At 38.6% G+C, this 72,089-nt stretch overlaps 1 protein-coding gene across 1 annotated transcript; it reads left to right on the plus strand.

Moving 5' to 3' along the window:
* The first annotated feature begins 14,601 nt into the window (after positions 1-14,601).
* Positions 14,602-56,080, plus strand: HECTD2 (HECT domain E3 ubiquitin protein ligase 2). The gene is made up of 21 exons (XM_059820897.1): positions 14,602-14,823; positions 20,122-20,251; positions 26,564-26,702; positions 28,974-29,076; positions 30,026-30,115; positions 30,723-30,787; positions 32,156-32,201; positions 33,314-33,423; positions 34,820-34,968; positions 36,496-36,619; positions 38,987-39,083; positions 39,976-40,083; positions 41,953-42,085; positions 45,773-45,861; positions 46,971-47,129; positions 47,587-47,661; positions 48,593-48,680; positions 48,916-49,022; positions 50,204-50,319; positions 50,953-51,096; positions 53,487-56,080. Exons 1-21 carry the CDS (start codon positions 14,602-14,604, stop codon positions 53,605-53,607), a joined length of 2,415 nt encoding a protein of 804 aa, XP_059676880.1. The 3' UTR covers positions 53,608-56,080.
* Positions 56,081-72,089: the final 16,009 nt, after the last annotated feature.

The following is a 72,089-nucleotide window of genomic DNA, read 5'->3' on the forward strand; positions in this document are numbered from 1 at the left end:
TGAGCCAGTCACCCTCTCAGTAATGCTCCTGAGAAGAATGGGGACAAAGGGAGTCTTCTGGGGTGTCACTTCTCACAGACAGAATAAAAACTGCCAGCCACTTCCTAAATGTACCGTTGTTCAGGAAAGAGATGTTACCCACAACTTCATACAAAATTCTGCCAACTCATTTTCGCACATTTTTATAAGTATAGTACCTGTGCATATTAAAGCTCATGATTTTTTAGCTAGCTATTCACCTGAATAGCATTAAACTTCATGAATAGTAGAAAAGAAAAGAAAAGACATAAAATTACTCTTTGAAAGAAAACTCGCTGCTCTAAGCCAATACATGCATAGCCACCCCTTTATCTATGTAGCATAGAGGGTCATTATAAACATAAAAATGTAACAAAATAAAAAATAAGGTAATATTAAAAAAAGCTTTATAGAATTCACTCAGTACTTTACTAAAATTGGTACTTACAGTACAAGAAAATGGAGAGTAACTTTTCCAAATTAATTATGAAAGTTACAAAACCTTTATCTTTGTACAGGTTTTGGATTGTTTATTTTGGGAGCGCACCTTTTAGATGCAATTACAAGGCACATCTGGTTTTATAACAAATAAATGATTACTGTGTGCAAATCTAACCCCGCTGGTGTTTGCGTGGTATTATGTTCAGCAAGACAGGCAGTTCTGTGCGCTCAGCATCCCTCTGGTGCGTATCAGATGTTGTCAACATTTTGGCATGGAATTGACTCAGTCCCACTTTCTGGATCCACACTCACGGCCCCAAGGTGCCGTGTCGCTGCTGTGGGCAGAGCGAGCAGAGGGTTACATCATCCCGCTCGTGCACCTGTTCTGGATGTATTTACTTTTCCTCTACCTCTTCTGTGGATGCTATATCAACACTCAGACAGAAAAGGGAGATTGAGGGGTTTAACAGTACTGTGAAGAGTATTTTGCACCATGGGAGTACAAAAGCACAAGTTTTAATGGTTATGACTAGAATTATTAAAATGCATAACAATAGAGAAGCAAAAGAACAAGTTTAATTGTTTTTATTATAACTGACAGTTTACTAAGAAGCAGATTGTTGTTAATGAAACTACTCATATGGGTAAAATGGGCAGGAGTTGGCTCTACAGCTCTCTAAGGCTCAAATCTAATCACTTTGGTTAATTTGTTATTTATCCAGAATATTTCATTTATTACCTTATTGTCCTTCACAAGTAGCTCTGTGTATAAATTTCTCTGCTCCCTCTCTTCTGATTATATGACTGTAGAACCGGAATGTATCAATTTAAATAATTCAGCAGATGCCGCTGTCTGTAACCACAATTTCAAACAGGGCCATGGGTGCTTTTTGTAAAAAGGCTGTCAGAACAACTCTTCTCCTCTGGCTGCGCTCTTAAATCACAGTCATTGTGTGCCACCCAGAGTTGGGATAGCAGAGCCAGGGCACAGAGTGGGTTTGGAGGGCAGGATGAGTCACCGCAGTCCTTGCCTGTCAAGCATCCCCTCCCGTGTTTCCCTGGAGATGAGTGACTTTAAATACAGCTGAAAAATAAATGCATCTTCCCATGACAAAACACAGGCAGGAAAACAACATCTTCAGTAGCTACATAGATATGATGTGTGGCAGAAAACTGATACTTAATATGGTGCAAATGCTTACCTATATGTGTTTTATTTACCTATGACTCACTTCTAAACAGATCATTTCTTATCCTGGGAGGGACAGAGGGGAGGGAGCGATAAAGAATGTCAACCCAGTCCCAGCTTAGCTTGCTGGCAACACAAAAAAACCCCTTAAAAACCTTAAAATCTTCAATGCTGTGTTTTCCCTCTTCTGTGGTAACTTCTACTGGGACTGACATTCCATCTCCCCCTCCACATGCGATAACACTCTCCATTTCCATGTGCCCAACAGTATTTTTAGCACATATTGCAATTCCCTACATGGGAAGCAAAACCACAATGTTGTATCTCAGTCCAATGGTATCACTTCAGACTGCTGCCATGAGCTGGTACTTAAGTCATACATCCTTAATTATATCAGATACATACTAGGATCACATTCTTTGCCCTGGAAGGCTGCTGTGGTATGTCATGTGTCAAATCACACCACAAGCAAAAACTATTCACTGTACCTTTTTTGGACAGTTCTCACAAAATATAACCTACATGCATATTCCCTTTCTGTGCTGTAGGCAGCTGGGCTCGAGAAGTGAATTTGGACTTTGAATCCCAGGGACCGCCCTGTTTGAGTCTCCCCGAGGGGTTGATTCAGTCACCCTTTCTTGTACAGCACCTACATCAGTGTGGTGAGTTCCAGCCTTGGAGCTGGCGCCTGACCTTCAGGCACTGCACCGAGCTGCCGCGGAGCCCAGGCCCTGTTTCTGGCCCTCATTGTCTTTTCATGAATGATTTACCAACCTTTCTTGGTTTTTCCCTGGTTTACACACAACCAGCTCTCCACGCGACCACAGAAAACGCTCCTGCAGACACCAGGGCAGGGGAGTGGTGGGATGACAGCAAGTAGCTGGAGGGTAGGGAAGGGTGGACAGCTTCTTTCAGTACCAGAACTGGTTCGTGCTACCTGAAAGCATTAATGAAACCACAGCCACTGCTGACTATCAACAGGACGAGTAACCTACCAAAAAAACCCAGCTTCTATTAGTCTCACTTGGAGACAGGTAAAGCAGAAACTCTTGGGAGCTAGAATGCTCTGGCATCGACCGGGGTGTTTCTGAGGGGAAACATTACAATGTGACCTGGGGTTCATGGAGGCTGAGGAGACACAAAAAGCTTCTAGCCAAAGTGTGCTCCTCTGGCCCATTCCCTCTGACAGCTTGGCTCCGGGAGAGGCGTGGAGCTGCCGCTGCTGCACACCACCTGGAGCACACGGAGCGAGCACAGACGACACACTCAGAGTTCTGGACTAAACCCAGTGTCCCGGAGAGCCATGCCGACCTCTGAGAGTGTGAGTGCTGGGCACTATGGCCATTCTGTGCTTCTCCCTAATCTCATGGCTAGGCTACCTGAAACCTCTTTCAAAGGAGTGCACAGTGCTGAAGAAACACCAGTTCATACCCACACAGCAGCAGCAGATGATGTGAAGGTCCCTGCATTCATGCAGATCCAAGAGGTGGTCTAGGCAGACACTGACACAAACATGGATTCTTCTGCCTGATCTTTCTGGGCTGTCTCATTTTTATGCACATTAGAAAAAAAATGCAATCTCTAAATTTTCATATATCTTTTCAAAAGCAAAGGATTGATAAAGAAGAATCCCTTGTGGGTTTGGGTTTTTACATTTTTTATGTGTAAAATGAATTTAACATTTTGAAATTATTAAAAAAGATTCAGATTTGTACCATACTGAGCATTGTTTTTTTTAACAAACATGATTTGGTTCAACCTCCAGGTGTGCAGAGTTAAGAAAATGGATCCCTGAGTTCTCTGTAAATAAGCTTTTCGAGAAATAATTCACAGAGCACAAAATGACCAGAAAACATGTTTGCTATTTTGCAAGGACAGCTGTAGCAGGAGGGGAGGAGACTTCTGACAAGGTTCCCGTCAAATGATGACATGAGATATGTGACCTTCCCAATAGTATACTGGAGCATTTCTTTGAAGAGCAAGCTCCTGTTGCTATGATTTCAAAACCTGACCATAAATTAGTTCTCATCCACAGCTGTCTGAAACCCCAAGAAATTAGCACAGGTTCTTCACATTGCTTCATTCTGACAGGAAGGACTAAAACATTTGCATGTCATGAGTACTGTAGGTGTGTGTTGTTAAATCTTGGCTACTAAATAGAGCTTGATAGGGTATCATTATCTATTATTTTGATACAGCTGAACATTATATGGAGTAAATTTTAGAGGAGAAATTACTGATGAAAACCTTTAAAAAGATATATAGCCAATGAATGTTGAAATTCTACCATTCTTCAGAGAAAAAAAAATTGAGTAGTGAGTATATTGTAATATGTATGAGCAAATGCTTCAAGCTTATAATCTTGTGACTGGTCTTTATTCATATTTGGGTCTAGTTGGATTCAGTGGAATGAAAGCTTCTAAACTTAAAAATATTTGTCTGTAACCATTGTGACAAATTCTCTTTGTTTTGTAAACAGATGGAGCATGCCTCCCCAAGACGGGTAGAATAAAGTAGTCATGCACATTAACTTGTATTGGCACAAGTCCTTCTACCAAGAGTAAATTGCTCACTGGAAAAAATACAGCTATGAATTTCAAGATCATGTTAAATGAGTAAGTTCAATTGAAATCTCATCACAACCTTTGCATTCTTAAAACTTAGAAAATTAATAAAAACCTACATATCATATGGGACACTTTTGATTTACATTTAAACATGCTTGCAAGTAGTTATGTGTATTTTGCCTCATTTTGTTACAAACGGAAGCTTGTACTGGAGACAGATCTCTGACTAGGCAGGACCTCCCTAGCTTTGTTATCTCTCCCATCCTGTCTTTCAGGGTACTTACAAAAGAAAGAGAACAAGGTGTATGTCATGTTTACATTGATCTGCCCTCTCCTGCAGCTGTTGCCAGGACATCCTGCATGAAAGGTCCTGTGTTTTATAATCTCCTGGTTTTATTTGCTAGTCTACCAGACCTCAGGTTTGTTAACTTCAGAGGACACTTCTTTGCCTGTGTAAAATGGAGCAAATGGGCTCACCTGTGGATATGGTTTTATTTATTATGTGAGGGGCAATTTTTTACCATTCAAACAGTGTTGTAGATCATTGAACCTAAGTGATGTAAACTATTACAAGTTTTCTGAATTGTGATGCCTTAGACTTCAATACGCATACTCAATAAATATCATGGTAGATGTAGAGCTGTCCTCTGCAGTCATCGCTGCAGAGGAGGAGGTCACAGTAATGCCTGGGAGGAAGTCCTTCCTTGTCTGAATGGGAGGGTTAGAGGCTCTCCACAGTGCTGAGGATTTTGTCTTCCCTTTCACTGTCATCAGTTTGGGTAACATGTTCACTTCTGGAGTCTTCTCAATTTTTTTTCTTTATGGTGACTCCATAAGGATAATTCTATTTCACCAAAAATGACTGTTACTTACGCCTGTTTCCAGGGCACGCTGTCCTTGGATTATTACTACAGTGCTATTACTTGTCTTCTTACTCCCCACTGTTCAGGACCGTAACACTGGAGAATGCAGGAGGGAGGGAAGTGATACAGTAAGCTTTTGTATAGCTGAAAGAGCCAAAAAACTAAAGCATCTGTAACCACTGCATAAATAAGCCATTTGACACCTTTAAAAGCTTTAACATACTCTATTTTTGGAATAAAACTAGCATCTTTGCTGACAGCTTACATGCCAAGTTTCAGCTTGATGCAAATTTGAAAAGTCCTGAATAAAAACTGCTAAAAATCAGGAGTGTATAAACACTACCTGATCCTAACTGACATTCAAAATAGACAGTAGTTAAGCTGCAGTATTTATATAGTACACGACTTCATACCCCTGAAAGATCGAAAGTAATCTCCTTCTTTAGAAGTGCTTTACCAAGTATATGATTGGGTCACCTGAAAGGTTATTATAAATAGAACTACTTGGCTGAATACAAATGACATTATAACTTGGCACCACTGTCTTGGGAAGGAGCCTGTACTCCTGCAGTGCTCTCCAGCAAATCAGACACTATACTCAATACCAGTAAATTCTGCAGTATCAGCTGAAAATATGGGAGACTGCCATAAGCACAGACGGTTCCCTTGTTCCCCCGCTGCCAGCTCAGCTCCATCCACGCCCAGCTTTGCCTCTGCACCCTGCAGAACGGGCACCCCTACTCACCCCTACCCAGGCTTTGCGGCACGGGGAGGACCTACACACATCTCCTTATTGCCTCTTCTGCTGGACAGAGGGGTCACAGGAAGCTCTGCAGGAGCTTTCCTCTGCCACTTTTCTTTTTCCAGAGAGGTCATGTGGAGCGGTGTGGGGTGGAAGACCAGGATGAGCCTATTTCATCACTCATATTGAAAAGGGAAGTGATGTCCTGCTCATGCTACCAGCACTGGCCAACATAGGAGCTGAAGCCAGTCTCAAGAAAAACGCTTCCAGATTTATTCTCAGTAGGCAATTTTCAGTTTAGAAAACTGTAATAATTTACACAGGGACCTGGTACAGCTCTTAGTTTTAATATATCTTATTTATATATGAAAAGTCTTTTGTAACTACAGGATTCTTTACTGCCTTACTATGTGTCTCAGGGACTCCAGTGAGTGTGACCCTATTAGAGATTACGTAGAGGTGAAGAACTTTGTGAAAAATGCTGGAATATTTATCTTTTAAGGAGAGTAAGTGCAGGAAAAGTACAAGGGGCAAACCTTTCTTAAAAGAGAATTATTCAGGAAGAAGTCAAATACATCAATCCTATTATCTAGACCAATGCTTTGCCTGTATAAAGTTTCTACCGCTAGAGTCAAACACTGTGGTGGGGGATTTTTTAATACAGGGATTATGTGTGGGGCAAGGGCCGAAAATGGGGTTGTTAACTGCTTGGTGAACTTTTCCTCTGAAGATGACAGAAGCAAACCAGATTATTTGTTCATTTATTAAGTAAATTCAGTTGCCATTAAGTTGGTTATGTTTGCATCACTCCTTTTGTTCTACACACACTGAGGGGAGGTTTTTGTGCTTTATGTTGGACAAGGAGGTTTTACTAGAATAGACACTGCTTAGGAAGGAACAAGTTTTGAGTGAGTGTCAGTATTTCTGTAAAAGCAGCTAGCCAGTATCCATAAAACACGTCTAGATCTTATTTGTCTACATTTGTGTATTTTTTTAAAAGGCCCTTGGGGACTATGCTAGTGTGACCTGCACTGGAGTGCCCTGTCTGCAGCCACATGCCAGCTGTTCAGGGTGTTTGAATAGCATCCATGCTGCACAGGACAGGGATGCCCATGCAGCCACGTGCCAGCTCTTCAGGGTGTTTGAATAGCATCCATGCTGCACAGGACAGGGATGCCCATCTGATCCGTAAGCGCTCCTGTGCTCTTGGAAAATCATGACTCGTGTGTCCCACTGCCTCTTGCGGGCACGCAGGGAGCTTCTGGTGTCAGAGTCCACACTGGCTGAGGATATGTCCTGAATCTGCTCTCTTTCCCCGAAGCTGCTGTGAAACCTCAGGTGTGCTCCTCAGAAGTATGGTGAACATATCAGTATGTATGTGTGATGGGCCTATGCTGACGCTACAGCACAGTTGGGGTCTTGTTGGGAGTTTTTCTCTGCCTTCTGTGGTTTTAGTCTGTGGCTGCCATAGCACAGCATGGTGTTCCTTATCTCTACTCCCTCTCACAGCTACTCCAGGCAAGCTGTTGAAAGGCAGCCAGTGGGTCTATAGCAGTGTCCAAGGGGAAATTTGCAACTGATAGCAATGCGGGAAATTTAAGAAAATCTTGTGAAAGTGGCAGTGTTGGGTTTTGAACTGACGGTGTTTATGGGAGGCAGGGGAGAAAGCCCTGAAACACGTTTTTGAAATGACTGACTTTCTCAAACAACTGTTACCCTGAGCAGGGAAGAAGGGAAAATAGGAAGAGGGAAGGCTGAGCCTGGGAAAGCCAGGTACCTGCCTGTTTGACACGGCACCCAACAGCTACTGCTTGGCCAGGTGCTGAGCTGGGGCACATCGGGGCCCATGCTACAGATTTGCAGATGGATCCATGCCTGGCTCCAGCTGCACATGAGGAACTGGATTTGGGGAGAATTGTCCTCAGGGCTCGCTCTGCTGCAGGAACAGCCCCGCAAGCACCCAGCAGAAGGAAAAGCTCCTCCTCCACTTTGGGTTCCCATGGGCTTGTAGCAACAGATTAAAAGCAGAGCTGGTTTATCTTACAGAGCAGCCCGAAAAACGTGGCAGGAAAGGAGCAGATTCATTGGCAAGAACAGCACCATTCAGTGGGTGGGGGCAGTAACTGCCCCAGCCCTATGATTTTAGTTGCCATCGTACGTCTGCCAGAGGATTTTCCTCCTTGGGAGATTCAGGACCTCTGTAACAATTTAGACATCTCTCCTATTTATAAAAGTTAGCCATAAATAGGAAAGAGAATGAGAGTTAGCTAACCAAGATATTGCAAGGAGCAGGTGCTGTACCCATCCCATTCAGACATTACAAAGGGAATACCACATGCTGTATTAAAGATGTGAAATTCTCAACAGTCTTCAAGCATCCAGCTCTTAATCCTGCCCAGACTAACATATGAGATTAATTTTGTGTATGCCATTTGCCTTACCAGTTTCCAGGATACTCATGCAAATTACTGTATACATGATCTGATCCCACATTTATTATTTATAAAGCTCAAAATCTCGGCATTTCTAGGACGTCCATCATTTCTGTGAGCTCATAAGTAATTTCCAAACTCCAGGAACCAGGAGTGCCGCCGTGTGCGATGCTGTTTCAGCCGAGGCCGGCTCTCCTCCCGGCGCGACTCCGCGGCTGGAAACGCCGCCGTGCCGGCGCTGGAGGGAGCTGCAGCCCCGGTTACCGCCGCCTCCACCGGCGCTGCTCCTTTCGGCTAACTCCCCTCTAGCAAAGAAGATGAGCATATTGAAGTTATTTAAATTTTATCTCTCGCTGTCGCTTCAGTTCAAGGATTTTCTCTTTTTAAAGACATCAGGCTAGTTGTTAACCGGTAAGTAAGCAAAGATTTGCAAAGCCCTGCTAAACAGAAATCTTAATTCTAACAGTATTTTACAGTTTTATAGGTCATATGATGACAAAGGTACAGAAGCAACTTTCTGAATTAAACATTATATACTGCCTCTTCTTTTTGAACCTTCTTTAGCATGGCTTACTTGTTTCTTACTTCCACTTTGAATAGAAATTGGATAAAATTCTGTGTCTAGTATCTGCCTCTATCTCATTTAAAACTAATTTCCAGATCAGGCATGACAAAGATAGAGGGTTATCTCATAGCCTTAACTTTGGTCCCTTGCTATACCTTGGGGAAGATTGTGCTACTGTTATATCTTGTAAGAGTTTAAGTGAAGTTAACTGAAGTTTGAAGATTGAATAACCAACACCAACTTTCTGGAGAGAAGAAACGGAAACCTTAGTAAAAGTTGTGAGGTCACTAAGTTCATTCTCTCCACTTGATGAATTATTCTTTTGCTGTGTCTCTCTTCTAGTGTTTGCATACACTGCGTTATCATAGATAACCTCACTCTGGACATCACTAAAATAGCCATAGTGCTTCTAAAACAGAGGCTAATGTTTTCTTTCAACCCAAAGGTCCTGTTCCATGGCAAGGGGTAATATAATATCCAGTTTATTCAGGCAGAAAAAAAAGAGTTAATCACTAACCTAAAAAATCAGCTGTTGCCTAGGCACCAGTGTCCATGAGCCTTTTACAGTTAACTGGTATATATGTCGTATTGCACCAGTCAGTGATGACAAGGAACCCAAAATGCAAATGTAATGATGCACTTAAGACAGAACTCCTGATTACCTCTTCCTTCTCTGTACTAGGAATGCCCAAGCAGGATGCATCCCATCTGATCATGTAACTTCAATCAGAAGTTTACCATTTGCCAAAGAGAAAGATATAATTGAGTATCTTCCAAGACAAAACAACAGCTGGGTAACTTGCATGTAAGTGCCTCAGATGAATTAGCTGAGGAGTTCTTTGCACCACTTCTCTAAATGTTTATAAACTCTTTAAAAAATAGGGCTTTCCAAGTACTGGAGGACAGCCAAAGGGTAAGTGAGAGCTATAGATTAGTTTATCCAATGTTAGTCATAGGGGAAATAATGTGGACTTAGCTAAGGAGAGTTTGAGTGCACCTTGCACATGTGCTCCTGGAAAAGAGAGAGCTTTTCTCTCTCACAGATGAAGGCATATGATCCAGGGACTGAAAGATGGAGAAAGACAGGCACAAGTTTAACATAATTTTCTATTCTCAGCAAGAATAATAAACATATTTGGACTAGCTTGTCAGCAGTGGCAGAAAGATTCACAATAATTTGGATTCTTTAGGACAAAATTCCCCAAATGTTCAACTTCAAGGGATGGCCGACAATAGGGAGGTCAGACGAGACTGGGGTCATACCTTACAAGCTCTGAGGCTGTGCAGTCTCAGAACAGTCATGACTTGTGGGCAGACATGAACTTCCATCTTCCCTAATGGGTGATGTGGGCAGGTAGCACAGGAGGGTAGAGCAGCTTGGGAGTTAGCTGGCCGGGGAGTCCAGAAGTCATGCAGTCTCTGATTTTATGATTCACACGGCAAATGTGACTAGCTCTCCAACTGAGTCGGCAGAGTAACAGGTGGATTTCGGTGGCATCTTGCCCGAGTTCTGCTAAAAGGTCACTGAAAAAGATGCTTCTTTGTAAAACATTTCCATTTCAATGAATCAGGTCTTTCTGTTGAAACTGAAATGTTTTGCTGAAAACCTGTTGTGTTGGAAAACTCCCAACCACTTATCTCTCTCCTGCTCCCATAGAGAGGAAATGGGTTGTCACCAGCCTTTGCTTCCCCTTTCAGTGTTTCAGCCATCCTGTGCTTCCCCTTGTGCCCGCTCAGGGTCCATCTCACAAAGCACACATCTGTTAAATGGTCCAAATATTTTGTACTGGGAAGCGTACGAGATCTTCAAACAGTATGAAAAGAAAGAGACAGTACTACATAATAAAAGAGAGAGACACAGTATAGCTGTGTGATGAGAGTGTATCACCAACTGAACAGGAAATTCAGCCTACATTTTCTAAAGGACAGAGGTCACTTCAATTCCTGAAATGCCAATTTGCCCCAGGGATCTTTGATATTCTTTGATTGCAAACACTAGTAAAGCATTTGAGGGCCAGGGAAAAACCCATAATGGGCCAAACCCACCCCTAGTGTTACTGAATTAAACCAGGGTTAATTTTGGCTGTGGCTGCATTTTGACTTCTGACTGCAGAGGAACATGTGAGGTACACTCAATTATTTGTCATGAAAATACTAGCCAGGGAATTTAGCCCTTTTTGGTTTTTTTCATTTGTGCATCATTCCCAAATGCCAGTCTCTGCGAGTATATCTCTTACTTGTAAGCATTTACTAATCATTTCTGAACAAATGTTAGCATTTGGTTTGTTTCCATCTGTCCTTCCGAGTGGCGGTCTGTGCCTGGCCACGTCATTGCAGAGAGATGTGCCATTGACTTTTTCCCCTTCCTGACAACTCAAACTCTTTGGACAGAAGAAATATATTGGTGAACAATTTTAAAATAAGTCATCAAGAAGGTTGTCTTCTGGTTGAAAGGATCAACAACCTGCTAAGGCAGCATTGTTCTCCCATAAGTACAAGCAAATATTTTCAGGGTCACACACTGCCTGTGTCCCCTCCGTAGTCATTCAGGGGTGTTACTGCAGTGTACGTATGCTTATCTGAGCCAGCAGCATGGCATGCCAGCGTGGGGTCCAGTGCAGGCTGCAAACTCATCCAGGAACAAGGGTGGATGTGTAGGCCCAGGCAGCATGTACTTGGCACGAGCAACAGTTGTTAATTGAACTTTACCTTTCCCCCACTCACCAAAAAATACTGTGAAGTAGCTGGCACCATGTGATTTAAGCTTTTTAAGCAGCTCAGAAGAGATTAAAAAAATCAAGGAAAGGGTCCCTGGAAGGATAAAGGAGGGAACATAATAACAGTTGAGGATGGAAAAGCAACCACCAAGGTAAGCAAAAGCTTTATCAGCCTCAAAGAAAGAACAGGAAATATTATGAAAAGTGATGCAAACAAAAAGCCTGCAAACACTTTCAAAATAAAGGCATTGAGTGTGCATGGCCCTTTGTCAAGCCTCCCAGGCCAGCTGGCCAACAAATTTCTGAAGTCTTGTAAAATGGCAGTTGCATACCTCTGTTTAGTTTTGCAAAATTTTCTATGTTGTATATCCCACAAATCTTGTCTGTTAGAAGACAGACTGTCTTTATCCTGTTTTCTGACTGCTCCATTCCTCGCTACCCTGGTTTATCACTTTGGCAACAAGTGATTGCAGGGTTTACGTGCATTGCCTCATTATACGCAGCACTGCTGCACCCAGCTAGCATCCATCCGTGCTAGCAAATTGAAAGCCAGTCTAGACATGCCTTTCCCAGCTGTGGTTACATCTTTGACTGCCTTGCAGATCTATGAATTATATTGAAATACTTTTAATTACAAACCCTAGGCACCAGATGTATGCTACCTTTGTTAGTAGTAGGAAAATGCGTTTGCTTCTCCTTCAGTATGTGGTCCTCTTGCTCTCTTATAAAAATAGGAAGAAATTTTTTTAACAGTACTTTTGTGCCTATTTTCATAATTGTCATGGGTCAAAATATTCACCTGAATTAGTTTAGTTCAACAGAATGCTTCAGCTTCAAATAGCACAGGACAGTATGGACAGTAAAAATTAATGTCTTCGATGTCGCATTAGCCTTTTGTGAAATAATCTTGGTAGAAGGCTATTTCAGTGTTTTTGAAGCTATCAAAAATCAGGCCTTTATAGCTCAATGGAATTGAAAAAAAAAGCATTATGAATTCATTTGTATACTTCCTACATTTCTATTTCCCTTTGCTTCATCTCTCTCTGCAGGCTCAAGGGAGCAGCTCTTTCCATGTTTCAAGTTGGCACAGCTCCACAAAACAGCTGTGCCAAGTACTTCCAGTTGGGGACTGCCACTGGGTGTATAGCTGCTTGTACTGAAGTTGTTGCAATTACTATCATTATGTTATTTCTCGGCATGGAAAGTAAAAAGATGAGTGAGTGTTTGGGGGGCTTTGTTTAAGTGCAGCAGACCACTTATTCATGCAAACCACTGAGAGCAACTGGGAAGTAAGCACAGTGAGGAGTGAACTTTTTAGAAAACCAGCTTTCATATTTAACTTGGTAAGGAGACAAAGCGATTTCTTAATGAAACCTAATAAACTCCAGGTCTGCCAGTTCCTTCAAAAAGAGAAAGCATTTTCCAATGTGCTAGATTAACACTGCAGTACCTATTATGCTCTTGCTTTTATGCAGTTTACAGAGATCTTTACTGCAGCTCCAACCTGCAGGAGCTACTTGTGTAATGCCAATGCTGAGGAAAACTATCACGTGGTTTACCTCCATCTGAAAAACAATTTTGAAGATTTGTTTCAAGTGGTCTGTAACACTATTCACGCTATTGCTTTGATCCTGAAGCTGGGAGGGGAACTCTTCTCCAGACACCAAATTAGAGTGGTCTGAAAGCAACTTCTTTCATCTGGCAGCTAATGGTTTGAAGGGCTTAAATTTTACATAGCTTAGCATACACAAACATGGCACCCGGGGCACGCGGAAGGACTCCCATACCTTTGCATACCAAAGCAAGTGGTCGGTCACTACCCCAAAGACAAATGCTGTATTACATCAAGTCTAGATGTTGTATTGCAACATAACGCAACTTCTGAAGATGATTTTTTTAAAATATTACTACAGCAAAGCTTCAACAACCCCAGGCTACCACACAGAGGCTCTGGCAGCAGGTATCACCTCAGGCTTCCCAAGACCTGTCCAAATGAAGGACCAAGACCTGCCATCGCACAGGCCCTGGCACCGCTCCGGCTTTGCCGGTGAAACAAGAGACAGGACTAAGCTTTTACACTTCATTTCTGTTATTTTCCTCGTTAGAGTGCGACTTGAGGCCATGATGACGGTACCGTGAGGTGAGAGGTGCCACTAACAGCGCAGCCCCTGCCAGCGGCGCAACACGCATCACCGGCGCGGTGTGAAGGAGCAGCGGGAGTGCCGTGCCGGTACCCACCCCGAGGCCCCTGCACCGCAGTTTTGTAGTTATTACTCGCTGCCACGCCCCGGCCCGGCCTGGCCCCCGTGGCCTGGCAGGAGGCCGCTCCCCGCTCGGGGCGGGGGGCGCAGGGGGCACGACTTCGCTGGGAGGCGGGAGCATCGCTTCACCGGGGTGCGGGAGGTGGGTGCTGCAGGGCGCCCCCGGCAGCCCCGGGGCCCGGCGGTGCCCCCCCCACCCCTCCCCGGCGAGGGAAGCCCCCGCAGGCTGGCGGCCAGCGCGGCGGCGCAGAGCGCGGGGGACAGCCCCGATTCCCGTCCGCCCGGCGCCGCCCGGCCGGCACCGCAGCTTTTCCTGCGCTACGGAGTTTCCGTAGCCGTGTCCTCCGCTGCCCCCGCGCGGCGCCCCGGTCGCCAAGCGCGTTTCTATGAGCCGCCTATAAACAACATGGCGGCGGCGGCCGTTCTTCCTGCCCGCGGTCTGTAGGTGGCGCGGTGGCTGAGGGGGCGCAAAGGCAGCGGGGTCCGGCGGCGCCGGCCGCCTCCGCTCCGCTGCGTCCCGCGCTCCCCCTCCTCGCCGGGGCCGCGGCGGGGGCGGTAGGCCCGCGCTCCGCCCCACCGTGCGGGGGTGTCTGAGCGCCCGGGAGCAGCCCGGCTGCTGCATTGCCGCGGCGGCCCCGCGCGGAGCGGAGCAGAGCGGCGGCGCTGGCGGTGCCCGCGGGGGCTCCTCGGAGGGGCTCGGGGGCGGCAGAAGGGAGGAGAAGAGGAGGGCGCGGGGGCTCGGGTGCCGGCGGGGGCTTGAGGGGCCGCCGGGAGGAAAGAGGCGCGGGGCGGCCGGGAGCGGGGCCATGTCGCTGCAGAGCCCGCCGGCGGCCACGGCTGCCGCCGACCTCACTCCCGGCCCCGGCGCGGGGCTCCCGCCGGGCGCGGAGCTGAACCAGGGCAGCGCGGCGCCCCCGTCAGCCAAGGAGGGCGGCGAGGATGAGGAAGACGAGGAGGAAGAAGGGGAGAAAGAAAAGGAGCGAGAGAAACTGCCGCCCATCCCGTCGGCATCCAGCGCGGCTGCCCGGGTAGGTCTCCTGCGGTCCCCGCGGGGCCGAGCGACCCGTCAGCGCCCGGGCTGCTGCCCGCCGGGCCCCGGCCCCGGCCCCGGGGAGCGGGACCGTCTTTGCGGTTCCCGCTGTCATTTGCTCCGTTTGCCGCTTTACTGGGGGGGGGGGGGGGGGGGAAGAGCATCACGTTCATTTTCTTTCATATTCTTTTCCGTTGAGAGGCTTTGATTCAAGTTTCTTAAAAATAACAAGTGGATATGTAAGCAGTGACATAATGAAGCTATAAATTCTCCATCTACTTATAGTTCTTTAACATTTTACAACGGTCTGCTCTTCTGGGTTAGTCATGACTGAGGGTTTGCAGCGTTGTGAATGTTCGTTAAGGGTTTTCGGGGGTGGAGGGTTTCAGCTCTTAATACACTTGATAGCGAGAGAGCTAGCTGGAAAATACTTGTGCGTTTTTAACTTTTTCTTAAAAGGTCTTTTCCGGTTTTTACATTGCGTTGAAGCAAAGATGACGGAACATTTCGATAATTGATGAATGAGTTAACATGGGTGAAAAAACTGCAAGAAGGATATTTGCCAGAATAATTTCATTTCAGAAACCTTGTTTGAGATTTTTAATTTTACTGGAATTACGATTTTCTTTCTGCTGACCATACAGTATTATGAAACATAAAATTTTCCTGGCATGAGTTGAATATCTTAAGTAGCTCAATGTTAAAACTTGCTATAACTTGCTTTAGTCTAACAACAGAGCAAAAATTTTACTAATCCTGTAGTAAGTAATACAGTTACGAGATTTTAATTCAACAGTTCTGGTAAGTATCTGACTTACTAGAAATTATCATTGTACATAATTTGAGTTTAAAAGATCGACCGTCTAATATTTATGACTGTTGTGAAATAATTGTAATGTTAAACAAAGTAATCGGAGGCAAACTGCAAACTCCTTTGAGCAATTCTGCCAATTCTGTGTTTTGCCTACAACATTCCAATCTTCTGAAAGACTTCCAGCTTTGCAAATCTGTCTGAATGTGGAAGATTTATTTGATTTTGTGATTCAAATACTGATTTGGTGGGAGAAGTCTGTAATGGACAAGTGCCCTGGAGTTACTTTTACCTTTGAAAAATCTCCATTTCAGACTTTGAATGGCAAATGCCAGGCCCTTAGAATAAAGATGTAAGTGCTGGTCTACAATGTGTCAGGCTTACCTCAGCTAATGAAAAACATGTGCAGCTGGGCAGCCATGTAGAATTCCCACTGCCTTAAAGAATCAGGAGAACTTGTCTGTAGCTGGACATCCTTCATGTACCTCTTAACTGTTCCCCGCAGGCATAAGTTGTCTAAGTTGACCTGCTACAGAGGAGCTTAAATCTGGCTAGGTGTGATTGCTTAACAAACGCGTGTGGGATTTTGAATTTACAAAGAGCTGCATAGGGGTTTTGATAGTATGTTACAGAGAGTTTTGTGGTTAGATGTAATAGACGTTCCCATAGCCCTGGATTTCTCTGTTTGCAACAGAATGCAGTTTTTGATCCAAATATATTAAATAGGGAATGAAGGTATGCTTTTGCAAGACCTTTATGGATTGCTGTAAAGAAGGTACTGGACTGTTGGTCTGCTAAGCTCTAGTTGTGAGCAATCTACACATCTAATTCCAGGGTTTTGTGAAGTGTGTTGTGAGATTCATCATAGATAGCATGATTTTAATACAAGTTCTTGTGTTAAAAGTTGTGATTGAACATCAGAAAACGAGTGTTGCGTAATCATATAATCTCAAACACTTTTAAAGAGAGAAATACGTTCTCAGCTTCTTCCCCATTAAACTGGGGAAGAGTTTGTAGCATGATATGATGACAAAAGAGGGAAATTATTGTCTTTTAAAAAAAAATCTTTGCTTATTCATGTTTTTTTCCCATTAAATTTCCCTTCCTTTAAAAATACATGCCTGATACAAATACAGTGATACTCCAGATGACCTTAATTTTCATATTCTCTCTGCCTATTATTTCTAAGTTTATAGCCATCATATGATGCCTATGGTGATATAGACACTATACCTTGTTTCTATATGAGGCTCACCTCATATATCCTTGTCTCGGAACATCTCCTCAGATTTAGTGTAATTGACGTTTTCTGCAGTGCACTAAAGACCCCTCATAGATTTGTGCAACCAATGTGGCATGACTAAAGCTTCCTCGAAGGCATCATGAAGGTGTGACACATCCTTTAAACAGTTTCCATTTTCCGCAATAACTGTGGAAAAGGTCAGAATTTTAGTAAGGATAACCATGGTATCCTTTTTGTCCTAAGAGCATATGTGTCTCAGCTGGAGTTTAAGCTGGCTGCAAGTTGGAATAAAGGGATTATGTGACTATTGCTATTGTCATCTATATCGTGGCTTTTCTTAGCCAAGGGCCATGTGGAATTGTGGAAGAATGGTTACTTTTTTTTTGGTGGCTTTTATTTCTAAGGAAAGTTGTGGAGATTAAATTAGTCCATGAATAAATTAACATGATCCTGCAAGGAGTTCAGGCTTTTCTTATGGGCCGAATGGTGATTAGAAATAATGCATAAGGGCTGATGGTTTGGAGGTCAGTATTCAGATTCTGAAAAGAAACATGGGAAGCTAAATAACTTGTCCACTAGTAAACAGGAACAAGTAAAGGCTTGTGTAAAGCTAAACCAGTCCTATGTTACACCTTTCAAGATACGAATGGAAGGGAAAATCCTGCTTCTTGAGTAGGCTGTTGCATTGACAGCTGCCTTTAAGTAATCTGAGCATCCTCCATGTCTTCTTGCACAGGGAAGAAAACCTTTTACTCCTTGCTGGCCTTTGCTTGCCATGTACCTATGGGTCTTGAGTGAGTTACGTTAGGGCTAAAGAGTAGGATTTTCAAGAAACTCTTCTAGATGGTCTTTTGCCTCTTCACAGAAAGCACTCCGTATGTGCTCTTTGCAAACAGTTTGACTTATTTTCACCATCTAATTTAACTTCAAATGAAAAACATAGTTATAAAGTATAATGCTAGTACCTCTCCAGTCTTATGGAGGGCTTAATGCTTTGGAAAACTTCCACTAAGAAGCCAGCAGAGTTGTGAGTTATTAATGTGCTCTTAAAAAAAGGATTAAAGATTACTTTGATCCACTTATTCCTTCTAAGCATACTCATTCTTTATGTGGGCATTCAGTTTTCTGATGGCAGCATGTGTGTACAGTCTTAGGCTCTAGAGGTTCACTGACCTCCTACAAAATTTTGTAAGTGTGACATGGTGCTGTACACTTGTCCTAGATTACTATCCCAGGAGATGTCAGAGATCTTCATTAATGAGCATGTGTTTTCCCAGTATTCCTCCAGGGCTTTCCAGTAAAGCCTTTGTCCATATGTTTGTTTAATATTGTTGGAACTGCACTTGGAGCAGGATGATGGAGTTAAATAGCACACACAATTTTTGTTCTTTCTGATCACTGCTGAGGGAGGTGACATTAAGAATCACCTTTCTAAATAATTGTTCAAGTATACTATTTCAGTGGCATGGCTGGAGTAAAACCTAGAAAGCTAAGTCAGTCAAAAAGGCTGTCACAATAGTGTGTTTCATACAAGCTCCTCTTATCAATTATCTATGATATCTATTCCCTATTAATCACAATTAGAATAGTCCAAGCTCTAGAGGTTTTCTACCTAGAGCATACATTTTGTGACACAGCAGAGTAACCTCAGATCTGGGTTTGTTTAAAAGTCCTTTTTCAGTCAATCATGTCTTGCCATGTTTGTTCAGGGTCTGTTTTTCTCCAGTTGTGCCAGTGATTTTTAGGAAGCATCTTAATGATATTTCAAAGGTTATAGACTAAAAGAAAATGTGAAAATTGTAGTGGTAATTACATCTTATTTTTGAGTGTTTGTTGCATACAAGGAATTTGGAGCTATAAATTGAAACTTGGTACTTTTAAAGCCAGAAGCCCTGCTGATTGTTCAAATTTATAATTTGCTGAGTTATAAGCTATGGAAAAATGGCTGTTTGTGCCATAGTTATTTAAAATTCCTGGCAGTGTACCAGCTTGCGTACACTGTGGCATGGCAGGTTTATGGGCTGTGTTATTACCCTCCTGGCGGTATTTCAGGATGTTGTGGTGGAAGTGAAGTGCTTTCCTCAGAACTCTGGCTGCATGTCTTAGTCCAAATTTACTACTCTTAAGGGGAAAGGGAAATGTATGGCTTTAAAAAAATGGATAGAATATTATGTTAATTATTCTAGATCTTTTTATTATCTTTTGGGGAATTACAGTTTTGATTTGCATGTAAACATTTTTTTTCTGAGAGTGCACATACCAGATAATCAAGCAAATGAATCTTTAGGTTAATGTGAGGCTGAAAATCATGATGTGCAGGGAGAGTGTGTATAATTTTTTGAGTTGATCTACCTTTGCCTGATATCAACTGATGACTTGGAGCTGAGATGGAGATTAAAATCTCTATCATACGACTTCTGTCATCTTGGGCAAGCTCCTTACCCCACTTACGCTTTGCGAATTATCCAGAGTAAATAACTATGTCTAATAGCACACAGCATCAAACAGGCGGATTGGCTCAATCCTTTGGAAGTCTGTTGTGTGATTTCACTTCTGTTAACTGTTAAAACACATTAGCGCTCAACACTTCTTAGCAAAGGCTTGTGCAGATTCTGTGGTGGCAGCACACACAGGTACTCAAGCAGGTTTTTTTAACACTGTGTTAACAAATGTTTGCTGGCTAGCCTTTTTTCAGTGGCAGCTGATGCTGATGATTTTGAATCCTTAGGGGTTTTTACCCAGGTAGCCAGTATTTAAATTTTATTAGCAGGTTAGCTCACAGAATTTTTGGCCCCACATTTCAAGTCTTGGGAAATTTGTCTAAATTACTTCAGTATATTAGGGTTGTTTGGAAAAAGGAAAATGTGACATTTTCATCTGTTTAAACTGAGCTGGATGTAGTGAGGGATATAAAAGTAGTTAGAAATTAGGATACAGAAAGTTAGAATATTGTTGAAAGCATTTTAATCGTATTGTGTTTTCCTCACAGTAATCCAAGGGTATCTTCATATCCTGCAAATTAATACCTGAGCTTTTGAATGTAATGGAAAGGAATTTTATGGTATCTCTCATGATTCAGTTTGAAACAAACTTACAGAATCATTATTGAGGTCTTATTTAGGTATTACCACTCTGATTTCAAGATAAAAGTTACTTAAGTATTCTGTGTAATTCCTCATGAGTACGATTACTCTTGCAGTAATGTATTAGTCCTTTATAGCATGCTGTCATCTTAATTACAGGGATTGGAGAGAGGAGCCAAAAATCAGTTTTCCACTTTCAGCAATTTCATCACAACTATCAACCAAAAGAAAGAAGGCATCGGAAACAGAAATTCACCTACGCAACTTGTTATACCCAACATCAAAAATGGTAAGAGAATAAAAGCCCTGTGTTACTTAGTTACCAATTTAAGAAGGCGCTCAGTGTTCTGCCAATATTTGCATTGTGGTAGTGCCAGAAAATCTAGGAATCTAGATTTCATTAAATTATGCTGTGCTGTACATTGTACAGGCAGTGATATATATGATAGTCCAACCTCTGTAGACGTTATGTCATAGAGATAAGTTGGATAAGAAAAACAAAGAGACCTGGAGGATGAAATAATAATCTGAAATTTTAAAGAAAGTTACAGATTCAGTAGTTCATCTGCAGGTACTGCTTGTCTAACTGTAGTCAGATGGCAGTTTCTCTAGAAATTGTGTCAGAACTTTGTGGAGCTTTTTCTATCGCCATCTGAAGGATGGCAGGGATAAGGCAAGCATAGGGCTTTTAAGGGAGACAGTTGCTGGGAGTTGGTGTTTTTCAGTGAAGATGAAGGCCAGAGATGACACAAAATAAAAACCACAGGCAAAGATTGGTAAGTTCTGAAGAGCTTTAAAGGCGAGAAGGAAGGTTGTTGTGGTATGATGAGGTAATGCTAGTTGATGAAAAGATAGAAAGTGGAGATGTGTATTCAGTATGGTAGGCTAGAATCATGAAGCCTAAGGAGATGACATGGTTAGACCTGAAATTTTTATTATATTTTTGGGCTAGGATATGGAATTTCAGTAATTTGGGACTTCTGATAAAAGGCTGTACAAACATTTGTCAGGTTTGTATTGATTTTGCCTCTGAGCAGGTCCCTCTCAGCCTTATTATTCTGAGGTTCTCTAACTCTTTATAGCACTCAATGAATTTGAACCCAGAAAGAAAGAGACTGCATTAATTAAGAGGTCTCAGTAGTGTGAGTTTGAAACAAAACTATGGACAGGTATTGTCGGTTTCAAAGTTGTGTAGGAAAAGGTGGTTTATACCTTGCAGGATCGGATCCTTACCAAAATAATCTTTGCATCCTTGCTAGCTATACTGCAAAAGTAAAAGTCAATGCAAGACCTTTTTTTTTTTTTTAAAGCAATTTTTGTTGTGGAGTAAGGAGGTGCTTTCTACTTAAAAAAAAAAAAGGGCAATCACTAAAACACAAAAGGCAACTAAGTGTAAATGATGGTTCAGACAGGATTTTGTACTTTGCTGAAGTCGCTTTGTACTACACAAAGGAAACCAAGGTAGCTGGAGATGGCCAGTGAAGAATTCTCCCACTATTCCATGGAGTTAAGGTAGAAGTGGTGTTCGTGAGGGCAATACTGGGGTGTGATTAAAAAGATGCTGCTGCAAAGCAGGTCAGAGCTCTGCTGATTCTTAAAAAGTGCTGTAAAGTCAAGCTAACAAAGCTGGAAGAACAACCTTCAGGTGGCCATTGCTCTCACCTCTATATTTTTAAAGAAAAGTCTTCATATGTGAATTGCATGTAAACAATTGCAATATCGTTGGAATCTGAAAGTCCTCAGAGAAATAAAGTATTTCACCTTTCTCAGATAACATTATTTTCCTCAGAAGCTGAAAGTGACCTCTTGTCGTCAATATTAACTACTCAGCTGCTAGCCTTTTTAACAGAAACATGCATGCAGTTGATTCATAGACTCCAAACTACTGTCTTTCATTATTTAAGTCTTGTTTCCTGTCCAGCTTCTGTCTGAAGAGTTGCTTAATACAATCTTATGATATGAAAGCCTGCCACTTAAGAAAATTTAGGACAAAGTAGAAGTAAACTAGTATTGGGCCAAGCAATGTGAAAAATACGCTGTCCTTTTGCAGAATTCATTTCACTAAACAGAAGAAATCTACACCCCCCCCCCCTTTTTTTTTTTTTTTGTACCTGGCAAGAATGGTAAACTCTAAGCACCTCTCTCTTGAACTGCCCTCAGTCCTCAGTTCTTGCTGCACATGATATTGTCCTGGTTGTAGTTACTGCCTGATAAGTACCTGGTTGTTAATTTTCACGCTGCTAATGCATGGCAATATTTATTATAGACAAGGATATATTCTTGAAATAGAGCTCAATGTATAAAATTGAGCAGATATTCTCATAGTTTCAGGATCCGGGTAACCTGCCTGTATAAAAATGGATTATTTTTACTAACAGTCCAAGGTGCACTCAAAAATTTTTGAGGAGGTATGTGTATTCTATGGAAAAAAATAATCATTGAAACAAACTTCTCAGTTAAAAATGCTTCTTTTGCTCTTCTGGAATTCAGGAATGATGCTTTGTTGGTCACTTTTTTCAGTTTATCTAGACATGTGCTATCTCTCTGAATATATGTGTGTATATATATGCATATACTGGTAACACTGTAGGCTTGAGATCATAGAATGTTAAATTAGTTGAACAACAAAAGCGTGGAAAAGGTAATGCTGGTAAATACAGCATGGAAGCTATGGTGATTTTTTTTTTTTTTTTTTTTTTGCTATGTAGCTGCCACAAAGATTGAATTTATATAACAAGTCCTCTAATGCAACAATGGGCTGGTATGAAATCTATATATGAACTAGATTGTTCTAGTTCTTTTATGAAGTTACAAATACAAGTAAGATTTGTTTGCTTTACCTACTTTGAAAATTTTCATCTGCCAGTAGCTGTGTTGGTCACCATTAAAATAACTGCTGTCCTAAATTCATGCACCTTAAACTTCCATGTACTAGTCAATTCTGCTTTGTATCAATGAGATTTTCTTCCTCAAAGTTTTTGATCATTCCCTAAGCAGTCATGCATTGCTGAGTCTTTTTATTTGATGTAACTGGGCAAACAGCCAGAAATGATTGCTTTTTCTTGTCTTGTAATATTGTGTTATTGCTGCTTATCAACTCAGTACATAAAGTTTCAAGTTTCTCCTCAGTGGAACTCAAGTGACAGATCTTAATTAATATTTTTGAATATCAGATGAGCAAATAAATCTATTTACAAATAAACTTGAATTATGGCAAAACATACTGAAGTTGACAGTATTTATTAAGCATATTATTAAAACTCAGTTTTCCTATGTCTCATTTAAGCTGCATATATTTCAAAGAAAATTGCATCACTGACAGGGTGCAAGTTATCAGCTTAGCACCTGCAGCCTCAATTTACTGAAATAAGAAACAGCTTCTGTCAGCAGCTGTCTCTTCTACAGATGCGGAGAGAATATTTTTCTCATTTCAGTGTATTCAGCTGGTTATAATTCAATGATTAACCCATTTAAAATTGAGAAGACAGAATGTGAACTAAATGAAAATTACTTGTCTTTCTCAGAGTATAAAAATAAGACATCGTCTTAGTTTCTTTTGAGTCAGTCCATCCTGCTTTCAGAGAATGATGTGCAATAGCAGAGCACTTGCATGGCAGAATTGTTTGGTACCTTGGCTTGAATTAATTTAGTATCTATGTGTCCACTTTGGTTTTTAAATTACTACTCTTCTCTTCAAGTAGCTTTAAATTCCAGCTGTGAGAGTGGGCAAGGTTCCATATCTGTAACCGATACTATACTCAGGAGACTGAGGGCAGCACTGATCTGTTATCATCTGATGAATGGTGGCTGAGTTAAGTCACAATGACAGTGTCTGTCATTAGCCTGAGTGAAAAGAATCTGCCTTTGGGTTTTGGGGATTTTGTTAGTGTCTATTTCCCTGCTGGGATAAAATGGAGTAGGCAGTGGAGTAGTGATACTACTCTGTTTAGTAAATTTTCAAAAACAGCAACTCTTGGAAAAGGCTTAAAGGGTTCTTAGACAATTCATAGAGGATTTTGGTTTAATATGTTTGACTTTTGAGGACACTTTTATATAGTGCCTTTTATCCCAAACATATGTCATAATTCATTTAAAATGAATTCATTTAAAACGCTTTTAAAAACATGCAGTATAAATGAGACTAAAAAAGCATTTTAAGGATATTTGAGAAGACACTCAGTAAAATGGATGTTTGTGTATACTGCATTGGAATATTTTTTTCGTGTTTTTAATGGGTTTACCTTGGCTGGCTGCTAGATGCCCACCAAGCTGCTCTATCACTCCCCCTCCTCAACAGGACATGGGGAGAAAATAAGATGAAAAAGCTCATGGGTTGAGATTAAGATAGGGAGTCCACTTTCCAATCTTCACAATCCAATCCAAACTTGACTTGAGGGTATTAATTTATTGCCAGTTAAACAAAATAAAAATAAAACTCAGAACACCTTCCCTCTGCCCCCTTCTTCCCAGGCTCAACTTCACTCATTCGTTCCCCTCTCTTCTACCTCCTTTGCCCCAAGTGGTGCAGGGGGGTGAGGAATGAGGACTGCAGTCAGCTCATAAAACTTCTTCTCTGCTACTCCTTCCTCCGCACACTGTTCCCCTGTTCCAGCATGGGGTCTCTCCCATGGGATACAGTCTTTCACAAACTTCTCCAACACGGGTCCTTCCCATGAGTTGCAGTTCTTCAAGAACTGCTCCAATATGGGCCCTTTCCACAGGGTACAGTCCTTTAGGAACAGACTGCTCCAGCGTGGGTCTCCCATGGGCCACAGTTCCTGCCAGCAGCCTGCTTGGGCATGGCCTCTCCATGGGCTGCAGGGTGGATATCTGCTCCACCATCCTCCTCCATGGACTGCAGGAGGACAACCTGCTTCACCATGGCCTTCCCCACAGGCTGCAGGGGAATCTCTGCTCCAGTGCCTGGAGCACCTCCTCCCCTTTCTTCTGCACTGACCTGGGTGTCTGCGGGGTGCTTTCTCTTTTTTTTTTTTTTTTTTTTTTTTAATTTCCCAATCCCTCCTCTCTCAGCTGCTGTGCAGTGTTTTTTACCTGTTCTTAAATATATTGTCACAGAGGTGCTACTAGCATCACTGCTTGGTTCAGCTTTGGCCAGTGGTGGGTCTGTTCTGGATCTGGCTGTGTCTGACATAGAGGCAGCCTCATCTCTCCACTCACAGGCCACCCCTGCAGCTGCCAAAACCTTGCCACGTAAACCCAATACAATGTTCTCGGATCAAATAGAAAGTAAGGAGTAGAATAGAAAGACCTTGTTAAAGCACTGCTATTTGTACTTAGAATAGGCAGCCAAATTTATTGAGAAGAAATGTTTAAAGATGCTACTGTTTCAGCAGTAATTCTCTGCAAGACAGAAAATTTCCCATGTAATTTCTTGGAGACATTCTTTTAGGAGGCTGTAGATGATCCCCACTCAGCTCTAGCTAAAATTATATATCACAGTTTAGAAAAACTGACTGAAGACTTGTCCTTGTACATCAGAAAATAGTTGGACTTTGATGTGGTTGTGCTTGAGATTTTTCTTAGGTGTAGGGAACACCAGTGTTACAGTTTGTATATTACAATAGATTATTACAATATTACAGTATATATTGTAAATATAAACGCGGACAACACTGCTATTCGTGACTAATAGCTACCAGTCATGGACTGCTTGGTTTGTCTTTCAAACAGCAAATATAACAGGATCACTCCGGGTAACTCTGTAATTCCATGACATCCTTTGACCTTTTTTTTTTTTATTATGTTCTAACTTCCTTAGCTTGAGTTCCTCATAGGTTCAGGTAGATGTGGTGTTCAGAATAGGCACTTTCTTTATGCATCTGACTTCAGAAGGCACTTGGCTTAATGTTCAGAAGGTTGAGCATCTACTGCTACATTTAGATTTAATGAAAATTCTGCTGCACTTATTTCTAAAAATGAAACTATATATGAACATGGGGTTTTCTTGTGTGATGTGAATACTGTTGTACGTATACCAGTGCATGTTACTGATGTAACTTACTTATGTAAGTACAATACATTGCTATTTTATGTAAGTACAATATTCTGCTATTTTCCCTAATAATGAGTTGGAACACAGGTCACCATCTTCTCTTTTTTTTTTTTTTTTTTTTGCCAGCAGCATGTCAGCAATTCAGTTGTGAAAATCTGGCTTGGTTTTCTTTCTTTTTTTTTGTAATAGGCAAATCGTTTGTTTGCAACTTGGTCCAGGAGCTCGTTTATAAAATAGTAGACACTCCCTTCTTTCAGAAGGCCTTAGGTAGGAGACAGACTGACCAATTTTCTCCCTCCATTGACAGGACAGAGCACTTTGTTCACAAAGACATAGTTATGAACTCAGGACACAGTTTTGGTTTCTAGGGTTTTATTTCCCTTCAATTAATCAAAGTTTCCATCATGTCTGAGATGAGCACATGGTAAGAAAAGTGCTTGGATGAGTAGGGTTTTAAAGATGTAGAATCAACCAGTTTGAGGTTTTCTTTTTTTTTTTCCTAGTTCCTGTATATATATATATATTTTACTAGCTAAATGTTTATGTATATGATTGCATTGTATTTATTGTTCTTTACTCTTTTGTAAGTGAGAGACCTACCACCTATTTGCCTCGATGTACGACAAAAGCAGCGCATCTCTATAGATACGTTACCACAAGAACTGAAAGCACCAATTCCTCCTGAACCTTCCCTTCCCATCCGAACCAAAACTGTGAAAGATTTTCAGTAAGTTACACTGGTGTTTCTAAAAATGTACTTTCTTTCTTCAGACTTTCTTCATTTTGTCCTAATTCTTACATTTTATTTTGTTAATCTCAAATGAGGAAACAGTTCAGTAAGACTGACAAGCAGTTAGTTTGGTTGTGATATTGGGATTGATAACTCTGCTACTGTGAAAATTATCAAAATACTTTCTGTAGCTTGAAGTGTTGTTCTGTTCAAGAAATGGCAAAGCTTGTACTTCAGAGTTAGAAATTCAGTTCCTGACATTCAGTGGATGTTTAGTTTTGGAAAAAAATATGTATGGTTTATTGCAGGCTGGAAAATCCCCTTCAATCTTAGGTGTTTTGTTTGTACTGGTGTGTCCTGTCCATTGTGGTACTGGGCATTCTCAGTCTTGTGTGAAACACCGCACATCAGACACTTAAATGTATAACATCATATTTGAGGACCTGGAATGGTGACTATGTGGACTGCACTATTTCTAACTTTGGCTAAAAGTGTAGATGACCTTTCTTCCTGCATTATGTTAGAGACTGTTAATTTTCAATATCAGTTTTATGGCAAAAAAATATTTCTTTTTTCATGTATCTTTGCTGCTTATGTGACCACAATTTTAAGCAGTGTAAGTGTAAGCTATTCTAGCACTTCTCTGTGAGAGGCAGGCACTATGCTTTAAGTTTGTCTAAGTAAAAAGAGTTTTAGGATTAAAGAGTCTGTGCAGACAATGTTTATGCTGCTGCCCCATAACACTGATTTAGCTAGAAGTAGAATTGATGTAAAATAGTGGTTTGTGTTCCACTTCTGTTTTTCCAGATCAGCACAGACCCTTAATCAAAACTGTATCTGCATTAGATTTCTTCCAGCACTGTTATGATACTCTGCACACGATGCTTGATCGGCTTAGCTAGGCTAGCAGAAGTACCCAGGGAAACCATCTGAATTGTTTTTAACTAGTATAGCCTGTTTCCCTGATGTCAGGTCTACACCAAAAAGCTTTCCCTTAGTCTACGCTAAGGCATTCTGCCTGCAATATGTGAACATATATTGGTAGAGTGTTTCTTTAGTGTGGATGTGTTCTTAGAGGGGTATTTACTAATTAATTGAATTTTTTTTTTTTAGCGTTAGCACCCACAGAGCAGCATTATGCTGCTGTAATACCCTTGAGTGTTTTACAGTACGATAATCTTGGTTAGGAAATGTGGAGAAATATTCCTAGGAAAAAGCCTGATTCTTCTATGTTTCAAACAGATGGGGGAAAAAAAAAAATCACAGTTGCTCCAAGAGATGTATGAGCATATACTCTTCATTGCTCTTTTCCGTGTTTGAAATTTTGTGCATTCAGTGAGGAAAAGGAATGCTTTTTGATTATTCAGTGTGTGTATTTGGTGGAAAAGGAAACAGATATAAAAGAGAATTTGACAATACCTTTGTTGGTATTCAGGTGATCTGAAGAGCCAAAATCTTTTCCGTATTCAGATTTTTGTATCTATTTACTGCTGCCTAATTATGTAATTATCAAGAATTTTGTTCTTTTAAGTAAAGTATTAAAAAGTCGTTAGCATTTTTGGTATGTCCCACTGATAACTTTTTAAAATATCTAGTACAAAGTAATTATCTGGAGGGGAGCAAACTGGAATTTGTATCACCAGCATTGTAGATAGCTAAAATAAAATTCTGCTTCAAAGGTTGGTTGGGGTTTTTTTGTTTGTTTGGTTGGTTAGGTTTTTTTAAATGTATGATATCATACAAAATTTCATATACGGGTACTTGCTTTAAGGTCTAATACTTAAAAGGACATTAAGAGTAAATCCATAGATTTTGTTGGCCCCTTAAGGAACATGTACAGTCACATAAAAAGATTAAGTTTTGTTTGAAAAACTTGAAGAGAAATAAAATTTTGTACAAATTATAATGAATTTGACTAGTTTAGGAGCCTGCATACTTAAATAAATCAGTCTCAGAAGTTTTATTATGTCAGTGTATCTTCAGCATAATTCTGTTCTGCTAATTATTTGTCTTAACATACTGAACTGTGACACCATGAATTAACAGTTTGAATAAGAGAGATTGCTCAGGTGTATCAAACACAAACTATGCTTTTGTTCTCTTGCAATACCATGATCTTAAAATGACAAGGAAGATGTTAGAAAGATACTGATATTATACTTGTCTGTCTTCTAAGCGTGCTTAGTGAGGAAAGCTTAGAATCTAAAGTCTAAGCAGTTGGGAAGATTGAACCCTTATATTACCAATATTTTAATATATTCTTTCTAGGGATGATGTGGAAAAGGCTAAGTCATCAGGAGATTGGAAAGCTGTACATGATTTTTATTCTACAACATTTGATTCTTTCCTGGAGATAAATGCTGCATTTAAGGTAGAAAATAATTCATAATACTGTTTAGTACTTACAGTGCTTTGTATCTTCAAAGTGTTTATGAAAACATCAGTTAAAGGCTTGCAGCTAATTACTCAAGGCCACTAAGATCATTTTGTCATGATCTCACCTGCCTTTGGTAGGTAATCTGTTATTGCATTGATTTATTGATTCCAGTTAAGCAACTATATTTCAAGGAGCTTTAAAATTCCAGTATGTAGTTTTGTGACACTATGACTGCGTAGATACTTTCTATATGAACTACAGTTTAAAAACATGAAAGCTAATGAAGCTAATATGGAGGCCCAGACAAATCTGGAAACAGAAATTCCCTGTCCCTAAAAAAACATGTGATATGGGCTCAAGTGTCAGTGTCAGTCCTAAACATGTGATATGGGCTCAAGCTGTTCTTGTGTTGTGATGGCATACTCAGTTTCCCTTGGGGAAGATCATATTCATGTGTGAAAACTTTCTGAATTCATGCTAAATTAATATTTACTGCCTATTACAGAGCAAAATGTGCTTATGATATTTAATATGGACAGTAGGGCCTGAACCTAGACAAAATAACCTGTGACTTTTAGTTACTTAACAAATATTGAATGCTTATGATTTTGTTGCTTTTGTCCGATGATGGATCGACAACAAAGATGAAAGATGAAAATCCGATGTTATTCATTATTTGAAACGCTCTTACATTTTAAAAATAGAACGACAAGGTAATGGAGTTACATGAATATTGCCAATGTGTAGGTTTACTGTTGTTTAGCTTCATCTTTGTTATATTAATAAAAGCAACTTAAATTCTTATGTTTTGATAAGGAAAACAAATAGTTATATCTTTATGTGTTTTGTTTAAACATGTTGTTAAACTTTTATTTTTCAAAGTTAGCTAAAATATTCAAAACATTTCAAAACCAAAATGCTTCATGTATTATCTAACTTACAGAAAGATACCAATTCTCCATTTAATACCATTGAGGACTCTGGAATCAATGCAAAATTTGTGAATGTTGTCTATGATGCCTTATTAAATACTGTAAGTAGAAGTAAAGAATTCATGTTTTAAAACGCTGTAACAATTATTTCAACAAAGAAATATGCTGAGAAGCAATTTATACCAAAAGTTTTTCTCAGATAGGCAGGATATCTGAAGAATCTCTCAAAACATACGTAAAATGGTCTCATGCGAATTGACACAGAACCATGAAAACTGCTCTGGTAAAAGAGGAGGAAATTTTTGCTACTAGTAATGCACAGTTTATACTGTCGTAGATCTCAAAGACCGTTTGCAAGATATGACATGGCTGTGATGGGACACTGCATGGTGGGATAAAAGGAAAATGTGAGGATGGGGATAGCAAAAAGTAGGTACTGTGCCTAGTAAACAAAGGATGGGAGTAATTTAGAAATTATATTTACGGTTTTTAAGTTGTTTAAAGCGTTGAAAGATACCGTTGGCACAACTCCAGGCCTCCTCAGCTAATAGTCTGTGAGGAAAAATGCTTAGGAGCTCAGCATCACAACACAAAGATTTCTTGGCTGGCTTGAATCACAAGCAAAACAAACTTGCGTGTTCATACAATATCTTGTATAGAATATGTATAATTATACCAGATATGATTTTTCCTCTCCTTTTTCCATAGCCTCAAGATGTTCAGAAGTCAGTCCTAAAAGGAATAATTAATGGTCTGCTACAAGAATGGAAAGGGTAATTATAGCAAATATTTGCATTAGTGCTGTGCCAGCACTTACAGCTGATACAGTTTTGTCTTTTATTGTTTTAGCCAAAGAAAGAAAATGGTTCTGACACAACTTACTTGACTTGTAAGAACTTGTCTCCTTTTGGCAGGCAAGTCTGCTGAAATATATCTTGAACTCTGTAAGCTGACATTTAACCTCTGAGAGGCAGACCCAGACCCAGCCATATATTCCCCCACAAAATCTCAGCTGCTTATTGCCAGGGCAATATTTTGGGCATCTGAACTGTGAGATGAATTAAGGAATTTATGTAGAGTAAAACATATTCTACCTGCCAACCCCCCAACAGCAACTAAGATGTTCTAACCTACATAATTCCTTGATCCAAAGGTTACTTCACAATACCATTCATGTGTGGCAACAGCATAGGAAGGGCACTGCAGGATGCAGAAAGGGATAGCCCAAAGGCAGGAGGTTTGGAGATGACAAAATTTTAGGAAGAAGTAATAAAGTGAGAGTGCATAGTTTGATTCGCAAAAAGATATAGCAAGAGACAGTGCGTTGCTATGACTCACCTGTGACCCAGCTCTTGGCTGTTCCTTTCTCCACCTTATACTACCTTTTCTGTGCTGTTGCTGCATGTGTATTTGTGGTTGTGTAAAAGCCTTTAAGCAGATAAACAGCAAGAAACACACAGGCTGCAGTGGTAGAAGTGTATGGAGAATTCTGTCAGGAAATATCAAAGAGGGGGCAAATAAACTCTTCTGCGGTGTCACCCAAGATAGACAACAGCGTGGACTTCCCTTTTTGGAACACCTCTTACTCACAGAATCACTAAGGTTGGAAAAGACCTGTAAGATCATCAAGTCCAACCATCAACTAACACCACCATGCCCATTAAACCATGTCCCACAATGCCTCGTCCACACGTTCCTTGAACACCTCCAGTGATGGTGACTCCACCACTTCCCTGGGCAGCTTATTCCGGTGTTTCACCACTCTCTCAGTAAAGAAATTTTTCCTAATATCCAGCCTGAACCTCCCCTGGCGCAACTTGACGCCATTTCCTCTTGTCCTGAACCTCTGTTCAGAGGAACCTCCTGTTCCTCTTGTACTCTTCAGTTCTGACTTCTTTTTTGCCTTCTCTCTTGTGTTATGCCACACAAGACAGATGCTAAGATAGCCTACTGCCTTTAGAGAGTAGTCAGAATCTTTAAGTGTCCTTTTCAGTTTCTGAGAGCAGTGAAGATCCTTAAATATGGTATTCCATACATGTTGGCAAAGCAAAGCTAAATCATAGGGTGCATGATTTCATGACTTTTAATGTGTGTATATGATGTATGCATATGGTTCTGCTTATTATTTCATACTTTCATAGGCCACGAACAAAAGATGATCTTAGAGCATACTGTATACTTTTGCAGGTAAGAAAAACACAGTATTTTTATTTAAGTATATGTCTGCTTAACTTATAATCTATAAACCAGTATACTATGCAAACAAGATACTTTGTATAGCTGAGACACTTCAAATTTAATTTCCTGTTATAAGAATGTATTAAAATATGGAAGAAGTGTAGGGTATGCATGATGGGAATGGGAGTTTAAAAGAAGATAGCTGATGGGGAAAGGTTGCATAGATCAAGACTCTGAACTAACAGTTATACATGTAATTGTTTCCTATCATTTTGTGGGTTGAAAGAACAAATGTTTTAGCAGATTATTGGTTCTTATTTCTTCCTTATTCCCAGATTTGCTTTATTGGTATGCTATAACTGATCTTTCCAGAAAGTTTCAGTATATGTACTTTTTGATATTGCTGTAACTTTCTCCAGTGTTGCATTTTATCCAGCATTTTATCCAGCAGACTATCTCCATTCTATGACTGGCTACATTGTCTGATTTCTGTTTGTGTTAACCTATTACCTTTGCCACTATAGTTGATTCGTATCTGTAGCAAATTGCCCCTTTAAATTTTGCCAGTGTAGACAATCTCTCCACACAAGGAGAGGTTTCTGCTGTTTTTTTGAGAAGATCAGATGGTAATTTAATTTTTGAGACAATACGTTTTCTTCTCTGGGGTGGTATACTAGCTGTGAATTATAAGGAATTATATCCTGCTGAAAAGTGGGAATGTGTGAACTCATACGTAAGAGGGAAAATAAGTTTGGAATGATGTGTGGAAAGATAGGAGCTACGAGAATCCTTATTACTGAGATGGAAAGCACATCACTCAGAATAGTGTAGTTTATGTGCTACACAGTAAATGATAATCCAGAAAAATGAGAGTACTGCCTTTATTACCTGTGGGCTTTCTTTTGAAACAAAACAATCATACTTTTACAATATAGAATTATGTATTATTTGACTAGAAGTTGCAAATATTTTTTTCATAGTTTTACCACTGTCACAGCAATTTTGTGAATTCCTTTCCTGCGTAATTGTATTGGCAACAATAAACGTAAGAAAAAATCCTAATGACTTTTTTCCTTTATGCAGTTTATTAACCTAACACATTTTTTTTTAATCTTTTTCAGAATCCTCAATTTAGTAACACTTCTACTTATGTCATCTATGCTCACTTGCTAAGACAGATAGCAGCCTTAACAGAAGCTGACCATCATTTCCTAGTGCACTGGTCTAAAAAGTAAAAAAAATTAAAAACAAAATTAAAAATTCAATTTTTAGGATTACAATTGTTACTGTATTTCCATTGATGTTGACTGTTTTATAAATCATGTGAAAGTTAATTTAATTGACTAAAGAGATTGTTTTTGTTTTTTTCAAAGTGCATTTGGACATAGTCCACTAAGTAATACTGATTTATAGATGCAAACTGTATATAATGTGTAAAAATTAATATCTTTATGCAAAAAAGCCTTAATTGCAAAATAACTCATGTAAGTTATTCTTCCGTAACACATGCAAAATATTATGTATGTAAATTTTTTAGATACTTGTTTAAATGGTATTAATACAAACATCTTTATAATCTTTGTTTAAATAAAAGTTTATCTTGCATAATTTGCAAAAGATAGTGTAACTTTACTGTATTGTATGAAAACCGCAAATGAAATCGAGTCCCTGCTTCATAGTGTAATAGAGGTGGTGAGAGAGTGTAGTTAGGGCATTAGATTTTTAATTAATTTAAATAACTCTTAATAGCACCTCACTAATAAAGTCATATGCGGGTAACTGCCCAAAGAGTGGCTTTTAAGTTGATATGCAGGTTGCCTTCCTTAAAATGACTGTGCAAAAAGTTCAGTCTGGGGTAAAAAAAAAAAGTTTGAATGGCCATATTCACAATTCCCTTATCTCCTAAGGAATCTCTTAATAAAGGATTTTCTTCTCTGCAAGGATGGAAATTATATTTCCCTCCCCCCACCCTGTAATGTGTCTAGATTTGCCTAAAATTGTGGTAATACATGATTTCATTTGAATCGGTGCTTACAAATAAGGTTTACCCTCTTGGTTAAGGATGCAATAGGCATATTGATGTTTTTATTCTTAAAACGTCTATTAGACATCTAAACTGTTAAAATAGAAAAGCTCTTATTTAGAAAAGGATTCTTTAATATGTCTACACATATATGTCTATTGTTGTGATATTATGGAGGTGGTGCAGCACATAACTTAAAATGTGCTCTTCTTACAAGTGTGTGAAGTACTTTCCACTCTTTATTCAATAGGACCAAGTATCTCAAAATAAAAAATTCAGAATTCCTCAGTATTCAGATAGTGGAGTGAAATAGCTAAGGATTTTTGTTCTCATTTTGTTTGCAAAAAGTCAAGAACAAGTAATGAATCTATTGCTTTTTTTGTTCTTAAATCGCAGCCATTAAAAAGCATAGTTAGGGGCGCACTGAAGAGCATGGCTCTGTGCCAATATTTAAAAGCATACTTCTTTAAACTTCATATTTGGAATTTTGTTTTTATGTATAGGACAAAAGCATGGTTTTTAAAAAATAACATTGAAAGCTGATAATAGAAACTCTAGTGTGGACAGTGAGAACACGAGAGTAACTGCAGCATGTTTGTTTTAGGATTTCACAGAGAAGGTTCAAGCAGCTGGTGGACAGGTTACTGCAATTTATTTCTTTACGTCTGTTTCCTGCAAAGCCTGAAGAGTTTCCACCTATGGTGAAATGTACCTGGTGGATTCCATCAGCAACCAAAGTCCTAGCTTTATTTAGTAGGTGTTTTTCTTGGACTGTGTATGTATATATATGTATATTTGTGTGTGTATATGTATATATACACCTATGGGGGGGATAGTTTGTATCTCTCCTCCTTTGGGGGAGATAGACAATGATGGTGGCACAGTGCAAACTACAATAAAATGCCAAAAAGTCGTAAGCGACAAAAAACATCTTCCGTGGGCAAGTCTTCGTACTTGCTTTCCAGTAGAGAATAATTGCTATGCATCATTTTCCTGTAACAACAACTGAAGATCATTCAAACAAAAATCCACAGAAATAACCGATGGTTAAGGTTAGATTTATAGAAGAAACTCTTTTAAACGTGTAATTGCCAAAATTTCTTCCATGACTGGCTTACCCCCACAGAAGTATTTAGCATATAAGAGAAGTTAGGCAATGCATAGGCCTCTTAAGTCCAAAACTACAGCTTAAAAAAAGTAAATCCCTGTCCAGCTCAACGTAGAGCACAGCAAATTTGACCATTGCAAATGCAAACCATCTCCTCCATTCATCCCCAACAGCTTAGTGATTAGAGCATTTACTATGGAAATGGGAGGCTTAAGGTCAGTCCCCTTTTCTTGAGGGATAAAAACCCTTTCTCCTTTCTAGGAGAAAATGAAACCACCAAATGAAAATTAAGATTGGAATGAGGATGTTTTCATTTTGCTGTCAATTTAAAACTTTTAAATAAAAGCATTCTGCACTGTTCTGCCTGTCCAGAGCAACAGTTTAGACACATAAGCTCAACTGTATCTAAAACCAGGACGTGTGTTGTCTAGTCATCTATGAAAGAGTTGCTAATTCCTTAATTCAGGGAAAAGGGATATTTAGTAATTCAAAATACACTACTTTCTGTCTGACTGATCAAAATTAAATTATGTTTAAGTGCAAATAGAGAAAACTTATTAGCTCTTTCACATTATATGAACATTACATAATGATATAGGCAGCTTCACTGTGAATTTGTTTTCTTCATTTGGTCAAGTTTTTGTACTGGTGAGTCTAGATGGTATAGTAGTTACCTGAGGAAATAGGCGTATCTTTGCATAATATGTTCTGTGCCCCTCCCTTTCCATCCCTTTTGCAAACAGGCATCAAACTCAAAACAGATAATTGTTAACTGGAAAGCATGTAGATGTTATATCCATAGCTATGTTTGAAATTAAATGAAAGTGTTTAAGAAATCCATCTATCAAACTGCTTTTTCATTGATTTAAGCAGAACATAGCATTCTTTATCCATGAAGCCTTAACTTAGTGTACGTCATTAAGTGGGCTAGAGTCAAATGGAGGTTCTCATATCATAAATGGACTGAACTAGGGATTTACTATTTTCTATAGCAATTAATATGGTGTCATATGGTGTTATGTTATGGTTGTAATTCTGTAGTTAAGACTGAGACAAAGTTATTAGTAGCTGATTTGGCTTAAAGTTCCCGAGGTCACTGGTGCTCAGGATGCCTAGAAAAGAGATGTGCCGAATCCAGGCAGTATTTTGAGACTTTTGTGCTTTCTTTGTAGGTGCTGCAAATAGTCTGATCAGTCCTCCTATTATTTCATATACTGATTTCTATAATTCTACACTTGATCATATTGATCTTATGGAAGAATATCATAACTGGCAATGTTATGGAAATTCTCACAGGTAAGAGGAATAACTGGTTGTTTATTGTTAAGTAGTATTTCAAAGCACTGTATCTACACTATGTATATCTATCTTTTATAGTGTGTATATATACTATGTGTATATATAGTATACATACCCTTTATGTGTATATATAGCCTCATCAAATGCTGTATTTTTTTGGAAAAACATAGTATAGCTACTACTTGCTATACTTGCCATTGCATGCATGTGAGATTGACTGTAATAAATCTCATTCTGCCTTTGCAAACTGAAGAAAAGATGTAAGATATAGATGATAATAATATGAGTTTATTTATTATTTATTGGCATAGAGTTCCAACTGTGTCTTACTACAAATATATTTTAACCTCCAGTACATTCATAGAACGTGGTGTTGTGTGCATACTTACCACGTAATGATGAAAATGTATCTAATTACCTGTATAATATATTTGGCTCCAATCATACTTGTTCCAGTGAAATCAATTGTACTATTTCTGTTAAACGAAAGTAAACACACAAGTTAAGTCTTTACAGACTCAAAGCTTACAAAGGTATTTCTCTTGTGAGAGGCAGCCAGCGGTATGATTTAGAAACATCTAGAGAAACAGGCATTTCATATTTCTGCTAAAGTTTAAAATCTTATTAACATTTTCTTAATAAAATGTTATTTTATATTGCTGTTTTTCTTAGCATATCAGTATGTATCACTCAGTCTTTACAGCTTGAATCACAAGATCAATTAAAATTTCCCCGTATTTCAAGACTTTTTAGTAAGCTAATTAAAGACATCAGCCATTCAAACGTAGCTTTTTGTTTATTGCCTGTGCAATTTTCCTTGCCTTTAGCAGCGGTTGAGGAAAACTTGGAGAGAGTAATTTACTCCACCAAAGCAGGTATTTTAGGCTAGGCTTCTGCCTGATACCTGATATTCTGCTTAGGGAAGAAGAGGGGAAAAAAAACCCCAACAAAAATCCCCACACCAAAACCCATGACACGTGATAGCAATAAATGTACAGTAGGCTTTGTATAGTCTCCATCAAAACATTGGAATCCAAATACTGCTGAGCTTCAAAAAAAAAATTTTTTTTTTTTTTTTTCATTGGCACCATCTGGCTGTTTTGGCACCCATATCCAAATTTATAAAAGGGCTGTAAGATTTCCACCTGCTCCAGTTCTTTTCAGTTAGCTGGGACACTGGGAATTCAATATATATCAAAACAAAGTTTGCTTGGTACATAATTTCTGGAATAGCAGAAGTGCAGACTAGTTGCACTATTCTTAAAGTAAATTTAATTCTTTTAGTTTGTTACAACCACACTTTTTTCTGGTTTTACATGTTTTAACCATGTTGTTCCACGTAAAAAAACAACCAAACAAACAAAAAAGACCAAAAAACAACAACAAAAACTAACAAAGAATCACAATCAAGAGTCTATGCTTAGAACTAAGAAGGCCATGTAGGAGCAAGTCCTGGTTTAACTTCCACATGATATATTTTGAAATACATAATTCTTCAAACTAAGTCAACACTCCTTGGTCAAACATTTTGTATTAGGATTTCTGCGAGACCGAGTGAGAATATTTTTCCTTATTTTTCTTTTCTTTCCTAAAGACATTAGAATCCAGAACTTCTCACAGGCAGGATTCAGGGTGCACATGCAGTCTGGATTGAAGACGCACACATAGTCTGAAGCTCTGGGTATTTCAGTGTGAACTTCTGCTAGATGACACATGAGCTAAATCAACAAAAAACTTACCAAAATAACCAGTGACAAAAAAATCTTTTACCTTGATGATTTCTGAAGTTTCTCAAAATTATTTGTATTATTTGATTACAGTGGAATGTGGCTGTGATCTGATATTTTAGAAGTCCTTTGTTAACGACGGGTTAAATCTGAAGGACCTGTGGAAAATCAGTTCCTTTGAAAAACAATACTGCAGCAAATAAGCCAAATCAGAAATATATCTAATGTGCACCTAAGAATGCTGTACTGGGATAGCTGTTTTTCTTGTGTTTAATAAGAAGGTATTATAGTTTTCTTTAATTCAGCGTAGCAATTAAAATTTAGTATTTAAAGCAGAAGATGACTGTTTGTGTTTTATTAGGTTTATTGATAATGATAATAAAAAAGAGCTTTATTGAGGATAAGTATTATTACTAATTACAATTTCTAGTAGTATTTGCAAATAACATTTGTTCTACTGGATTGAGTATCTATGTATACAACACAAAAAACCCAGCAGTTATTTGCAAATTATTATCAGTGGAGGGAAGGTAGTTACTGGATGATAATTCAAAGATTCACTCCTGTGTTCTTAAAAAGAAAATAATATGCTAGATACTAAAAGGAAATATTTTATCTTCTTTTCTCTTGTTGTTAGGTTTTCTTTCTGTCAATACCCATTTATTATTTCTATAGCGGCAAAAAAAGTTATTATTCAAAGGGACTCAGAACAACAGATGATAAGTATTGCACGGGTAAGTCATTTAGTGATAAACATTTCTGTCTCATCCATTGGTATTTTATAAGTTGTTGTTAGAATGATATTACATACAGCCTTTCATCACAACTTCTAGTATTTCGGACTACCCTGAAAAAGAACTTGAGCCATTTTACTAGGCTACAAATGTCCATGCTGGATTCTCTCGATATTTTTTTATTTTAATGTGCTTAGCTTCAGGATGCTTATAAATACCAGTGTTGTGGAGAAAGAGTTACAGTAATTTTTTTTGGTCTTTTTTGAGAAACCAGCATAGTATGCTAGCATGTTCAATTAACAAGATAATTAAGGAAGAAAAATTCCATGAGAATTTTGCACTGTTTTCTATTTTATTCTGTGAAGATACGTTGCCACGGAAGACCAAGATGCAACTGTATGTTCACAAGTCACAGAAGAGGTACTGCTTCTGGGTGGCCTCTTCTGTTTTGAAAGAGGTGGTGTTTGCCTCCTTCAGTGTAATTCTCCTCAGGTGCTAGATGATACTGGTTTCCTTGGTGCTCAATGTGGCAGCACCGCCATCTATCCATTCCTGTCTTGCTGGATGTGTTTTGTGAATAGCTAAGTAAAGTACAAGCCAGTGTCTGGAATCTTATGGGTATGTTTTTAACTATTTGGAAAGTTCAAAAGCTTGCTGCACAATTGCTGCCTTCTTGTTAAACTTCCTGATAAGTTAGTTCGAATATGCTCTAAATGCTATCTGCAGAAGAAAAGAAATTGCTCTCCATCTCTTGAAAGATATTGAAGCAGCTATCATATTAGGGTAATGTCTTTAACGCAAGATGCTAAGGACTTTTTACATTTAACAAGTGTGGCACTTCGTTTTTAAATTAAGATACTGCATGTATGATGTTTCTTTTCCATTCAAATAGCAAAGCCTTGTGGATAAAGTCTCTCGCAGACAGAAACCTGACATGAATATGTTATTCCTAAACGTGAAAGTGAGGAGGACGCACCTTGTTAGTGATTCACTTGATGAGGTAACAAAAAATGTAATTAAATGGTGTGTTGCTGCAAAATAGCTATTGCACTTAGATTTCAGTTTGATAAGTCATATTTAAATCTTTCTGCACTAAGAGATTGGGACTGTAACTGTATAATACTAAATAAAAAGAACTGAATTACTGTCACGATACCAGTGTTGCAGAATAGATGGAGTTAGACATTCTGAACTTTATTTTCTGTCCTCATACTGCTCCATAGCTAAGCTCATAATAAACATACATGTTTGCATGCCATGCAGGATGTATTTGTGTTTGCAATTTTTGTCTTAAGAATACAGTGCATAATTATCAGGTTATGTAGGATTTGGTTCCATGATAGGAGCATGAATAGTAAGTGACTAATCACAAATGAGTTTGTTCTGTTCTAATTCTTGGAATATTTTTATTCTTTTCCTTCACTAACTTCTCTACCCTATAAGAATTATTTGAGGCTTTCTTTTCTTAAATTCTTATCTTGATTTTTAACTAATTCCTCACATTCTTGAATGTAGTTTTTCCTTTTTTTAGAAATGAAACAGATGTGTCCATTAAAGTAGGCAATTCTTCAGTATCCACTGAACCTTTGTAATTAACATTATTTAATGAAATCTAATTTCCTATTCTTTCTCAACACTAAAAACAGCCTGATGGTACTGAAAAATAAGCCTAAGTGGTGAAAACAAGACCAAACAAATTCTGATTACTCATGTTCAGAAAACATAATTTTAAACTTTTTTTTCCTAGATTAAAGCCTGTCTATTTTGGCCTTCTCTCCTAAGACAGAAGAAATATGAGTGATAATACTGCTTTCTCTCAGGCATTGTAGGTTTTTTTTTTACCACACTGAAATAACGAAAAGTAACTTCAAGAGTTCTGATAGCAAAAATATTCTCCTATTTATCTCTGATGTTTTCTTCTGCCCATCGCAGGGATGACAAAGAATCTATTATATTATCCATATTCTCAAAAGTGTGGGGAATGGAAGGTGGGGGAAAGATGTTTGTCTTGTATTTCAAATTTAAAAAAAATAATTTGCAAAGGAAAATACTTCAGCTAATAAATAGTTTGTGTCAAATAATAAAAATACCTATAGTTATAAAACTTGTGCGACAGGAATTTACTTGAGCAGCTAACAACATAGAAATTATTTTAGCACATGCATCTTCCTGACTGGTTTAAATACTTTCTCTGGAGCTGGCCAGTAATTAATGATTTAAAGAAAAATCGTATAGGGACTTGACCTGAAAGATCACTGCTAATTGTGAAAGGCTGTAATCTAATTCTTTGCAGGCCTTTTGCATACCTGGATGAAATTCTGTCTCTTAGGACAAAGGAATGAAAAGAGCTTGTTACCGTTGTCTAAAAAACAGTTTTACAAAACAGCTGATACTTGCTGGCAGGTGTCTTATGCTGGCAGGTGTCCAAATATTGAAAGTTTTAGCTACCTCCTTATTTCTAAGTATCTCCAAAGGACATCTAATTTTTTTTAAACTATCATTTCTTCCTGACAGAATGTTTTCTGTGTAGGTAAAAAATTACATAGGTCCAAAATATTCCAGACAGACTCAATACATTGTATCTAGTAGCTTATTAAAAGTCTGTTTGCATACCACTTAACTTCTTTTCAAGCCTAGAGAGTGGCATCATGTGCGAGGTAGCTGATGATGTCAGGTAGCCATGATCGTCTCACTTCTGCAATTAAATCATTGTTTTAATATAGTTTTGACCTATTAGTAGGAGATTATGCAAATCACTAGTTTAAACAAAGCAAGAGTGGTAGAGACAGAGAGATGTGTTCTCTATGGCTAGAGGTAGTGATAATACATTAAATCTCCTTTTTCTTCTTCCCTACCTATTTTGCAATAGCTAGCAAGGAAGAGGGCAGATCTGAAAAAGAAGTTGAAAGTCACATTTGTAGGGGAAGCTGGTCTTGATATGGGTGGCCTGACAAAAGAATGGTTTCTTCTTCTGATTCGACAGATTTTTCACCCAGATTACGGTGAGTCCTTATAAATGTTCTTAAGTACAATGTGAAAATTTGTTCATTTTGAATTATCAAAACAGTGATGGATAAGAATTCTTCATTTATCCAGTATTAGGCAGACCAGTTACTAACTGATGTAAAAACAAAAGCAGACAAGTTAGAATTGTACATAGATGAGAAGAAGTTTTGGCATAGAGAAAGGTGGAAGAGAGAGGGAAGTACTTGAAGAGCTTTGAAGATCTTGGCTTTTGTCAAGGAGGTTCAAGCATTGCTGAAAAACTGAGATTTTGCTTCAGTGGTATGGCAAAATTAGAGGGTGAACAAATCTCTGAATCAATGGAAAGGTTAAAATTAAAAGCAGGACTCAGCTTTTTAAGGCTTTAGTCATGCTAAACCTTGCTTCAGAAACCGGAGGCTCAATGTTTATGGTTTGTTAGTATCCTTAGGCTAGTGAACGTATTCGATACAAAGCAGGGGGATTCAAGACTAGCAGTAGATTTTCCTTGAAGTTCCTCCTCTGATAAATCTGTTGTTAGAGTGTTTCAATCTCTATCCAGAGACAGGATCTTGATTTACCTCTGGGCAGATGGAAGGCGGCCATCAACTATTTTATGGAGTAGGACAAGGGTAATTTAAATCTGTTATGAGTCAAATGGAATTGGGCCTTTGGAAGGGTTGTTTCTATTTCTCTTCTGAGTAGAAAACTCTTACGAGTTTTCTATAAGTGTTAGTGAATTGCTAGACCTACTAACAAGCTAAGAAGAATAAGCAAAAGCTATGCAAGCCGTTGAAACACTGACACTCGTCTGCCCTTGGAAATTTTCTAGAATTCACACAAGTATATGTGTGAATTCTTATATTTGGATTTAAGAATAAGTATCTTCCATTTATTTGTTTGGTTGCAATTCAAATACGATATTCCTGTTCCAAAATAGGAAGAGACATATAGCAGCCTCTGAAGTAGATGGTTTAGCAAATATTCAAGTGGAGGTAAGGCCAAATGTATTTGTTTGTTATCTGCCATCCTTGCCTCTTTCTTCTCATGCTGCATTTTCTGGTTTTACACTGCCCTCAGCTGTCTTCATATTGCTAGTTTAGGGAGTTTACCTGGTTTCGTAAGTAGCTACAGTTGGATGCTGTTACTGTGCTCGGTTCTGGCAAACTGCTGACTGGCTTCCCGTGTGTCAGTGGTTTCCGTTTGCACTGATAGTGTCTGCAAGTTCTAGCACTATTTCTGTGATTAGTATAGGTAGAGGTTAATTCCTACTTGAATCATTGCCATCATATGTTCTGTTTGGCCTATCTGCGTGGCCGGTATTCTTAAAGTGATCTGAGATCCTCTCAGGAGAGAAAGGTAATTCAGTCGGGTGCAGAGTATAGGCAGATGTGAGACTGAATGAAATAGCCTGCCTCTGCTGTTACCAGGACCTGTGAGCCCATAATGATATTTTCAGGCCCAAGGGGAAAAAAACAGGAAGATTTTTTGAGTAAATAGAAGATTGGAAGACATGAATGAGCATTCATAAATAGCAGTTCAATCTACATGTTTTATATTGCTGTAGATTGATCTGGGTAGATTTTTTTTTCCCCACTCTAATATTTCCTAAATGAGTCAGCTTTCCTCAGCATGGATACATTACTGATGTTATAATGGGTTAAAGTGTTCCCAGGCTGGGTCTTAAGTTAGAAACAATGATTTCCAGGGACTTCAGCATAACACCTGATAGTCATTGGTAGAATGCAAGAGCTTGTCTGTCTTTGCCTGGAAGTGTTCATAGCCCTTAAATGCATGGTCCATTGTTGTTTACAGGACTCCTTCTCAAGGTCCAGTGTTTTAAGTCATAAGTATGCCCTCAAATCTGCTGAGATCATTATTTGCCTATAGCCCTTTTTCTAATAAGAAGGGGTCTGTGTGGAGAGATGTCATTTGGTGATAACAACCTTAATAGGAAACAACTTATCCTGAAGAAAGTGTTCTGTAAGTTTGACAGTTCTGTTAGTAAAAATGTGTTGTCAGCAGAGCTTGGTAACTGATGAGTTTAGAAACATTTGAAAGCAATTTTTTTTTCCACCAGCTCTGGCAGGCTTCCTTGCTTTAAAGTTTAAATTCTTTCATTGATATGACTATCAGCCAAGTGTGGGAGGAGTTCAGAAATGTTCTCGTCCCTTGGAAAGGGACTGTGTACTCTGCTGTTTTTAATGTTTAAGTCGCAAATACTGTATGTCAGAAGCTTGGAAGGAAAAACATAGGAAAACATCGTTATTACTCTCTCCAGGTTAGCTGATCCTGCAGATTTAACCCGTGAAACTAAAGAACTCCCAATTAACTCAGTTGTTTGCCCTCCTATGTGTGTTACAATGCTTTCTTCATCTTGGTGCGGACAATTAATAAATGGAATTTGAGACCTATTTTGTTCCAGCATCACTGCCATCTTTCAGTATGTGAACCTTGCTCTGCCTTACATGCAACTGTTCTGGTAAAGGCACTGTCTAAATCTTTTGTGATGAGCACCTTTTTGAACTAAAGTTCAAAAGATAAAGTTAGATTGTTCAGGAGAGTAGGTGGGGGGTGGAAATATGAAGGCAGTTTTACCTTTAAGTTTTCATAAGAAGTAGATGTCACTGAGACACCAGGTGGATTTCTGTTCTTTTTTTTTAATCCAAAGGGCTTTGTTTTTTCATTTAAATATTATTTTTCCCCAGCTTCATCTTCAAACACAGATGCAGTGAGCTACTGCATACAAGATATCCTTAGAACTATTCAGTGCTTTGGTTTGTACACTGACTGTGGAAACAATAATAAACTGTCAGCCCATTCAATCCCAACAAATTAAAACCAGTCATCGCATTTTATCCAATTTACTCTTGCATTGCTGAAGTTAATTTCACAGTTAGTGCACACTTAACTAGAGTGTAAGTGTCTTGGTTCTCTGAGCAATACTTCCTAGGCATCTTAAAGCTGTTATGTGGTTGCATTACCTAAGTTTTTACTTTCTATCACTCTTTAGAACAGAATGATCCATATCTGATGCAAATAGCGGTCAAACTAGTCTATAGTCATGATTTCAGTAGGATCTAGCTGGTCATTTAGACCAGTGAGAGGCTTTTTTAGGGTATTTGTGCTTAGGGGTTTTTTTAACTTCTCTGACACAATGTTTTGACAGAAAATATGAAACATACCCCTTTGCTGCTAGTGTATGTATACGATAAACCTTTTACAGCTGTCTATTCTAAGAAGGTAAAGCTTACGGTATTTGTATCATGGGATTCATGCCAGCATTTTTAAAGATTGTCATCTGCTGTTGACCCAGGAAGGGAGGAAGAAATGGATTTACATTGCAGCAAGAAAATTTTTGCTTAGACAATTAGCACTTCTGGCTGTACAGGTGATGAAGCATAGTGAAGAAACAGACTGCACAGAGACGGTGCAGAATATCCATGGCTGGAGGCACTGAAGAACACTAGCACCCAGCCGGGCTGGTGGGCTTGGGCCTCTTTCGGGCTTGCCACTGCCCTTGGTGGTCCTTGCCCAAGCACCCTGCAGGCTCCTGCTGTGGGTGGGAAGACAGGGCTGAGAACAAACGTGGAGATATGGGCACTCCTAGGAGCACTTTCAAGGGTGCGTATGTGAGAAAGATGAGGTTTTGTATGACTTTCTATTGAAGCGCAGGCTTTGTAAAGGCCACTGTTCCTGTCCTGCAGGCATGTTCACCTACCACAAGGACTCGCACTGCCATTGGTTCAGCAGCTTTAAGTGCGATAACTATTCTGAATTCCGATTGGTTGGAGCTGTATCCTTTTATGTCCGCTAGACGCTGCTAAACGAACAGCCATTCAAGGAGTTGGTAAGAGGATGAAATAAGGCATTGATTAAAGCTCATTCAGATGTTGTATATACAAGAGTGTTCCATTTTAAATGTATGAAAAGAATGCCATTCAAGCAAGTGAATTAAAAAGAGGAAGAAAATGGTGGTATGTGGGTACGTGCTACATTTTACAGCCAGAAAATACTAGAATTAAGATAAAACATGCAACTGTTTTGTGTAGAAGTTGTAATTTTTTTATGTACTTACACCTCTGAGTTTCATTCAGTAAACATAAATGAGCTTGTATGCATTAATACTTCGTTTAAGTCCCTGTTGATTAGTATGTGGCCTTTTTTCTTTTTTTTTAACTGAATGGAAGCCACATGCTATTTTGAGCATAAGTTTATTTCCTAGTTTTTCTGTTGTGTTGATTTATAAAGTCCTCAGACAATTGATTAATGATAATATATGCTTATAACTCCACTAAGATCAGATGATGTTGTCCCCATTTTACTGATTGCAGTTGGACCAGATGATCATTGTAAGTCTCTTCCAACTGAACTATTCTATTCTAGTGAGAAGCTGAATCGTGAACTGGATTTTTCTAATTTTTTGTATAATTTCAAATTTGTTTCACTAGTTACACTTAAATGTGCTAGCTGATGAGCTGTAGTGCCAGTGCAGGTTTGTCTTTATGTTTTTAGATTTATTTAAAAGAAAAATTGCTATATTGAGCTCTCTCTAGAATTTTTGGATTAAAAATATACATCTACAGTTATCTTTAAAAATTTTTTTCATAATACTTTGGAACAATTTATTCTATAAATGCTTGTATAGAATGTTATGATGAAGATTCTCAAGTGTTCTGTCAACGTGCATCATTTGACCATTCTAACTACTACTTAATTGTAATACAAAACTGCATTTTAAATTATCAGTCAAAAAAAACCCCCAAATCATTCCAATTACTTCTGTTTGTTTAGGATTTATTAGAGTATGCTGAGTAAAGTCTTAAAATAATTTTTCCAAGTTACTCAAATTATTAACTGTAATAAGGATGTGTGGGGTTTGCCCTTAACATTTGACATGTATAGCTTATGGGACTTGCTGTATATAATAGCATCACCTTGGATATTCGTTTCCCACCTTGCTGTTACAAGAAATTATTGAGTCCTCCCATTGTTCCCTGTGATCATAACACACTTGTAGGCATCTGTGATGTTACATTAGATGACCTGTTTCAGATTATGCCAGTAAGTATTATGTTTTTTAAGAGACTAAATTACTGATTAAAACCTGTTTTATTTATATTTAGTGCTTGAATTATAAACTATTTGAAAACAGCCTTTTTTTCAGCACAGGCTCATAAAGTATTCTTTTCTTCTGTTAAAACCAGGAATTCTCCATGTTTTCTAGCATAGCAGAATTTTTGTTGATCTACTTGAAGTTAGAATACCAAAATCTGATATAAGCATTCTAGACACATTTTCCATAGTAAAAAGAAAAATGTGACAGTTTATACTGAGATAAAAATAAATAAGTATATATAGACACACACATATTAATTAAGCAGTGAGTTTCTCTTTGTGTATGCATTTTGAATATACAGCTTTTTCCAAGATACTTTCTGTATAATGATTCTAGCATGTCCTTGCAAAGTACATCACTTAGTTTTGTAAATTTACTAAAGAGTTTTTACTCACATTGTAGGAACTGGCCCATGGACTAAGTGAACTTCTATCCTATGAAGGCAATGTCGAAGAGGATTTTTACTCAACCTTTCAGGTCATTAAATACAAAATTATAAGCAATTCTCAAACTTTTTGAGTAATTTTTACCAATATTTCTGCAATGAAGTGGCCTACTACTGTGTGATTGCTGATTGTTTGGAATATAACTGCATGACCATTAAAGCTTGCTTCAAGGACCAGTCTAGTCCTGGGGCCTCAGGGCATACAGAGGCTGGTTCCATTATGGGGCTTTAAGCTGTTGTTCCCTGGCAGTGGAGGTGGATCCGAGTACTGACTGCTAGGGTTGCATGGCCAGCTGCTCATGCATTTCCAGCTCTTTACTTGTTCTGACACCATCACCTTGCTTGCAGGTTTGTGGAATTCATCTGGCTGCAAAACAATCCCTTTTCTGTCTAACCCACATGCTAGTCAAAGCTTACTCTGGTTGTTTTATACACGTTGTCCAGGAAATTTCACTTGAACAATAGCTCGTTCAGGTTAAGATAGCTTTGCCTGACCTATATGTCTAATGGCTACTTCAATCAAGAAAGCCTGTTTCATTTAGTCATTGTTTTAGAACACACACTAGTTAGTAAAATTTCATGCTGGTTTATGGATGTGTATTGGACTAGTATTGACCTTTTTTCCTTCAGCTTTGGATTATGTTATTGTCAGACCATCTGAGAATTTTTGTAAAGCAGGTACTTTAGAGTTCCTAGGTGAGCTACAGTGGAACAAATACCTTCTTAATTGTATTTAATGCTCCTAAATTGTTCCTTTGTATGAAAAGCTCTGTGGCTCCAGAGCCTGTAGGTCAGTTTGATATGCCACTGTGTAACAGGGTCAATTCTTCTACTTTGAATACCAATTTCTTGAGCAATTTGTTGAAAATTGCAATATTTAGCTTTTAAAAACGCCATCACCCTCAGAATTACAGCATGTGCTAAAGTTTTCCAGTACTGACCTTGACTCCTCTCTTTCTCTAGGTTTTTCAGGAAGAATTTGGTGTTATAAAATCTTACAACTTAAAGCCAAATGGAGATAAAATTCCAGTCACAAATCAGAATAGGAAAGGTACTTCAATACATACTAACTACATATATTTGGCGGATTTAAGTTTGTCCTCTTTTTCCTTCTTATAAGCCTAGGTTTTCCTCAACGAAGTGTGAAAATGAAATGCCTATCAATTTAATAGTATCTAAAATGAAATGCATTCATTTTTCTTAATTCAGTACAATTTGAGAGAGCACAACAAATTATTATTTAAAATTATTATCATGTAACAAAATAAAATGTTTGTCTTTTTTAGAATATGTGCAGCTCTATGTTGATTTTCTTCTCAACAAATCAATCTACAAACAATTTGCAGCTTTCTATTATGGATTTCATAGTGTTTGTGCTTCATATGCATTACTGGTAAGAATAAAATGAAATATAACTCTTCACTTCTGTTTGGAATATGTGACAATGACTTGTCTAAACTAAACAAATTACGCTGGATGATTTTAGGATTCATGAAGAATCTTGATTAATCAATGTAGTTGATTAATCCAACATAAGCAGAAGAAATTAAGTAGGTAATCAATTGTTCTCGGTACTGTTCCATTGAAAACAGATAAATAAAGCTCCACAAGTTAGGTTTATCAGTATGCATTCACAGACACTTCATGGACTCTTGTGTGAATGTTTAAAAGGATTCTCTGCATTCCCTACAGTTATGAGCAGCAGAGCAACTATGTCTCTGTGCTCCTGAGTGACTCCTCTGAAAACACCTATGACTTTTTGCAGGAAGAACACTCAGTGAGGTTGAGATTAAACATTCTTCCGTATTCAGTCCTGTTTGGCTGTTGGAATGCCTTTTGTAATTTACATCATCCCTTGTGCAGTAAGAAGAGAAAGAAGAGGCAATTACAATTTGCATGAGATTTTCTTCATTCTTGTGAAATAAGTATGACACACTTGCAGGGAGGGGTCTGGAAGGAGAACAAAAATCCATTGAAGTACCATGACATACTTCCATGCAATTTAACAACGTTGTAGTAAATGAATAAGTAGGTTCTGCAGGTGTAAGTTTAGCGGTTGTTAAATATGGTTTATTGTTACGTGTATTTACTTTGCACAGCAATGTGTACAACTAAGAGTCAAGTTCTGTCAGCCACTGCTACTCATCAACCTACATTGGGACTTTTCATTGTAAATGAAATGGAAGTTGTAACCAAAATTCAGATCAAGACCCCCCCTCTGAATTCCATATGCACAAACTTAATTTTCTTCCTGACCCATTTGTAATCTAATCAGATGCCAAGCAAGTCAGTGTAATAAATGTAAGAATGAAAAAGAAGTGAGGAACAGAAGAAATATGCTAAAATATTATGTTATCCAGTAATTTCCCTTTTACTAGATACAGCAGTAAGAGATTCTTCAAAGTACTGAGGAATTCTTTTTCTATAAAACAGTATGTATCCAAGTTATAGCTTTATATTGAATGATATTCTGTTAATTTTTCTATAATGCCAAAAGAGAAACTTAATCTGAATCTAGTAGTATAATTTCTCATCTTTAGAAAAATTAAATATTTTATCCTTAACTTCTGCCAGCTACTTCGTCCAGAAGAGGTTGAAATTCTTGTCTGTGGCAGTCCTGAACTGGATATGTCCGCTTTACAGCGAAGTACCCAATATGAGGGCTACCAAAAAACTGATCTTACTGTACGGTAGGCTTAATTTTTTTTCATTCTAATTACTGAGTTTAAAAACATCATAGAATGGTAGACTGTTGGGAATAATCTCTTCAACAATAATCTGAGAATGATTGAAGTTTTTAAAACCTATTTCCAAATAAGATAAAGACACTATTAAATTATCTAGAAGTAGGAGGAGTTAGATCCTTAATGGCATAATTTGTTGCTGAATACCTTTAAAAGGTTATGATCAGCTTGAAATTGAGATAGTGTAAAAAGAGTAGCTTCAAATCCTGCATAGTGAAATCTGAGTCTTTGTTTTTATTATCCAATCTTCTAAAAATGCTTTTTCTCTTCCGATTTTGATACTAAGGACATTTATATTAGTGAGTAGCAAACATCTATATTTTTATAGAAAAGTGGGTTTGGGCATCATTTGGCAAGGCATCATTCCAAAAATCACAAAACATTGTACTTGTCAAGTGCTTAAGAATTTTTTTAATTTTGCATATTAGGATACTACTGATGTTCTATATATTACATTAATTAAATTCTCAGTAAGTGGCATTCGCCAGGTAGTAATTGCGGTTGTTTTATTATCCTCATAATGTTTTGTCGTGATATTGCATCTTACACCATTTTCTTCTCCGTCTGCCCTGAACATAGATACTTTTGGGATGTAGTACTTGGATTTTCTCTTGACCTTCAAAAGAAACTGCTACATTTTGCTACAGGAAGTGATAGAGTACCTGTGGGAGGAATGGCTGATTTGAATTTCAAGATTTCAAAGAGTGAAACATCCACTAATTGGTAAGTAGTTTTCTAGATTTTTTAAAATTTTTGTTAAATTATTTCCTGAGAGCTCTAATAGCTCTTGAATGTCTTTTTAAAGAAGAGCAAACTGATGTATAAGGAATAAACTGCATGGACTCCTTTAGTTTGTCTTCAAATGTTGTTATACCCATTTATTGATTGCATAAATTTTGCAGGTGACCATCTAATACAAAATTGATTTTCCAGTCAATGTTTATATTTGAGGCCAGGAATTCCTTATTTATAGAGATTCCTTACATGTTTTCAATTCAAATAAATTATTTGTTTAATTGTTCCTAACATGACAGCTGAGCTAATGAAAGTATACTGTGAATTTTTCTGAATTCATAGAGCCTGTCATTGTGTATAGCAGCCCCTGCAGTTGCAGAAAATGCTTGCATTCTTTCTTGACGGTCTAAATAAGAATTTTAACATGTATGGCTGAGAAGATGTAGCATTCCTTTAGGGTCTCTGGTGAGTAACTGTATAGCTGATACCGAGGTTGCTCAGAAGAAATAGGAACAAAGAAGCCTTGTATAACTTCATTGTGGAGGTTAAATTGTTCATGCCAAGTTCTTATGTTTCTGGCAGTGTTTTATTTTGTATTGAATTGACTTGAGAAATTTAACATGCTTTCCAGCTAGTGTTTTCCTTCTCAAGATTGGAGAAAGTCAGTTTAAATTATTTGGAAAGCTGTATAGAAAAGCTTACTGCTCTGAAGCTCACTTCTAGGCAGTAATTGATGCTAAAGAGTAATTACTGGCTTTACCTAGATTTCTCAAACATTTAGGGTAATCAAAATACTTAAATGGAACTATATTTTTAAACTCAAAATTTTAATTAGTTTTCTGTGGAGAGCTGAATTAAATGCATAAACAAAATAAAATTTGGTTTTGTTTTTAAATTTGGTTTACCTCATTACTGTGGTATTTCTAATGCTTTATTCAATGAGCTAATAACTGGTTACAGTAATGTGCTGAAGGAACATGAGGATCTGATGAAAAATGAAGAAAAATCAGTCAACGTTGAATCTCTGTTTAAGTTCATTCTCCTGTAAATTGTTCTTTAAAATGGCAAAATGTGTTTTGGAATAGTGTGCATTTTAAAATTATATAGGTCTGTGTTTTGTAAGATAATTGTTGCAGTCAGACTGCCTGCGCAGGGATGAATGTAGGCATGTTGGCATTGCATTGCTCACACAATAGGATCAAAGAATATAATAGCAATAAGAATTGCCAAATTAATATCCAGTTTCCCAACTTTCCAAATTCTGAAGCACATGACTCCAGTCTGATTAACAGACCTTTGCTTTGGGAGGGGGAAGAACCTTGGATTTCCAGATCTGGGGGGATTCCATCCCCTTTCAAGAATGTTTGCTCATGACCAAAGGCCAAGCTGCTGCCATTCAAAAGACTAAGGGTGTCAGTGGAAACAGAACTAAAGAGCTTTCGAGTCACATACTAAAATTTAACTTTTAAGTGTCCAAGTTTTAGAAATTTTTCAGTGTGTTAGGTTAATTCCAACCGTCAGGTTGAGCTTCAGCTTATTGTCTTTCTCCTCTCTCCCCGCAAGTAATCAGTTGTAGGACAAGTCTATATCCTTAGTGTTGTCCTTCGTATCACTTGAGAATATAAAGGGTAAGAAGATCCCATAGCTTATTACCTGTGGCTATGAGGCAGGATGTTAGTGGCATCTCATGCTGATGGCAAAACAAATGCTTCTGCTACTGAAGAGCAGTTCTCATCAAACTAATCCATCTGAGCAGGGAGCAGCATTTCCAGTGTTTCAGTCAGGCAATCCTAAGAGGTATCTGCAATATATATTCAAACTCAGCTCTCGGAAGAAACTCGCAACTCAAAGTGTTGGTATGGATAATACCAGAATTTGTAAACTGTTGTTTTTCCAGGGCTTCAGTCAGGTCCTCAGTGCTCTCCACTGAGGCATATGTCTGTAAGGATGTATTTCACCAGGCTGAACTTTGAGTTCTGTATCCTTACAGTAACTGTGGTTCGCTTAGGTGTCTCTATACCTACTGCAGGACTCACCTTCCTTCTTCATGTTGTGGATTCTGATTATATCCAGATTTGGTATTTAGAGGGAAAACTGATTTTGAAGTCACGTGGTTCCTGGAAGAAGATGTTTCCAACTTAAAAGAAGAAAGGCAGGGTGGGAGTTGCAGGCAAACAAATTCACCTGAGGTGCATATAACCAACAGTGGTGTTATTTGTGTTCAAAAGAACTTGAACCAACTACAGGATAAATGTTCCTTTTACAGGCTTTCTTATTTAAGTAATGTTTAACTGAAAATTTGTAGGCAGTTGGCAGTGTTCTGCTTCTATTATATTATCATTAAATGTGTTTTGTTGGGGTTTTTTAAATTATTTTAGGTTACCTGTGGCCCATACCTGCTTCAACCAGCTTTGTCTCCCTCCTTACAAGAACAAGAAGGAACTGAAGCAAAAGTTGATCATTGGAATTTCAAATGCAGAGGGTTTTGGTCTAGAATAAAATGAAATACTTCAAGAACAGCATTTTTATGTAGCATTCACTCTCTTTTAATTGTGCCTTTAAGCTTTTTGTTGTTATGTCTCTTGATACTGTGCCAGTCTTACTCAACTTAGATTTCTTTTTTTTTAATTAAATATGAAGTGTATGGTTTTTTCCCTGAATGGCAATACATTTACTGCTTGCTTTGTCACAGAAAGTAGCTTTCTTCATACAAAAAGCTAGTCTATTTGATAAATGAAACCCGACTAAGACAATTTCTAAGTTATAGTTTGTTTCTGTTTTTTCTTAATAGCACTTTATCATTAAGCATAATTCCTTTACATCGCAGGTATCCCACTGGGAGATAATATACAGAGTATTTCTTTATTAGCTAATCCCAGTGGTAGAATGTTTTCAATTAACATGAATAATAGGAAAAAATATAACGTACAGCATGTAGCCATATTTTCACAAAGGCAAATAGAAATTTTAGTCTTTATAAAATGTATGCAGTTTTAATATTCTGGTTTTCCTTCTCAATGAAACAGGCTGTCTAAGAAGCATGTAAATAACTGCCTGTGAACAAATAGGGTTTTGATAGTGCTATTTACTGCTAAAAAATTATTTTTTATGAGTAAGAGGTTTCAGACATTCTATATTCAGCTTTTACACTTGACTGTACGAGAGTGTTAAAAGGTACTTTTTTCAGCTTGAGGGGATTCAAGTTCAAACTAGAGGTATTAAGCAACTTCTATGTTCATTCTTTGACAGCAAACTAACCAGATCTACTGTAGTGTTATAGTAAACAAAACTAGGTATTTAAAATAAATTCCACATATGGTGAAATATTTCAGGAAAAGTATTACATCCACAACACATGGAAAAGTGATATAGTGTATCATGCTATCATTTTTTTCAGCAACTTTGTTGAAAGTCTTAAGTAAGCTGTGACAAAAGTGAATACAATAACATTTCAGAAGAATGTTGAAGCTTTCATTAACTCGAAGGCCAGCATTTAAAGACCGTGCTTTGTGGTTTTCACTGCACAAACTACATGAAAAGAATTCTTGGTATGCCTGCTCTGAGTTAGTAAATTAGGAACTGGGAAAGAAACTTGTTCTAAAATGCAGATGTAATTATAACTCTGGGTTTTATTCATTAAACGGAAAGAATTTATCAGCATGCAGTATAGTAGGTTTTTAATATGAATAGCTACTGTGCGTTCTATAGATTTTTCTTTCAGCTGAATGAGGCCTAGATCATTGAAGACACTTTGGCGTCTGATTTGTCAGCTTTCCCCATTGACTTCTGCTGGGGCATGGATGCTTAAATATCTTATAGTGTCTGTACTCAATTACTTAATGGCAATAAGAGTAAAGTATGATATTATTCTTGTTTTCCCTCTCTGTATTATTTACATACAACCAACAGATTTACACATGATGAACAAGTTAATCTGCCTAATCCATAGTTTCAAAAGCTATGGTGGATTTTCTTCAATAGCAAGTGTAAATCTTACTTTATTCTATTTCCTAGAGAAGGCACTGGTGATTTTACTGTTTTATTAGAGCAGCGATAAATAGTAGGATATCTTAAAATATTTGGCACTGTATTCATTGTGATCTCCTTGAAACCAGTAATAAAATTTCCATTGACTTCAGCCTGGAACAAAACTAGGTTAGCACAGAGAGTGTTAAAAGCAGCACTTCAAACTTGTGCATTTTACATTGTTTCTCCCAAATGGAGCCTTTAAAATAAATTTTAATTTATAGGATTTCAGGTGTTAAGAAATAAATGAAACTTTTACCGTTGCACTGAATGAACTAGATAGCTTCAAGCAATGTTAAATTTCTAACAGCTGAATGTGGATGTAGGTAAGAAATCTGCAAATGCCTTTCCCCTTTCCCCTCTCTGTAGAATTGGAATCATGGAAAGTTGGCTTATGAATAAATAGCTATACAGTTTTTCTGAAAACGTGGCAAATTCGCCAAAATATTTTTCTATGGCTTAAGCCCACTTTTTAATAACTATTTATCTATTATTGTTAAAATAAAAGCTTTATCTTCTTATTTTCACTGAATTGCACTTTGCCTTGGGTTTAGTTTTATTTATTGAAGCTTTTTTGATTTTACTGTGTAATATTACCTCAGAATTCGAAAAAAGGCTATTGTATTTGCATCAGTTTTTAAATAAGATTGTCATTCAATGACATTTTATATATTTCCTGATGTTGATAAATTAAATAGTAAATTTTGTATTTGTTAAATGAAAGCATTGCACTGTATTTATGAAGTAAGCCTCTGATCATTTTAAAGCTTTTCCTCAATGATGTTTTGTTGTTCTTTTGTCTTGCCCTGTAATCCAGCAAATCTTTTTTTATTTCCATCATTGTTTTGTACTGTACAAAAGAAATCTGGTTTGTATAAACTTGTTCCTTACTAAGTATCTATTTTTATGTATTAAAATTGTGTAGTCATTAAATCAAATATTTCAATTTCTGGACTCACTTGTTTAATTTCAGATTTCCAAAACTGATCAGAATGGGTTTAAAAATATGATCAACCTATCTGGTTTTTTCTTATTTTTCTTTTGAAAAGTTTTCTTTTCAGTAACAGTTTTGCTAAAACATTGCATGGCTCACCGAAAAAGAAACTGCGTTTTAACTACCAGGCATACACCCAGAAGTATATTCCATATTTATAGTCAAAATTACAGGTGTTCCAGTGCATACCATGGTGTAATAATGCTGTAAAATAGCATGGATCCTCAACTTAATTTTCCTTATATTTTTATTTCCTCAGTTGCAAGATTACTTTGAGGTACAAGGAGAGACAATGCCAAGCTGTTGTATGTTTTATCTTTTTCTGACTAATTTTAACATTAAAATCAGGAGGGGCAGGTAACAAGAACATCATGCTTTCTCATGCACACAGGTCCTGATCACAGAACTAATACCTGACCAGATTCAAACTTGCTTCTTGTCTCCTTTGTACCACTCAGTTACCTACAGATGGCAGCAAAGATGAGGATTGAAACCACTTAATTAGATGTCAGGCTTTCCTCTTAACTAACAGTAGATATTGTAAGTACAAATAATGAAAAAAAAAGTTATATCTTATAAATGTATATAACAAATACTTTCAGATTTGCAAAATCAGCAAATATAAATTGGCTTCTAGCAAATGGATATGGAGGAGGGAGAAGCAGTTGCTTCTGTCTAGCGCTGGGTTTTGAAAATGTCTTCTCTTTCCCTGAAGAGTTCCCTACACGTGTTATTGGGATCAATGAGAGACTCTGCCAAAGCCTCAGAGAGGAGATTGATTGTTACTGATCTCTGAACAGTCAATAGCCTCCCGACTGATATTTAGAAAGAGGTTAGAAAACCTAACTTGTGTTGTCCTGTTCTAACTAGGGATCAGATGGTTGGTGCTGGGACTAAAAATTGAAATGCAGTATTTCCTCTTGACTTTTTGGCCAAAAGTGGTGAGGTTCCTTCTCTGTAGTTGTTGTTGGTAATGGCTGGCTTGCTTCAAAAGTAAATGCTATATCTGTTATTTTTCATAGCTGTGGTACTTAATATTCTTTCAGAATCCTTCCCTGGAAACACTGAAACATCTTAAAGGTCCCTCAAAGCCTCTGTTCTCATGTCCTGACTGGCAGACTGTAAGAGCACGTGGTTTTGCTTCTAGAGCACCCAGTTCTCTTCCAAGAAAATTTCTTTTTTGTTTGGGTCAAGTAATTTTCCATTCTATTTGGATTTCTTTTTTTCTTCAGGATCTGTGCTGTTGTTGAAGTTCTGTGCACTTTCAAAGATTAGTAGTGTCCAGGAAAATAATAATGGGATAGCTTGGACTGCCACAGCTGTATCACTTGTGTTAGAAATGTTCTAATTTACAGTCAGGTGGGTTTTGTTGTTAAATTAATGAGCAAAAATGGGTCCCCAGAGATCTGAACCTTTCAAATTGTTAATTAAATTCTTATTAAAGTCTTTAAACCCCAATGGCTTTCTGTGAAATATAACAGGGGAACAGGTATGGCAAGGGTTATTGTAGTTTCATATAGTTAGTGCGTTCATAACTGTAGAATGGATATTTGATTCAAAAATAACTTGTTCTACAAACTACATTTAGGAAAGAATTCTAAGGTCAAGGAAGATGGAGAGGTTTTGTCTCTGAGGATCGGGTAGAGTAGTTGCTTATTAAACTCTGGATGGTTGAGAGAAGTTCATGTAAATTGGGCGGCACCTAACATAAGTTCAGTTCTGGACTCTTCTGCAGTACTAATGTTAAATAATACCTATATGCCTAACAATAGGCTATATATATTAATGGTTTTGTTGCATGTTTCAGAAGTTTTATATTCTACCACAGCAAGGCTTCATTTACCATTTTTCTTTTTGGCGTCAATTTTTACTTCTGATGCAATATTTTCTTCCCATGAGAGTTGTCCTAGATTATGTAGAATTATGATGGTCAGGTTTAATTTATGTGCTTCTTGTTTACACGGTGCTTTAACTTTATAGCATGCTTTCATGTTAACCAGGAAAAATTAATCTGTTCTCACAGAGCCCTAAGTATCTTTACACCAACATCTCTGGCTGCTACCACATTATGGATAATAACAATGCAGTCTCTGCTGGTCTCCATAAGCATTATCAGAACAGAACTATTTGTAACTATGTGCAAGTTATTCAAACCATCTTGTCAATGATTGAGTTTACCTGATGTGCTTTCAATCTCTTTGCTCTAGCGGAGAGCTAGAATATTCGTTTATTTTGCTATTCATTTCGTGTTAGTAGTGATACTGTGGAGGGCAGGAGCTGTGTTTTGTCCCCTGGCAAATCAATCCAGCTGGATATAAAGTAGCCAAAGCACAGTCATTTTGAAAACAGTGTGGTTTAAACTCAAACATGTGGGTCTTGGTTTTGGTTGTCTTCTAGTGATTTTATGTAACCTCACACACCTTATTTTCAAGGACTGTGATGGCAGCATGTATACTGCTTGGCGGGTTTTAACAGTTGGCCTTGATTAGTAGGAAGGAATGGGTAGATGGGCCAGTAACCTATGCCACAGTGAGCAGAGAAGGCTCTTAATTTTGTCATCTCGCCCATCTACTTTACAGAGGGATCTTTTCCCAAAACTTTCTGGATTCCAAGATGGAGGAGTATCCTGCTTAGATTTTAAAATTTCCTGACAAGACATGTTCTGTGATACTAAATGCATCATTCATCCTTAAACATTTCACTTCATTAATAGAAAAATTAATTAATCATGGCAGATAAATGTGACCTATGTAAAATAGAGATGAGCACAGGAAAAATTTGGTTAGTAGCAGAAAAGAAAAATCTACTTTCTTATACAGTAGTTCTATAGAACTGCTTTTGAGTTCCAGAAATCTAATTTTATTCCCTTAACTGATGAGGTTTAATTTTTCTAGTGATTAATATCTTAGTTTAAGAACTGAAATTACTTTTCTTTAATTCAATCACCATGTTAGATAAAGATAAAACTTGACTAAACTGTAGTATTTTCATGTGCACTGCTGTATACGGCTTTCTGTATTGTCTAATTGTACTGAAATCAATAAAATGTTCTGCATCATTTTTCTTTTGGAATTCTAACTTCTGTGGCAATTTTTACAGTGAAAGAAAAGCTTTCCAAAGCATTGAAAGCACTTGGTATTCATTCAAACTGAAGCTTTTAAAGTAATAACATACATTTGTTCCTGTTGCATATAAAAAACCTCATTACATTTTGTTTTGGGTGGGTTTGTTTTAGGATTCAGAATCTATTCAATATCATATTTCCATGTATTGATTGAAATGTATTAAGCTATTATCTCAAATGGTACATTCTTGAAGGTGAAAACTCTCTTTCCAGTAGCCTGTGCTACTGGAGGTTACTGTAAATCTGTGAAAAGGATTCCAAGTTAATAATTTCTTACTTTGCTCTGTTCATTGCCAGATAGGGGCTGAAATCTCCTGGGGTATTACAACCAAGCTGTGTTTGAATTACCTAGGGGATGTTTGCCTTCATCCTATTGATCATCTCCTAGCCCATGCTTGCCCAGTTTCTACTGGCGATGGGTTTCACATGCTGACAGGTTCGTTAAATATATTTCTTACACTGAAATACTCAATACCCATGAATTCTTCCTTTCAAAAAGTGAACTCAATTTCTTCAATAGTCTAAGATGTTGGCCAAGGACTCACAGGTACAGAATTAAAATCTCAACAAAATTAGCTTAGAAGACCCAGTTTTATTTTTGTATACTTGATTTTAAGAGTCAAACATCCTATAATCACAGCTGTTCAGGCAGCATCAACTCAGCTATGCTGAGAGCTGTGTTTTCTGTTCCTCATTCCCTGTTTTTTTGTGTAAACTGTAGGCATGTAACCAAAATGTGAGAAATGCAATAGGAGTAAGTTTTTATACTAAAGTGATAGTGTTGGAATTTTTTGAGCTCTTTGCTTGATTTCCTGTCCCCATGTGCTAGCTGTAGTTATATGTGTTTTTCATTTGTAACCGTTTGCAATGAGTACACTGCGATTGTGAACTGGAAGGTGTAATTGCTTGTGTCATTTTTTATATCATTAGTTGTTCAAAAGGAAAAAATTAACTTCCTGGGTTTCCCTTCCTTGTCTCTGGGGCACCAACTGATGCATCAAGGCTTTTGTATTTTATGGTGCAAAGGTATTCTCAGTTTATCTTTTGCTGACTTTATTACTACAGCTTATTAATTATATATGACTTAAGCACAGATGCTATGCTTAATCGTGCATTCAGTTAGCATTTGCATACTTGTAGGTGTACCGTGAAGAAGAAATTACTACTTTCATGCAGCACAACCAATCCCTGGCTAATTTCTCCTGTCATTACTTACAGCAATAATCTGCATTCTCTGCATAGTGATGCTGCCTTTTACTATGTTCACAATCTACTGTCATTCATAATAAAACAGGTATGTAATTGTAGAATGATAAATGGAAGCTTTCACTTTGAATTTCCTTAGGACAGGATATCATCCCTTAGGCTATTTGTGACAAATTTTTTTTCTCTTTTGTTTTTTATTAGACCTCAGGTTTTATTGTGTTTTCTTAACACATAGGGTAACTTAGGGGAATTTAACAGATGTCTCAGAACTGAGTTGTCACTTACATAGATGAATTATTTGGCTAGCTCTCTTGTCATTCCTTACCTTAGCCACATGCAATGTCATTCCTCTATTTGCAGCACATTTTCATAAATCAAAGTGATTCTTATATTAATGAAGAACACACAGCTAAAACTGCTGAGAAAGGATAATGAGTTGTTGTGTGTCTAGGGGGCAACTTGTAAACGTGTCTTTTGCCTCTTCAGGAAAAAAAAAAGAAAAGTACTGTTTAAAACCAATGGTTCAACGTGGTGGCAGGGGGAAGCAGAGAGAGTCGCTATGCTTCATCTCTCATTTCTGAGGAGCTACACAGAGGCTACATATTGAAAACAACCTGTCTGGGAGAAAAATCAAAATCCCTGTGGGATAACAGTACAAGTTTCAGATCAGTCATTGTAATTTGATCTCCTCTTCCTTTTTCTTGTGCTTTAGCTTATTATTTGAATTACCTTGGGGAAGTTTGCCTTTTTTCCTATTGATATTGTCATAGCCCATGCTTACCTAGTTTCTACTAGCGATGGGTTTCACATGCTTTCAGATTGTCAGAATTCTGATTTAAATTGAGCAACTGAGCTCCACTTACACGATAAGAAAGGAGCCAAGACTTGTCTTGGACCATAAGAAATCCCACCCTATTTGACAATATTTAGAAAGCTAAAAAGTTAACAGTGTCTGTCTAGATGGGCCCATTTTTAACCAAGCCTGATTCCAATGCTACTGGGAGATCTTGGTGTTTGCTCAGCCAGGGCCACAGCCGGCTGCAGCAGCAGAGCCGTGGCGGAGGCTGCTGGCTGGGGCTTGGCAGCACGCTTCGTTTAGCAGTGCTGTGCCAGGGGCGTAGCGAGCTGGCTGCCTGTTCGCAGAGGCTGCAGCCCTTCCTTTCAGCTCTCTAAATGCTTCTCAGGTTTTCACTTTGGAGTCGTTACCACTTGTTAATGTCAGCCAGTCAATGAAGGCTAGATCCCAGCTGAAGCTCGCTGAATATCTTGCCTCTCTATTCTGTGGTTGATTTCCCAAGCTTGTTCAAACAGGTTTTGCTAGAAATTGGTAAGTGGAGGTGAGCAAAGAAATTTGAAAAGGAGGTTTATTACCAAACTGACAGGATTAGTAGGTCAAACACCAGTCATTTCTTTTGGAGAAAATAATTATGGAAAAAGAAAAATACTCTGTTTGCCTTTTTTAGGTTTCACTTGTTCATGCTTTTTAGTATGTGGACATACAGCTGTCCTGAGAATGCCATAAATGCAAAATCCTGACGTGCTAAATTTCTGCAGTTAGCGTTCTTTAATCAGGTGCATGTAGGTATCTCTGTGATGACTTCACTCAATTTGCACCCCAGTGTCTTTTCAGCATGGGGGTCAAAGGAGAAAACCAAGCAGCAGCAGATTCTTGTGTTTTGGACAGATCAGATACTACTACCAAGTTGTCAGCCACGTGGTTGGTGACTTTTTTTAAGCTTTTTAAATCAAGGCAGTTTTGAAAATGTGCGATGTTGATATCATAGCTTCATTTGTCTTAATTATAGCAGATTAAAAGACAAAGCATCTGCAGCAAATATTATCTTAGAGCTTTTTGTTAGTCAGTAATAGCAAAGAATTTTTCACATAGCTTATCAAACCTAAAAGTGGTGATATAGAAAGTGTGGAAATGTATTGCGTAGATCAGATCTTCATCTCAATTATTGAATATTACTAGTCTAAAGCAGCTAAATAAAGATGTCTCATATTATCTTAACACATGGTACATGCTGGGCATTATATGTTGATTATATCTTGTAAAACTGAGTAACAGCCTTTCCAGTCTCTCAACTACTTTTTTTAGCACAGGCAGATTGTGAAGAGAGAACCACAGAAAATACTGAACCACACATTGGCAACTTGCATATAATGAACAAAACTTTATTTATTTTTGCGTATTGAAGGGTGGGGTTTTTGGATTTTGTTGTTGTTGTTTTGGTGGTTTTGTTGGTGGGATTCCCAGACTGCCCACAAGCAGAGCACAGGATGGCTTTGGCTGAAGGGAATTAAAAAACAAGAGGTAACTCTAGGGCAATGTTCTAGTTTGTAACTACTCCTTACTTTCAGTATTACATCTAACCAGTAGTGCAAGTGCTTATTTCACTAATGACTTAGTTTTATAGCAAATGTGTCTGATCTTTGCAGCAAGATAAACTAATATACATCAGAAATTACATCTGATAAATAGAGCATCCATAAAAGACAGCTACAGGGGGTTGCATACTTGCAGCTATTCAAACCTATAGCAACCCTCCTTTGTGCCTTCAGAACCTACCTGAAGTTTTGTCTGATCCAAAATTGCTGATAAAATGTAATGGCTAATTTCAGCTCATGAGCTTTGCAGGGAGAAATATTCAATTTACTAAGTGAGGGAGGTGTCATGCCTTTCCATCCTTTCCATTCAACACTCGCGTGGTCAGAGCATTTACTGGCGATGGGGGGAATTGGCATTCAAGTCTTCTGAGGGCAGGATTTGAACTTGTGTTGCCTGTAGCCCATGAGCTCCTAAATATGTGGTTGGCATCAGGCAGAGGGAGCCTGGCCCCCTCGTACTTGAGTTGAGCACACTGAGTCAGAGAAAGCTGTGTTCTCCCACCATCGTGAATGCTGTATGAGCTCTAGCTTTTAACTTCCATGGTGGCTCTTGTTAGACAACTCCAAGTGGAATAAAAGCTTCATTTCTGATTCAGTGTGAACCAGGGCCTTCTGCTTCCTCACCTCCGGAAAACAAAATAGCCCCCACTGCACTTTTATCTTCATTTGATCTCAATCTTTTTTTGTTTTCTGAAAATGTTTTGGTTTGGTGGCTAAACCAAAATATTAATCGTGCTCAGGAGTTGTGCCTGAACCCCTCCCTCCTGCTCGCAAGGCTGGCGTGACCTAAGGAGAGCACAGAAGAGGCTGAGAATGGGAAAGCATTCTGCAGTGTGGTAAGTCTAATAACTAAAGTACCATCATTCTTCACGTCTCAGTATGAAATTTTCCTGAGCAACGTGTAAAAATAACAAGCCAGAAAGACCTTACTGGCTGAAAATACAGAGAATACTGTGAAAGCCATCATGGTAAATTGTTCAGTTATTACATAGCACTAACTTCTTTTTTATTATCAAACTCAGAAAATGACATGTTTTATCGTAATATCAACACTATATTCTTTGGGCTGTATTTAGCCATTTATATGACATCATAAACCTTCGAACAAGGCCTTGCCTGGCCTCTGAACCATCGAAGGGATTATTTTCTCTGGGGAGGACTGCCTCCTCTCTGGGGAGGACTAGTGTAAAGTCAGGCTGTGAGCTGGATAGCCACTAAGCGGAGCAGGCAGGGAACCTCTGGGTCCTGGCCCCAGTTGCCCTTCACATCAGCTGTGGGGTTTATTTCATGGTGCCAGGTTATTTGCAAACATTTTCTTCTGTGAGAGCAAGAGACCTTATCACCGCTTTTTGCTGCTACTTTTCACTATTCCAGTCCGCATCCCACACTGTGTATAGTAATTCTGTGTGAACAAGTGCAATTTAAGGCATCCTAAAATTTCCGCTTCTATAGCATATGGAAAGATTTGTAAATGTAATTTTTTAGTGGGTGTTTGCAGAAGCCATACCAGCCAATGGATGCTTATGAATGCTTTCTAGGCCACTTCTTCTGCAAAAGTCTGTTCTGGATTGCAGATAATTAAAGAAAGAAGTTTAATTGTTCAGCTTGGTGGATGTTTTTTGCAGATTTTGTTAGCAGAAAAACCTTTGCGCTTCAAGTGCTGGAGGAGACCGTGCCTACGGCATTTTGAAATTAGATTCATCACAGTAGAATAGAGCATTTTGCACAAAATCACATACAGGATTGAACCCAGCATGAGTTTCCTGACTTCTGGTTCTCTGTTCTACTTACTAACTGTTTTTTTCATGTAGATAAATGGAATATAGACAGTTTTGAAGAATACTGTGTTGAAAAATATGCATTTGAAGTCTTCATGAATCTCTGAATTTTTAACATGCTTTCTAAGCCGAAAATAATCCATTTTCATTATAAAGCTTCAAGCAGTTTTGCAGAGATAGGTGTTGAGAACACTGTGTCATTTGCATTATGAAGCATATCATATTAAATTCCTTATTCAAGCCCATGAAAACGCTCACTGATTTCAGCAGGTTTTGGATGAATCCCATATTTGCCAACTTGTAAAAATGCTGTCAATATAGAACTCAAGTTTTGACTGTAGAAATTTCAGTTTGACAACCTGACTGGCAAAGACTTTAATACAACTATTTATACACTCACTAGTTTACAAAATATGTTCCCCAAACTTAACAACTTGATCGTTCATTCTTTCCTTATTTATGAAAATCATAACTTTGTGTATAGAATTGCAATCTGCACAATAAAAAGGCATTTTTGAAGCTTTAATTTCTAATATTTTCCCCCTTTATCAAGCTTGTATGTTTTGTGAGTGTTTAGACCTAAAGCACACCAGAAACACACAAATACCCTCCGTTTTAATTGAGGAGGTGTTTGTTTTCGGGTATCAGAAGGTAAATAGCGTTCCTGTAGGTTTTCCCCCCTGCCTTGAAGTATTACTACACTGAATATTACACATCTTTTTCAAGGGACCTCTCATTCTTTAATGAACTGATTTTTGTCAAGACAAGTAAAATAGATTGAAATGCTCTTATAACTCTCCAGTCTGAGGGGAGGGGTCATAATCAGCTTCAGGAACACTTTGGTTCTGAATATACTAAGGAGAACAAACATCAAAACAGAAAAAAGAAAAACAGCATAAGCAATTGTGTGCCTGTTTCCTATGGGTATTTATGCAGGGTATATTTAAACTTTTTTACATACATCCTATTCAGTAACAATTAATAGTACCATAAATTAGCTGCTCCAGTTCTATGTTTGGGCTCAATCGTGCCTAATCACTTTCTGATATAATTCCCCTAGCTCCAGATGAAATTCTGCCCAAGGTCAGTTTGACCATTTCCTAACATGAACTGTGCATCACTGTCTTCTGTGCAATTACCCTGAGGATGCAGCTGCTGTGGAATATACAGTCACTAATCTGCAGGCTATATCTTCCATATGAACACTATCTGCCAAAACTGTGGACTGCCTTTGAATGTTTAAAGTTTTGAATGATCAGGGTGAATTAATAAAGTAAATCACTGTCCAGAATGTGTAACCTTTGCAGTTTCTACAGATACATGTTTGTATTGGCATCTCAACGTGGGCTTGTATAACTCATCACCTTTAACTTCATCAAAATCATATTTTTGTAAATATTTCTAATAGCAAAAATGACTTCTTCTCCAGTCTAATTTGCTTTTATTTATTCTGAAATAGTTATTTTTTTGTCCACTAATCAATTCTAGTCTGTTGCTCTTTTCCCCTCTTTCTTAATAGGAGATTAGGTGTTTGCCAGTTGTCATCTAAACTTCTTGAAGAACTTTGACTCTGTCCAAGGCAAGAAATGCTGTTGATAGGTTGACATGGAGTTCATGTGGGGAGCTTGCTCAGGTCATGTATATTGTCAGCAACAAAAGCTGTGATTCACAGCGTTAGCAGAAAGACAGCTGTTTAAATAAGTAGAGCCATCCTCCATCCTAAAGCTGCAAGTTCATGCTGGGCAAGAATCCCCCCCAGGCTTTTATCTCCACATTAAATCCTCATTCTAATGTGAAGGAGTGTGTGCTCAGAAGAGTGTTGACAGTTAAGATGGAAAAAGTAAGTAAATCTGTGCTTTAAAATTCCTGAAAGGATTTCATCTACAGAAACATACCTAGTCTTGCATTATAAATTTTAAATCACTGTTAAATGTTTTCTTTTCCATTACCTAAGACCAATTCACCACCTAGTTACCTCATCTTTTAAGTATAATTAATGCATTCTTGAAACACAGTAGATATTTCACTTAACATTGGGATTTGTGCATTATAGATATCAGACTGCTTATAGTACAGAGCACCCTGCTGTCTCTGGCACCCACTATGTAAAGATGAGTTCATGGGCTCTGCCTCCTCTGGCCCCGCAGCTCGTCTGGTCCATCAGCAGGAGCTTTCTCCTGGCAGAGGGCTGAGCCCTCGGTCCCCGTCCCACGGGTCGCTCCCTTGGCAGTGCTGCTGCGCTCCTCCGAGTCTTCTGGCAATAATCTGCAGGGGAAGGGACTGAGTTGACCCACCACTGCTGCTCCAGGACGGAGCCAAAGCCTGTTTGTGAGCTGGATTGCATTTGCAGCTGAAGGAACAGCCTCTTGTGCCAAGGCTATCAGCCTGTCCTCTTGGTAACAAGGCTCTGCGAGTAGGGTGTTAGTGTGACTTGGCAATCACCGGGCACGCTTCAGGCAAATGAAAATGCTCTTTCAGACTTTTCTTGAAGCACCTTTCTACTATTCTCACTGTCACAGCTTATTGGAGATGCTTCTCTTATAGGCTCGCACAAGAGCTTACAAAGAGACGGGGAACAAAGTGAAACAAACCAGATTTTATGTTCTTTTTACCTAAATTTTCTCACTCTGTGAATTTAGATTTTCATTGGGTCTTGGCTCTGACAGCAACTAGTCCTGAGCCTCCCATGAGCAAAGTGTATTTGGCTGAACCACTCCCCAGGGTTCACACACTTTTTCTTCTTGCAGCAGCAGGACTTCCTGAGCAAGCACAGACAAACGAGGAGGAAAATGGCAGACAAGGTAAAATAGCCTTTTCTTTCCCCCTGCGTTCCCAAGTCCTGTATTGTTACCACTTCAGTAAGACCACGAGTGATCACAGGATTCAGAAGAATACAAAAGCCAACTCCTCTATCAGGTGCCAGGAAGAAAACAAAAACCACCAGATGGAAATGGCCAATCTGCCACGTCAGCCACAGCACATCACAGGAGCCTGCTCATCCCTCTGTTGCCAATTTACCACGGAAGAGCAAAGCGTCAGCATCTTGAGCAGCCTATGGCAAGAGGCAGCATTTCATGCAAATTGTAAGGTCTTGGATATAGCAATAACTACACAAGGATTTCATTAGCAAGGCCTGTCCTGTTTCCCTAAGGCCAGTCATCACAGCAGACTTGCTAACAAATCTGATCTGAAAGCTATGTATCTGATCCTAAATTATCCTTTCCTAAGCTCTTTCCCAACCTCCGCAAACTTTCTGCAAAACCCAGATGGGGATCTAACCACTGTTCTGCTTTTTCAAGTTTGCCTCAGGATTAGTATTGTAAAAATCAAATAGGAAGGTAATGAAAATACATCTTCCTGGCAGGTTACGTGCTCTGGGGGAAAGTCGGTTAATGCAGAGATTAAATTCAAAACTGATACATGCATGATAAGTCTGGATAATACAATTTGCAAAATGATACCGTACTTTAGACTCAGGCTCTGATACCTTTGCTGTGTCTGCCTTCTCTGGGAGAAGAGTCTCTTGTAGATCCCTGAGATGCCAAAGTCCTCCTTTCCAGCACCCACACAGCGTACGTGGCTATGTCAACCAAAGCTGGTAAAGCATCCATTTATTTAAAACCCACCTAGTAGGCTATTAAATTCACTAATATTTTTGGAACCAACAATTGGTTACTACTGTCTCTAATACTTCCACTGCAGCTGGCATTTATATGAATAGATACAAATCTAGCTCTGAATTTAACTCACTTCATGCTATGATCAAAAAAATACATGTGTGGGAACTTAGTATGACAATGTGCATTCACATTACATGATACATCAGTTATGTGGGTATCCTGGAAAAAAAAATGTTTCAAGGTGTGTTTAATGGGCAAACATCTAAAGATACAAAGGTAATAATCTTTGCCATCTTGCAGTACTTCACTGAAGTGCATTTGTAAGTTAGCAAAAGAGTATGTTTCATAGAACTGTTAAATTGTAATGATAATAATAATGAAATTTGCTAAAGGTGAACGCTTTCACATTCAAGGATGAAATTGCTCATTTGCAGAAGGAAATAATTTCCCTGGCAATCTTTATGTAAGGTCCAAATGATAATTTAATGCTATATAACTGGACTTTTAAGGCTTGCTGCAGAACTCTCTAGCAGGAATACAGGTCTGGATGAAAAGAAAAAGTAATAATTCTTGATAAAATTCTGCAGACTTCTTATTATAATTTCTGTGGGACTTTGTTTCTGCAAAATTCTGGCTTCTGTTCTGTATTCAGTGAGATTTTTCCATAAAGTAATTACAGTTTTTAAGTTTCTTTTTATTATTTTCCTGTTCTTTTTTTCTGTTCACAGACATACATACACCTTGCAGAGTAAGTGCGAGCGATTTGATAGGAAATGAAGGGGTTTTGTGATAAAGGCACTGGCCTGAAGCTCCAGAGATCTGGACTCAGCACCTGGCTCTGTACCAGGGCTTTTGTGTGACCCAGAGCAGGCAGCAGCTGGCATCCTGCGGGGCATGGGGAGCAGACAGGACATGTTGGACATGGAGCGTGGATCTGGGCAGGGCTCGGAGGCTCCACACTACCCCTCCCTGCTAGCCGGGAGACGCAGCAGCAGCCCACCCGAGCCCGGGGGGCACTGAGCTGCACGCGGCGGGACCACAGCTGATGCTAACCCAGGTTTAGGCAGCATCCCGCTGAGCTGCCCCAGCTCCTGTTTAGCTGGTGAGCAGACCCACAGCTCCTCATGCAGGTTTTCACCCCCAGCACCCGCAGAGCCCGCACAGCAGTGCCCACCCCCCCTCGGTAGAGCATGGGTGCCCCTTTAGCTCTGTCTCTTCCCCAGGGATTCATCCCAACTGCAGCGATAGTCTAGTCACTCTCCCGTAGCCTTTCCCAAAGGTCCAGCGACGCTCTTCTCATCTCAAAGCCCATCTCATTGCAGCTCCCAGGTAACTCCTCCAGACAACGCCTACATAAATGGAGGCAGCCACAGATCTCTCTCTAATAAGGTAAACATGATTATTTTGCTTTTGGGTTTAGTACGGCCAACTCATTCCCTGAGCTACATAGTTGGTGTGTGACATTACTTCTGTAAACATCAGTATGCTTCATTATCGTTCTGTTTTGAAAGCAAATAGCCCTTACCTGGGAATTATGGTATGTTGTCAATTTTCTCAAATGAGGCTGCAACAAGATTGGAAATTATTGACCCTACAGTAAATCAGATAATCTCCCTGGGCTTCAGTTTCCCCATATGAGAAAGTGGGAGCAATACAGGACTTTAGTAAAAGCTCTGGATACTGAAGGACACCAGACAGTGGAGAACCGCAGAAGGTGCCCTGTGGCTTGCTGAGTAGTCAGGTAACCTCACCAGAATTAACCTTCCTCAAAAACATTACCTCTGGATGCAAATTAGTATTTGTTTTAAGAATGTATATGTATCTGAAAGGAATGATAATACACTGAGTAGAATGAAGATAATTCTGGACTTAGAACAAACATAGCTGAGCTTTCAGCTGGAGTGAGAGTGTCTTGGTGCCAGAATAAACACACTCTAGTTTTTCTTTGGCCCTCCTTTGGAAAAACTATCTGCACACACATAGCTGCCAACTTCTGCGGGCTGAGTCGACACGCTTCTTACAAATACAGATTTAACTCAGCCAGTGATTACAATAGACTTTCTTTGCCTTTATATGGTTGTTTCATATTTCCCTGCATCTAGCTCAGCCTACTCCCAGTTATGTCTTCATAGATTAAGAAACAAGCTTTGTGTTTCTGGGCATCCTTTGTGATTTCTTAAAAGTGTGGCACTGATGCTTTTATGCTTGAGGAGTGCTAAACCCACGACTTCTAGTCAGTCGTTGAAACATAATAGCATTAATAAAGGATGATGCTGAATAAGTATTAAAGCAGCCCCCTTTTCAACCTGAGAAATATGTGGTTCTTGATCATTCTCCCCTAAGACTGATCCATATTCAGCTTTTTAAAAAGTGTTCTTAAATAAGCAGCAGACTTTGTTAACACATGGAATAATTCTTTGTCCAAATCTTCACCATATTTAAGTAGAAGGGTCTTCACATTCCCAAAGAAACAGTTTTCTCCAGGATGTGGTCTATTAGCATTGTGTTAGCAGAACAAGTCTGGAAGCTGGAACACACATCTCTGTGCTATTGACTTCCCTCTTTACCCAGGACGAATAGATGTGCAAAATGGTACGTGACTATTAAGCCATATGCAACGACTCCTGATGACCCTTGATTTCCACTCTCTGCAACGACAAGTACCACTAAATGTTGCTTTTTTTCCTCCAGGGTTAGGACTGTCAGAAGGTAATATAATGTAAGCAGCACCAGTATTTGTCACCAGCGTAGTCTGCTTGCATTAATAGATTGCTACTTTTTCCATCCTGATAGTATCAGTGTGGTCCTGGCCCAGTGCCCGTGAAAAGAGTCTTTTCAGTGCTCTTAGAATGAATCCAAACCCAGGTAACACAAGGAAGACACGTACCATTACATACTATGCATATCTGTCTGATGTGTGTTAAATTTTCTTTTTTTATCCGTTCTAAAGGCTGCAGTGCTTTCAAAAATTTCTTTTTGCAGTATTTTCTTATTTCAGGTACATTTTACACAATATTATCTAAGCTGAAGTCCATGGAAAACCTGGATGCATTCTTGCAACTCACAATAACCTTTAAGATCCAAGACAAATTGGATTTGTCTTAAAATCCAAGACAAATTGGACAAGTCAGGAAGCAAGAGCAAAATAATATATTGGCCAAAGTAAAGAATTAAAATCACTTCCTTCCATGGCAAGCACTACTTTGTCCTCTCTTATTTTAGAGGCCAGTACGGGCAAGTACTTACTTTGTATAGTAAGAAAGTGCAGCCAATCTCTCTATATTTGACAGTGGTTTTCGGCTATAAACCAGCATTATCGCAGGAGACTCTTTTGTTTCTTCAGGGGAAGCTTTGTGGAGGGCAAATAATGTCCTGAGTCTGCAAGAGTCAGCATGATACCACAAATTTCCATCCAGCCTCAACCTTCGTTATTCCTGGGTCAAAGCAAGGTGCTGGGACGCCAGGACTGCTGTTCTCATTCCTTTTTACCAAGCTGCCTTTTGTATGTCACCACTTCCTTGCTGCAACAGCCCTTCTTTCTCTTCAACAGCAACTGGTAAGGTGCAGTCAAGTTTGCGCTGTGTGGCATCCCACTTGCTGCAGCCCCGGCACTGCTGCTAGGATCATTAGAACCACAGAAATTCCCTCTTTGTAGTCACAAAATTCCCTAAAGAGGGTTTAACAGAACCCAAAAACAATGCTAGCAAAGGGCAGGTGAGGTTGGGGGTGCTTGGGGAAGAAAATCCTGAAGCTGCTTCAAAAGGGGAAAGCTGTGGCCGGGGAAGAGTCCGGCTCCTGGGAGCAGCCCCTGCTTAGCAGGAGCTCACCTGGACTTTCTATAT

Source organism: Gavia stellata, chromosome 9, assembly GCF_030936135.1.
Source record: "Gavia stellata isolate bGavSte3 chromosome 9, bGavSte3.hap2, whole genome shotgun sequence".
NCBI classification, from domain to species: Eukaryota; Metazoa; Chordata; class Aves; order Gaviiformes; family Gaviidae; genus Gavia; species Gavia stellata.

Coding starts and splice junctions, on each gene's coding strand:
- HECTD2 (XM_059820897.1), top strand. CDS start 14,602: ATGTCGCTGCAGAGCCCGCCGGCGGCCACGGCTGCCGCCGACCTCACT. Junction 30,788..32,155: donor CTGCTACAAGAATGGAAAGG/GTAATTATAGCA, acceptor ATACTTTCATAG/GCCACGAACAAAAGATGATC. Junction 33,424..34,819: donor CTAGTGCACTGGTCTAAAAA/GTAAAAAAAATT, acceptor TGTTTGTTTTAG/GATTTCACAGAGAAGGTTCA.